General features: G+C 36.8%; 1 protein-coding gene across 1 annotated transcript; it reads left to right on the plus strand.

The window, feature by feature from the left end:
• The first annotated feature begins 24,453 nt into the window (after window positions 1-24,453).
• GALNT3 (polypeptide N-acetylgalactosaminyltransferase 3) lies at window positions 24,454-56,450 on the plus strand. The gene is made up of 10 exons (XM_007539325.3): window positions 24,454-25,083; window positions 30,369-30,541; window positions 37,193-37,342; window positions 38,950-39,184; window positions 40,209-40,326; window positions 41,833-42,033; window positions 45,453-45,584; window positions 46,456-46,557; window positions 52,543-52,695; window positions 54,385-56,450. The coding sequence occupies exons 1-10, from the start codon at window positions 24,569-24,571 to the stop codon at window positions 54,505-54,507; spliced, it is 1,902 nt and encodes a 633-aa protein (XP_007539387.1). The 5' UTR covers window positions 24,454-24,568; the 3' UTR covers window positions 54,508-56,450.
• The last annotated feature ends 12,913 nt before the right edge of the window (window positions 56,451-69,363 follow it).

The following is a 69,363-nucleotide window of genomic DNA, read 5'->3' on the forward strand; positions in this document are numbered from 1 at the left end:
ACACACAGAATCACAAGAAAGAATACTGATTTAAAATACTGACATGGAAAGCTATATTAAATGGAGACTCTGGCTATAAGACAAGATATAGGAATTATGTAGGTTTTATTTTAAAACATTCCCTTCACATCTCTGACCCTACTCCCCCATTTTAAAAATGCGATAGCATTGAGATATGCTTATAATTTTTTTTCTATCAGTGATCTATTTTCATTTAGGTAATTTTTGATACTTCGAAACTGATTCAGTTTCTCTGGATTTCCTTATTTTTATACAGTAAGCATGAATTTCTCTACCATTAAAAATGTTTTACAGAAAAAAAAAATCAGTTTAGGAAAGAGTGAGCCAAGGAAAGGTGGAATATATCTCTGAGGTCAGCAACATACAGGATTATCACCATATTTTCCCAGAAAAATTGGTGTCACTACCAGGATTAGAGTTCAGTAGATTGACTATTAGCCTGAGTCAGCATGACATTTCTTTATGCTCTTATGCTAATGCTTAAAACTTTGCACTCTATTCAATCCATTTCATTAAATATTTATTGAGCACCTACTGTGTGCCAAGCATTAAAGATGAACAAGGCATTGTTCTGTTGCAATTTTAGCCAATAAATACCCTCATACAAATTTGTACTTCTTTGAAAGTTACAAATGCCTGTTCTGATGATTCATTTTAGAAAAAAGAAAAAGAAAAGGAACCTCACGTAATCCTCATACAAAATAATATCCAAAAAATCTCATACAGGATATAATATGTTCCTTTTCACTATTTAACTCTGGTAATATTTTAGGTACAATGTAGAATATTGTTGCATTGCTATAAAAATACCCACATATTTGTGGCTCTTCACTATGAAACCAGCACTATTCTCCTTCTGAATCAATAACCTTTCAATTCTGTTAGTATAAATTATTTCAATCTGTTTAGTCACTGAGCCAAAATATCATTTAACTTTGAGATTCTGACTGCAGACTAGTTCCCAGATGAGGCAGAATCATTTTTTAAAAGTGAAATTGGTCAGTATGTTTCAAACTGATGTTGCTAAGCTCTGAGTAAGAAACAATAAACTAAAATTTAAGCCCAGCAGTAAAGCAATTTATGAGAGCATTAGTTTCTTTGCATAGAGTTCTATGATAATTTATAGTTATCGTTACTAGAAGTTTGTCCCTCAGCTTCTTACATCATTATTCTTGCCTCAGATGATTTCTACATACTGTTTAGCTAAATCAGACTTTGGACTAGTATTCTGATCAACATAGTCTACATATTGTTTTTTCTTGTGTTATATATAAAAAAAAATTATTCAGTTAGGAAATGTTTACTGAACCTACCAAATGCCAGATACCGGTCTTGCCATTAAGAGTTGAAAGAGTACACTGTCAACAACTATATTGTAAACCATTAACCCCTTCAATAAAAATGAAAGACAAAAGAGCAAATGATATGATTTAAAAGTTAGTCTTGTTTTAAATCCACATTTATAGAAATGAGCATTTTATGGCTCGTCCTCTCTCCATGTGTGTGTGTGTGTGTGTGTGTGTGTGTATAGAATTGTTTGTTTCTCTTATAAAATCTGCTCAACTTTCTATTTTAACTGCTGTTATATGACAAATGTGTACTATTAAAAATAGTTTGTTTCTGAAAAGCAGGTCTACATTTTTGGATCCTAGGTTTTATTTTATTATAAATGGTCATATACACACTGTAAAACAAGCTCTTTGTTTCACAGTTTGAATAAGATAGTTCTTTCAAAAACTCTTTTAGATTATCATTTTGAGGGACTTAAACATTTCAGGATAATATTTTAATTTTTCCAGGTCTGCTGCATTTTAATTTTATTGTTAAGTAAAAAAAGTTCATTAGAAAGGAAGTGAAGGCGAGACTAGAGGAAAAAATGTAATATAAAAATATAGCAGATAGATATAAAGTCAACCCATATCTGCACCTTTGGAGAATTATTGTAGCTTCCAGTGGAGGATATGGGGACCAAAAATCTGGTGTGAGAATGGTATGGAACTATACACCTATTATCTTATAATTTTGTAAATCAATGTTAAACCAGTAATTAGCAATTTTATGACTTGTTTTCAGATTGAAATGGAATAAAATAAGCAATGCTGGTAGATAAGTTGGACTCAAATATATGACTTTCCTTGTTTAAGCTATTTCCACTATCATCAGACTTATAGTCAGTTTTTAATAGTTCATTTTTTAAAACTTCTCATGTAGCATTTTAGTCCAATTTGCTTACTCTCTCTTTGTTTAGACCTGACCTAGCTTTTTCTTCTTAGTTGTTATTTGACATTACTAGTCTAGCTGTCAATGTATTTCAGTCCTTGAATTTAGGATTCCATTTTATATCCACCTTCTCTGTTCTGTTCAGTGAAAACTGAACAGAAAATTGTTGCTCTTTGCCTGGTGGGTTATCAATACTTGATACTAATTGGTTCCTGCCTCATTCTGCATTAAGTGGTATAATGCAAGAGATGAAGTGAAAATACATTTAAGAATTCTCCAAAATACATTTAGGAGGTGAAAATACATTTAATATTTCTCCAAAATTTTCCAAGGACAATACTAATTTATATTACACAACTACATGAAAAGTTATGTAATTGTGTAATCTAAAGAAAAGGCAGGGTGGGTCAGTGGGGCAGCTTTTTTTTTTTTTTTTTTTTTTAGAATTCTGAGTTTAAATAGCAAATGAGTAAGGTAATATCTTTGAGTAGTTCTTAATCTTCTGGCAGTGTGCTAGGGGTAGGAAGAGAAAGAGAGAAGGAGAGAGAAACAAAATTTAGTAATAGTAGGTGCTGGTACTAAAATATCATCAATGAATATCAGTTTCTTGAACCTTGAAACTAGTCATAGTACAAAAAACACAGGTGTCCATAGGTGTGAAATAAGGTAATGGATGCTAAACTCAATGCTAGGTGGTTGGTTCTAAAGCTATGCAAGTTGATATCATACTAACCAATGTCTCAACCTTGTTTTTTTAGATTACACATAACACTAAAATCTCAATAGGTAAGAACCAAAATGCAAGAGGAAGGCCAAAGTCAAATTTCACAGGAAAATTGTGTTTGTGTAATTAAGTGCACACCTACCTCATGTTGAGCTATTGTTGATATTAATGTTCTTACATACATTGATGAGTCAAATAAATGAATGAGTTTATAGGAGGTCAAAAGGTGACTGTTAGCCCTGGTTTTGGGTGTGTCAATGTAATAACGGTGGAAGGCTGAAACAGAAAGTTGTAGATTTCATAAAAAGGGGGGAAAGTAATATATATATATATATATATATATATTCTTTTAAAAATTAGTTAAAACATGTTCTGACCCATTGTCTCTTTAGAGTCTGCATTCTCACATCCCGAATAGGTGTGTTTATAAGCAAACCCACTCCAGGAAACCACACTGTCTAAACAAGGACAGCAGAGTTGTCTCCGTGACGGTTCCCTCTCCTCTGGGAACTGGATTGCCTTTCAATAACAACACAGAAGTGGGTGGCATGCCCCAAATTCGCGTGGCTCTACCAAATACCAGTGAGGCTCTTCTCTAGAATAAGGAGGCTCCTCCTTTGGACTTAAGCACCCCTACCACAAGGCGCGCTTACAGAAACGGAAACCACTAGCCGAGTTTAAGTGAGTCAAGTGATGAAATCAAGGCAACAAGGGAAGGAAGCTCACCCAATAGCTCACGAACCTAACTAGTGACAGAAGCTGCTGAACTCTGCTCGAGAAAACCAGTCGATTTAACAGTTGCTGCCTTTCTGAGACGCGGAGGCTTTGGGTCCCCCAGTCTCCCGGCAGTCCTTTTTCGCTAACCGAAGAGGAAGGGAAGAAGTGTGTGTGGGAAATTCAGACTTTCTCGTTCACACAAGGATCCCAGACTGTGTTTCTGGTTGTAAAGAGACTACTGCCTCTAGGTTAGAGCAGGACCCCTGATTTGTAGGCGGAGAGAGAGACCGAGAGACCGAGGTGGAGCTCCTCCCGGACGGCGCCCCGCCCGGAGTGCGGTCCTGTGTTCTCACCTGGAGCGCTCAGGTAGGGCTCGGGCGGGGCTGGAGGCTGGCGCGCAGGCGCGGGAAGGGGGCCTCGCCCCTCCCGACGTCTCAGGCTGGAGCGCACCTGGGAGACTTCAAGAGGAAGCATAGCGCGGGTTTGGCCTTTCCTGGCAACGTAGGAGGCCCAGCGGGAAGGCGGGAGGCGGCGGTGGAGGAGGAGCTGGACTGAGCCGCAACTGTAGCGACAGCAACCCGAGCCGCCGCCGCCGCCGCCGCCGCGGTCACCTGTACCTGGCGCCCGGCCCACGTCCAGCGCCCGCGCGGGCCTCCGCTCCCCTGCCCTGCCCACCAGCCAGGTAAGCCGGCGGGCGGGGCTCGGCTCGCGGTCAAGAGGGAGAGAGAGAAAGAGAGAGAGATGGGGCTCCGGGGTGCCGTCTGAATGGGTGGTAGGACGGCGCGGAGGTTCACTTGGTGAGTTAAGGGGGTACTGTCCGGGGGCCTGGGGGGGTTTGAAAAAGGTCTCGAGAGCAGAGTTTCAGTTGCCCCCCTGGAGAGGCCGAAAGGGGCGCCCGAGGCTGGGGACGTGGAGGGCTTGGGGGAGAGAAGTGGGGAGTCGCCCCCCCCTCCCCGCAGCCAGTGGTGCCCTCTGCCAGGTTGTGTCGGGAGACTGCGGAAGAGCCAGCAGGACCCAAGTCCTGGTTCCCGGCGTTTGTCCCCTGGAGGGACCCAGTGGTGGTGGGGGGCGGGGAGGGGGCGGCTCGAGCCCGGCGCGAGGCTGCGGCGTTTCCATTCTGGCTAACAGGTTGCTCATCCTCTAACTGTGCCCGAGGGGTCCAGCCTGAGACAGCGGAGGGCATGACTTCTCCAGGCAACTTTCCCATCCGAACCCCGGACAGTCCTGGGCTGGAAACCGTCGCCGCCCGGGCCATTTAAATGGTTTCCCTGTGGTTTAGAAACCACTGGTCGGGAAGCGGACATCCCTCACTTTGGTTTCTACAATTTTCCGGGTCTCTACACTTTTCCCCAAACTAGGGCTGCGTCCACATTCCGGTTTGATCACGAAGGGTTATTTTCTTCGTAGCAGGAGGAGATCCAACTGCCACTCATCTACCGCACGCCACCTCGGTAAAGGACCTGTTGACTTAACGACCTGCCTATCGCTGCTATGGTTTCCCGGGCGGCAAATGATTCAAAGGCTAAAAAAAAAAAAAAAAAAAAAAAAAAACTTTGTTTTAGGATCTTGCCACGTCCGAACCTGGGTGTGCCCAGCCCCAAATTCCTCTCCTTGCCTAATTAGGCTTTTCAGAAGCCTTAGAATTGTGTGAAACTGGTTTGAGCTTCAAGACTTTTCTTTCCTTCTTTCAAAAACTCATCACAGCCACTTCCTGCTCTCTCAACGCATCTCATCCAACTCAGCAAATAGCTATTTCTGATTTTAGAAACTAATCAAGTTATCAGTTTTTCTGAACTTTAAGAAATTGCACTTCTAAGTATGTCGATACTTATGAAAATGTTGTAAAGCTATCATCACTTGCTTTCGAAGTTGCACTGCATAATGAAGACTTTTGAATTCAAGTTCTGTTGTTAAAAAGCACAAAGTTAACTGCACTCAGTTTCAGGATTTCTGGCTCTGGGAAAAAAAAAAAGTCTACTGCTTAACTTCTTTGAGTTTGTGGCTACATACATGAGGTTAAAGAAACATTCCAAAATTAGGTTTCTTTAAATTTAACTTTTGACATCTAGAGCCTACCAACGAGCTTCTTTTGTCGTGCTTTAACCAGCATTTTATATAGACATTTCTAGTAAGTGGCTAATCCACTGCCACATTTGTTGAATTCTATCTTCGTTGATTTTCAAAAATACATTTGAACTCACACAACAAACATAAAATACTTTAGGCAACACATACAGTCTTTAAGAGCTTTAAAAAAAAAAAGTCAACCACAGAATAACAGGACATAATTATTATGTTTTCCACAAGTGTGTTCTGCTGCTCTCCAAAGAGCCTTGCCTGCCCTCTTAATCTTGTCTCCATACACAACAAATGTGCTAAATACTGTTTAAAAATTTGGTTTAGGTGTTGCTACCTAAATTTACAGTATTTAATCTTCATTGACCATTGGTTCAAATATTATTAGACTATCTTTACACTTAACTCTAGGAAGAAATATAATCTGTTTGTTTTAGCTAGAGTGACAGTGAGCCTGGGTTAAACTACCTGTGAAGTGAGAAAAACAGTAGTATCTTAATCACCAGATTAAGATAATGAGGCCTTGAACCAAATCAAAGGTCTTCTAGGCTCCCATCATTGTTAGGATCACTTTTTCACATTGGACAGCCAGCTTTTTGATAACCCTCAATTAGGAGACCTTTTCTAACCTCACTTAGGAAGTTAGTGGTTTTGACTTGGCATTATTATTCCAATCGCTTGACTCAAGTCTCATGTTATCTTTATTCTCATCACGCATATTCTCACTTACTGTATTATCAGTTTGTCATTTATATAGTTTACAAAGCTTTTGCAATTGCAGCTAATCCATTGCTTTCTATCTAGGTCTGACTTATCCTAATTTTTACTTGCCCAGATGCCATCTGAATTCAGAGAGTTGAAGCAAGGCCACCATCCTTTTCTTTTTATTGTGGATCACATGTGTATGGGAATGACATGTGAATTGAGACTTTTAAATCCTTTCTTGGTATTTGAGAGCTACTGTTGATTTTTTTTTTTTGAGTCAACATGGACAATATAACTTAGCCTTCTGATCTTTTATTGTATTGGCTTAAAAATATGTTTTATGAGGCAGCAACCCAAGGTCATCTCTCCATTTGCAATGCTCTAGATTTTTGGTTGGCAGACATGCTTCTTCAGCAATAGTGCTTCTTAACTTTTTTTTTTTTTTTTTATGTAAGTCCTCAGTTAAAAATGCATTATGTACTATGCCTTAATAACTTACATTATAGTGTGTATACATATAAATGAATCAAAGCTCACAAAATAATACTTGGCTTTATAACATGGAAATCCTTACTGTACTTTTGAAAATAGTGGCCTCAATACAATGAATTGATTTTATGATCATATGCAAATTGAAACCTCCAGTGAAAATAGTGGTGCATGTGTGTCTGTGTGCGTATAAGTGGGACCTCACACCTGTGTCATCTCACTGCTCTGAGACACCTTTTTTATTTAGATGGGAAGTCAGCGGGAGAGATGCTACAGCACCAGTGCTTCTCATGTAGTACCAGGGTTCAAGCCTGAGTCTTATCTTTCCAGCCCTGAGTTTATATTTTCTAAAACATGCTGGTATGTGTCTCTGTCACACACTCAAATGCATGAAATGTGTATGTGTGTATGTAGGCATATGCTTGCAAAAAAAAAATCAAGCCATAATTTATAATGTATAAAATTACATATAAAATCATATTCCATATTATTTGGAGGCCTTGAGACTTTAGGATTGGGTGCTAGACTGAATCAAACATTGAAAGCTGGATTAAACCTCATTGTACATCATTGTATTACAAATGGTTCTTAACATTATAGCAGGAGTTATTTATTGTTTATTCTACCTGGTAGTAAGTGTTTCGCTGAAATAATACTGTGTTTGATTACATGGTACTGTCCTGCTGAAAATATGCTATTACATTGACTGGGTTAACCATGCCACCTTTCCAATATCCTAAATATTTTGAGTTTTGAAGGAGACCTGGCTCCGGGGATTTTGGAGAATGGCCTATTAAAAGAGATCACTATTTTTTATACCTTTCTTAACTTATATGATTATCAGATCATTGAATCCCCCCCCCCCCCAACCCATTCCTCTTTCCTCTTTCACTTTTGTTGCCCTAGTTCAGGTCTCATCAACTCTTGTCTGGCTTTCCACAGGCACCTTATGCCTCAAGGGTTTCAGTCCACATCCACCCTCAACAGAATCCAAGATGATTATCTCTTTTAAAATGTAGACCTGAGGGAGTCGGGCCTTAGTACAGCGGGCTAAGGGCAGGTGGCGCAAAGCATGAAGGCCGGCATAAGGATCCCGGTTCGAACCCCGGCTCCCCACCTGCAGGGGAGTCGCTTCACAGGCGGTGAAGCAGGTCTGCAGGTGTCTATCTTTCTCTCCTCCTCTCTGTCTTCCCCTCCTCTCTCCATTTCTCTCCTATCCAACAACAACAACAACAATAATAACTACAACAATAAAACAACAAGGGCAACAAAAGGGAAAAAATGAATAAAATAAATTTAAAAAAATGTAGACCTGAACTTCTCTCTCCTATGCTTTAAATAACTTTCCATAGTTTCCTTGATAAAACTTAGTTCCAATCTTTAAAACAGATTTTCCCTTTATACAAATAGGAATTTATGCTCTGTAAAACAGAAATTTATACTGAAAAAATGCCATTCTGGATTATTTGCCATTTATGTGAGTACTTTCCCTTTTATCTTATCTCTGTAATTCTCACTGGATCTTAAGAATTTCTTAAATTTGTCTTATTCAAGAAACTAACTCCCCTGCCACTGCACAGATACTTGAACATACTCTGTGTGTATTTCTTTATATGCTTTACCTGTTTATTTGCCAAGCACATAAAATAAACTTCCTCTTACCTTTGAGCCCATTGTGGAGTAAAAATGTCAGAGAAAGGGAAAAGGCTCTATGTGGGTTTTTTTTTTTTTGCTTTGGGGTACAGCAACTATAGAAACTGGGAAGTAGGCAACTTATTACAAAGTAATCACACTATTTTACATTCCTTTTATTTTTGTTTTAATATTTATTCTGTTTTGTTGCCCTTGTTATTATTTTTTTATTGTTGTAGTTATTATTGTTGTTGCTGTTGTCGTCGTTGTTGGATAGGACAAACCTACTTCATGCCTGTGCAGGTGGGCAGCCAGGGGCTCGAACTGGGATCCTTATGCCAGTCCTTGTGCTTTGCACCATGTGCACTTAACCCGATGCACTACTGCCCAACTCCCACATTGCTTTTATTTTTATCTCATTTCTTTATTTGAATTCCATGTTATTTTTATACCTTTTGTTCCACGATATGGGTTTTACCAATAAGAGGTTAATAGTTAACTGTCTTGCTGCTTGTTTTCAGTTCTACAGCAGACTAGAGAGATAACTGAGTGGCAATGCATTGTGCTTGCATGCCTGAGGCCCCAGAAATCCCTGGTTCAGTTCTTAGTACTACCATATGCCAGACTTGAGCAGTGCTGTTGTCTGTCTGTCTGTCTCTCTCATTTACATACGTACAGAAATATTTATGTTTATTGTTGACAACTTTTTCTTTTGGTACTGGCACCTTGAAGAATAGAATTTAATTAGACTACTAACAAAAGAAGAGGCAAAAGATTGCTAGAAATCTTCAAGTTCTGTCAGTTTTACTTTAAATAGTTCTCAAATCTATCTCCCTTTCTTTATTCCTATTACTGCCATCTTCTCTAACGTGGACTTCTGCAATGATTTTCCTATATGTGAGAGTTCCTTCTAGTTAGCTTCCTATACTGCCCCCAGTGTTCTTTCCAAAACTTTTGTTCTTATTACCCCTTGCTTGATCCCTTTATTGCTGTATGTTTAGCAGATTCCTTAACATGACTAGAAGAACCAGCAAGATTCAACTCTTGTGCAGTGCTTACCTCTCATTTGTGCTCACTGCTCTGGCTATACTAGTTAAATTAATTAATTTCCTCTTTACCTCTCCTCCCAATGTCTCTAAATCTTTGCAACTATTGTCCTACTGATCTGGGATTTTCTTCTCTTTTTACCTATTTAGCTAGATCTCAAACTTCCGATTCTAGTTTAAGCTATTTTTAAAATATTTATTTATTATTGGTAAAGATAGAAATTGAGAGGAAAGAGGAGATAGAGAGGGAAAGGGGCCTGCTTCACCATTCGTGAAGCTTTTCCCCTGCAGGAGGGGGCCAGGGGTTTGAACCTGGGTCCTTGTGCACTGTAATGTGAGTTCTTTACCAGGAACCAGGTATGCCACTGCCTGGCCCCCAGTTTAAGTTTCTTCTCCTTTACTGTAGCTGAAAATTTACACACTTCCTTCTGTCCCCTCAACTCCATTTAGGAGTGATGAATATAACCAAAGGAAGTAGAACCTTACTGTGCACCTGGGAGCATTCATTAACTTAAAAAGGAAAAAGTTTCCTTTCAAAGGGAACAGGCTTTAAGAGGTTACTCATATTTTTCACATTAGCTTAGCTTTTAGTAACTAATACTTTTATATTTTTATTAGTCAATAGTAATTCATATTTACTGTCATCATTAGCCTTTATTTACTGTATTACTTTTAAACACTTATGTGTCAGGCATATTTTAAGCAGTTTACATAAATTAATATTTAAAACAACTCCATGAAGCATAGACTATTTCCTATTCTAGTGATAAGAAAATTGAGTGAATAGTTAGTGAAATTTCAGAGCCAAGATTCAAATCCAAGTAGAATGATTTTAAATCCTGTAATGTATCCTACTTATATGTAAAGAAAATTAAATAGAATTAGAAAAAGGCTTTCAATAACATCAACAAAAGTTCAAAGTCCAGTCAACCTTCATCTCCCTACAGTCCTACAACTTAAAAAAAGCCCAACAACTTTCATCTGTTTTATTGTTTCTTCCAGTGTTTACCTTTTGAGATAATGTGCTGACACGGCTATTTCCTAAAGTACCAATATTTGACATTATCCACTTACCTCCATTATGGCAAGTAAATATTTAACTCTTTCAGAGACAACTTTAGATCCTCGTCAGCCTCTTAATTCTCATTCTACTATTTGTACTTAAGCATTTGTTGTGTTTATGTAAATATTGTTGACTAGTGTGCCAAACAAGCATATTAGGAGTATGGTATCTTAGCTACAGGGTTGTGTTTATTTTTCTTTTGTTTGCTTACTTTTTTTTTTTGCCACCAGGGTTATTGTTTGGATTTATATGTGCTTATTTATTGCCTATTTTCTTTTTAATAGAGACAGAAAGAAATGGAGGTAGAGGGAAAGGGAAGTTGGAGAGGGAAACTTGTAGTTTTGTTTTAGTGCCGGTGAGGCTTCCTTTCTGCAGGTGTGGACCAGAAACTGGAACCATGGTCCTTGTACAGTGTGAGGTGTGTGTTCCAGGGGGTGCACTATCCCCAGCCCCTTAGGTATTTTTTAATCCTACAGTTAATGACTGCCTCATTTAAGAAATAAAAATACTTAGTTTTTCTGTTTATCAATATCATTTCTATATATTTTATTTAGCATCTTTTCATTATGCATTTTCCATATAATTAAACCTTAACAGTTTTATCTGCATGTTCCTGGAGCTAAGCTATCTCATCTTTTGTTCCAATTTGGATTATTGCTATCTAGGTTTGTTCCATAGTTGTTTATTATTTTATTTGGGGGTGGGGTGGGCATAGACATTAACTGATATTTCTTAGGTCCAGTGATTTTTGTTGTTCTTTTACTCCCTCATTTAGATGGAATGTATCCCTTGGTTACTTCCTGAGAAGTAATGAATTGACTTTGAGATTATGGCCTGTCATAAGAATCTTCATTCTACTTTTACATTTTTATTTTTTATCATTTCTATTGTTATATATGTCAGTAGATAGTGTGAATACATGATCTAAATTATTTACAAATCAGGAGGGGGATATATGTTAAATCTGACATCCAATTCATCCCTGGCAATAGCCAATGTTACTATTATTTTTTTAATATAAAAACACTATGAGGTCTGAAAGGTAGCTTATTAAGTAGAGCATATGCCTTGCCTTGCCTTGCCTTGCCTTGCCTTGCCTTGCCTTGCCTTGCCTTGCCTTGCCTTGCCTTGCCTTGCCATGTATAGGCTCAGGTTCTAGCCCTGGCAATAGATGGGAGGTATTAGAGCATTGGAGTACGAGCTGATCTCTCTCTCTCTCTCTTCCTTTCTCTCTCTCTCCCTCTCCTCCCCACCCCATCCCTAGCTCCTCTCTCTGGAAAATCAGTCAATAATGTTGAAAATGCACATGCAAAAGGCCCCAGCTCCCAACAACAAACATGTGTATCTTTCTTTCTTTTGAGATGCAATATTTTATTTTCCTTTAACAATAGAATGTGTATAGCTTCCTATCATCTTACATAGTTTGTTGACATTTACACTTGGAATAGTATTCCATAATATAATTCTATATCATTATTTAACTAGAGTTGCATGTTGTTCAGTCTTTTTATATTAAATTGATGTGATTGGGAATAAGCTTACAGCTAATTATCTCATTTGTACCCTTGCCTGTCTGTGGGATATGCTAGTTTTCCTCACACCTGACTTGTCTTATTGCTGGAGAGTGGAGTAGTACAAGCTCTTGAAAGTTTAGTAATTCAGAGTGAAAGGGTAAAGAACACTGAGTAGGAAAAGCCTGATGATAATGCGGGCTCCTTTGGCAGGACCATATGCAAAGAGACATTTTAATTAAAATTATAGTTTATTTGCTTCATTTGGGTGTTTGATCATGACATTTGTTTTTCAGACATGATTCATTTTTTTTTTTTTTGAACTAGATAATCCTTATATCTGTTCTTACCTTGGCTCCTTATTTCTCCCACCTTTTGTGGTGGGAGAAATACTTTAGTGTATTTAAATTTTTTTTATTTTTGCTTCTTGCCCAAATATTTTAGCTCTTGTTCTGCAGATAATCCAGAAGAGATAGCATTTTATTTTCTGGTTATTGTCAGCAAACTAAGAGCCCACACTTAACATATTTTGCAATTTAATAATCTTCCCAACTCTTCCATATTCATTCATTCAAGTTCAGTTTGCTAAGCATCCACACCCTTTCTTCTCTTCTCTCACCTGGATCACTCTTAATAGTTTCCTAATTACCTCCAGTCTTCTATAAGGCCCCCCCCAAAAAAATCCATATCCAGCACACCTTCAAGGATAATTATTTTAAATTGCAATTCTTATTAGAATTCTGTTTAAAATCCACCTTCTTTGTCTAAAGAATTAAGTAGAAATTTCACAGAATTTGGTACCCTTCACTCCCCTATAAGGAGCTTGACATTCAGCATATGTCTTACAGGCTTCACTGTGTGGTAATTGTATAAGATCCTGAAGAAAACTGTCCTGTTTAAGATCAGTTGTTGAAAGAAAAATTAAAGTTTGGCTGACACTAGTTTATTTCCAGCTGAAACCTACTGAACGGGTCTTGTCATACCTTAACCGTGAGGAGCAGATAATGTGAGAATTTCACATAGTGACTGCATAAGTAGAAAGACATTGCATTCTGCAAATCTGGTACATAGTCTACTCTTTCAGCAGACACTGCATTTATGTACAATCTTTAAAAATTGACTTTATATACTTGTTAAGAATTTACTCCATTCTTTTACATTGGGGAATGTGGCTTTAGGTGAGGGAAGAATAATGACAGGGAAATAAATGTTGAGGTTAAAATCTATTTTATAGTTTCTAGACAGGGACTGACAAACTGCATTCCTTGGGCCAAATTACATTCACTACTTGTTTGGTCACAAAAATTTGATTGGAACATTTTTTACATTCATTCACTTATATATTGTCGATGATTGTATTCTGCACTACAGAAATAGAACTGAGTAGCTGTGGTAGAAATGGTAGAAACTGAAAATAAAAATATTTATTATCTACCTCTTTACAAAAAATTTCTGATTTTTGTAGAAAGTAATAGAGTTGAGAAAAAGAGAATGATTATTTATCAAGTGAATTATGTATAATCTTGTGGAGAGGTGAATAGAAACTGATAGTAATTGAACAAACAAGCAATAGTTTTACTCTCCTACATCCCTGTCCCTGTCCTTTAAACCTGGGACCTGAAAGCAGAAAAAGTGGGCAGAAAAATTACTACTTTTTGGTGTTTTTTTTTCTACTTCAAAAAAAAAAAAGTTTGACAGGATTTATTGGATGCAACCTGCTTGCCTCTCCTTCCATTATATTCCTTAGCAAGATCTTGTAGATACTTCCTTCACAAGGTATTGAGAGAAACAGTAGTAAGAAGATTAATGCATACTGGATTACTGACAAGATTGCTGTTTTTCTTCTCTTATGCCATGTATCATGGGCCATTTGATAGTAGAACTATACAGAAGGATTTGGAACTGCTCCCTGTGTCACTGAAGTGGTTTTTGAGATTAATGCCACTATCAAAGATTTGAAATAAGATTTCTGATCTCTGTCACATCTTCTCCACTCATTTGGCCCAAGCTTACTGTTATACACTTAAATCACTGGGCAATTTAAATATAGTTGCTGGCCCTGAAAGAGTATATTTAGTGACACAAATCAGCACATTCCCTGGTATTTGTTAAGTAGCTATTGGCCTGGTTAATTCAGGGCCACTTCATTAACACTTCCACACATTCAATAGTCAATGTCCTCAGGAGGTTTTTTTGGATTTTGAAGGTAGCATATTCTGCATTCAAATATATGCTTCTTCAACTGATCTAGAGGATAATTATATAACTGATAGCTTTGAATGATCATCAAAGAAAGAAAAAGGTACGCAGCTAATCAAGGACACTGTGCAGGAAATAGTACCACTCTGATTTTATGATCTGACAGAGTTAATGATTTTCTAATTTTCTGTAGCAAATAAGATGCTGTATGGTACTTTGGCTTTGCATCAGTGGCAAAATTGTGTTGCAGATCAGTGTTCTTGAAGTAAAAGTATGTCTTTTTGTGATGACTACTCAATTTTTGGTGAATGGATTTGACTTGCTACATGCTTATGGCATGTTCACAGGCTTTCAGTTTACCCTGTGGATTTGGTGTCCCATAATTAACTGACTATATCATTGCCACATGGTTCGTCATGTGCAACAGCGACCTGTTGTTAAATGGGAATAGTATGTAAGACACAGAACTTGGGTAAATTTGAAAATTCTTAAGTTCTGTGAGCATGTATTCAGACTGCTTTGATACCACGTCCTGCCATATTGTCTCCTCTCCTTCAACTCATGTTTTTGTCTTCTTGTGGGTTTTACTTTTTCTGGCTGGTAGAAGAAGAAAAGCTTCGAGCCTGCTTTTCTGATGAGTCCATAGGATACACAGTTACTGCCCCAAACAACTGTAGCACTAAAATGATCCATGGATCACTATGTGGTCAGTGACTTGGAAATGACAGGATTAGAAGATTGGTGATTATAAATGTTGAGGAAGAGGTCTGAGGAGGATTGACCTTTCAAAAAGGGAAACGCTAAAGAAATTCATATGAATTGCTACCATGAGCTATTGGCTTTAATAACCAAGTGGAAAAACTGACACACTCAGTGAATATCTTTCAGTCTCTCTCCACAGTCCCTCTAGTACTTGTTTAGTGGGTCACGAGCATGAGCAGAGGCCATGGTTGCAATATGTATCTGTGGGGTAAGCAACAGAAAAATTTCTCTTCTTAGTTGACCTAACACTACTGTCTTGAGTTCCTAGAGACTCTCGCCATATACTATGTAGCAAGCTAGTTGGATTTGACTTCTTCCATCATTAAGAGGCCAGCGATTTACCCTTACTGGGACTGATAAATATTCTGGATATACATTTGACCTTCTTGCCATAATCAGCGTTTGTGGACTTAAAAAAAAAAAAGCCTAAAATCAGAGTAAAAACAGAATAAATAGCTGAATAGTTGAAGAAAGCTCTAAGTATAAATTATGGCCCTTTGATTACTGAGATAAGTGAGGACTGTGGTAGTAACTGCACATTAGATTTTTACATGTATGTGTTTATTTGCATATACTAACAAGTCCCAGTCACCATTTTATTATTTAAAAATTATTACATAGACTTTATAGTTGTTCTGTAAGAAATTGTTCTCAGGATATAATATTAGGTGAGACAGTGACAGAATTTGAGAAATACTTGGCATATTCACACCAATGGATACAATCAATGGTCCTTGGCAAGCTCCCTCTTCTGTTCATGTAATGAGGCTGTTGCAAATGTGAAAGGTGGATTATAGGATTGTTTTTGTTATTGTGTGGTTCAAGTATGTGGGAAAATGTACTACATTTAGAAACTAAGTAATCAAACAGGTAGACTGTTCTGCTCATCAGTTTATTCTCTCCCAGCTGCAATTCTGTTCTGCTGATTTACTTTGTTTCATGCCACTTATATCAGCCTTAGGGGTTATAATCTAGTCTAAGTAGACTTTTTTCTTTAACCAGAGCACTGATAACCAGGATATAATCTAGAACTTTGTGCATGAAAGTCTTGTGCCCACTTAATCTTAATCACTGGACAATTTAACTACAGTTGCTGGTCCCGAGAGAGTATATTTAGTGACACAAATCAGCACCTTCCCTGGTATTTGTTATGTTGCTGTTGTACAGATATTGTAAACTGTAGTCTGTCTATTTTGGATGAATATCAGTTACGTGGATACCATATGGAACCAGTTAGGTTACTACCTGAACACTTTCTACTCTCTAGTATGCCACAAAAGGTGAATGTGAACTCTTATCAGTAATGTGAAATTCATTCATAGGTACAGATATCACAGAAGAGAGCATGTAAGCCCTCTTCCTCTCTCACAAATAGCGTAACTTCTTAACTACTTGCTTTCTCCAGAGTGTGAAAGTAGAGTTGTCTGTCAACATATCAAGATCCTGTACTGAACTTTCCCTTTCAGAGATGTTAATGGAAGTGTTTACCTCACTAGGTGCAACTGAGAAGCTGAATTTGTAACTGTGTCCTCATATATTAAAATTTGTGCCTTACAGTTGCTAAAGGTAGACTCTTTTATGAAGTTTATTTGTCTCACAACTTGCAGATTCTTTTGCTTAGAAAGTTATCCTACTTTTTAACACAGAAGTCATTCTACTTTATGGCAATTGCATGCAGCTGTTGTCTTCTGGTTTTTGTTTTTTTTTTTGCCACCAGGGTTATTGCTGGGGCTCAGTGCCGGTACTATGAATCCATTGCTTCCAATGACTTTTTTTTCTTTTTTTCTTTCTAATTCATTTATTTTATTAGATAGGACAGAGAGAAATTGAGAGGGGGCAGGGAGATGGAGAGGGAGAGAGGAAGACAGAGGCCTGCACACCTGCTTCACCGCTCCTGAAACATGCTGCTGGGGCATATTTTCCAGGTACCCAAAACAACTCATGTTGTCTTGAGCTGGTTTCTTTGGGGGATGTCTACCCCTTGTCTGCTGTTGGTGGTATGTTCCTCTCTCAGTACACTTTGCTTTGCATCGTGTTTGTCCTTGTCATACATCCACAAGTCACTTCCTACTCAGAATAATTGCTGGTAAGGATGTAAATATGGACATAAACATAATCAAAACTAATATAATAAACCACAGTAGCAAATTACCATAAAATTTGCTTCTGCCAATTAACACAGGCAGAAATGGCTTCCTCCCACTCTTTCAATTTCTGGTATTTTCACCAGCAGATAAGAGGGCCCAAATGAAATTTCTGCCTGCCTAGACACAAGGATTTGTTATCAAGGCAAGTCATTCTTCCTTCTATCCATCTATCCTTCCTTCCTTCCTTCCTTCCTTCCTCCCTCCCTCCCTCCCTCCCTCCGTTCCTTCCTTCCTTCCTTCCTTCTGCCTTCTCCTCTTCTTCTTTTTTTTAAACAGAGTTTGGAAGTACAGATAAAATTCATGGAAAAGATCCAGCAAGTATTCTGCTAGGGTGCTTTTGAAAATTGACAGTCTATGCTGGGGGTTGGAGATGTAATTCTGTATTTCTTAGCTTTGTGTAGTTACCCTTAACTCTTGTCAGCATACTACAATTCAGTAACAGGCACATTCTGTTCACCAATTAGGCTTTTAGGCCATTCAAATTAAACTGAAACCATACCTTACATCTCTAGAGCTATAAAGATTGTTTTGTTGTTGGAAATCAGGAAAGAGAAATGGAAAGAGTTATTATCTTATTAAGTGTAGTGTGCACATGCAGGTATGAATTTCTGCTTTTCACCCTTGTAGAAGCTTGCTTCAGTTTATACTTTTAAGTGAGTAACTTCACTGTATTCTTGAAAAATGTGCTTTTCTACCTGGAGGATAACCAAACTATAAAGATGAATCTTCCCTTTAGATATTTTCCCATCTAAATTGAAATTTAAATAACATCTCCCAGTGAATCATTGTTACATTAAAATTTTGAAAAGTCATAGTATAACTAGGAGCTACAGCTTTATAGTTTTACTGTATTATTATTTATACTTACGTCATTTTTAACCTACTCATTGATTTTAATCTGCTCTCACAAACTGTTCACATTATACATGTTGTTTCAGCCTATCAGTGTCTCATTTTGTAGATACTTTTATTTATTATGTATGCCTTTTCCTGTAATGTTACATATATACTAGGGCATCAGACAAGATCTCTGAAACTTTCTGTTTTTAGAAATTTTTGTAAGGATTTAGAATTCAGATCTCAGAATTACCTGGTAGACAAAACTCCCTCCTGATTTTCTGTTTTATAAATGTGATCCATCATTAGCAACAGAGTGTTTTTTAAATAGTTTTATTTGAGAGGTTAAGGGTTTATAGTATGGTTGGGGATAGACATGTGGGTACAGTTTCTCATCTCCCAGTCATAGGTGTCTGTCTGCCAAGCACACCCCAATTTAGGTTCTTTCTCATCTTAATTGCTTTGTTTAAAGTACTATAAAAAGTACAAGTTGAATAAACCTTCCCTCAAGCTTTCTTCTTTTAAAACTATATTACTTCTTTATTGGGTAGAGATAGAGAGAAATTGAGAAGGGAAGAGGAGGTAGAGAGGGAAAGAGACAGAGACACCCCTGCAACCCTGCTTCACCACTTCTGACTTCCCCCATGAAGATGGAGACCAGAGACTTGATTCTGGGTCCTTTCACACTGTAATGTGTGCGCTTAACCAGGTACACCACTGCCTCGCCCCCAGACTAAGCTTTCTAATGTACAAATTTTATACTGTTCTGGATTTGTTGTGCTAAAATTTTTTGTCCAGTTCAAACTTTTGGATCAAATCGGAAGGTGATTTTAGGAGAGATTTGTTTCGTTACTCTGACTGTTTTTACATGTGTCCAGAATCCTATATAATGTTCTGGGAATATAGCACCATTTCCATAAATATTCTTTTTTATTGAGGGGGTTAATAGTTTAAAGTAAATACAGTTGTTGGTACATGTGTAAAATGTCTCGGTTTTCTGCAAAAACACTCTCACCCTGGCCTAGGACTTCCTCCACTGTCATGCACCAGGACCTGAAAGCCCCACACACCCCCACAGAGTCCTTCTCTTTGCTGCAATACACCAAACCCAGTCCAAGTTCTGCTTTGTGTTTCCCTTTCTGTTCTTATTCCTCAACTTCTGTCCAGGAGGGAGACCATCCCATATTCATCCTCCTCTTTCTGACCTATATTCTTATGAAGAATCCTGATTTTTAGTGCATTCATTTGTTGTGTATCTTTTGTTTATGGGTTTTATTGTTTAGAGTATCAATTTTCCACCTTCATAATGGAATTAAAATAGTTAAAATGATTTCACAATATCATAATTTGTAGTAAAGCCTCATTTCTTATTTTTATTTTAGCACTACATTTTATTTTTATCCAGTACATTTGAAACATTATCTCAATAAGAAACAGAAGATTTTTATATTTTATTCATTCCATCATTTATATCAATATTTTTATCATAAAATAGTTCTACACTGATTTATATGTGTATGATTCACCACAACCACTACCAAAGGAGGTTCTAGTGTAAATACACCAAAGAGATCCCTTCATCTATTCCCTTTCTTCTCCTCATTTCTTCCAGTAATAATTCACTGATTCTTCTTGAGTTGACGTGGTTACTACTGTTATTTTTGGCAAGACCATTTGTTTCAGTGATTTTTACTCTACATGAGAGTAAAGCCAACAAGTAGTTGCTTTTCTTTTTCTTAGTTATTAACCTAGCATAATCACCTCTTACTCTATCCGTTTTGTCCTGAAAGGAACAGATTTATTTTTAATGACTAAGTAGTATTCACATGAATATATGTCCCACATTTTCTTTATTCAGCCATCTGTTAAAGGACATTTAGCCTGATTTCATAGTTTGATTTGTGAATAGTGCAGCTATGAATACATGGATGCATATGTCCTACAAAATTAATGTTTCTGTATTCTTTAGATAAATCTTCAAAATATTGCCGTAGGCAATAAATAAATAACCACTGATAAGTGGTTATTTATTTGTGTATTTATTCATTTGTTTGTTTCATTAGAGGAGGAGAGACCAAAACACTACTCTGTTCTGGCATAGGTGATATGTGGAAACAAACCTAGGGTTTGATTCACAGAATCATTGACTTGCAAATTCAGTAGCTGCCAGACCAGTGATTCTTTGCTGCCCATTAAAATGATCTGAGAGCCTGAAATAACAACAAAAGTATGGGCCAAACCAGACCCTTCAAGTACTTAAATCTCTAGAGGTGGATCCTAAGGCAATATCACATTATAATTTTTAAATATTTTATTAGTAATATGATAGTGGTTTACAAGACTATCTACAGAGTTTAGTTCCATACTACACCCACTGCCAATGTTCTGTCCCTCCTTACTCCCAGTGATAGCCATCACAGTTCTCAGAGTCCTAAAGACAGTTTGTCTGCTTCTATTTTTGTTATTTTTGTTTGTTTTTGCAAGTTCATGTGTCTTAAGTTCTCTAGTTTCCACACCTGAGTGAAACTGTCCTGTAATAGTCTTTCACCTCTACTTATTTTGCCAAGTATAATAACCTCCAATTCTATCAGTTTTGTCTCCGAGCTATATTTGGGGCTGTGTATGAAATATGTATTCCATAACTTTTCTGTCCAGGCATCTGTCAATGAGCAGTTAGGCTGGTTCTACTCTGGCCATTGAGAATAATTGAGGTGTGTATGTCCCTTAGTGTGTGAATGTCCTTTAGATAAATGCCTAAGAGTAGCATTGTTGAATAATAACATCCTTCTATGTTTATTTGCTTAAGTGATGTCCATATGTTTTTTCAAAGGTGATGCATCAGTTTATGTTCCCACCAATACTGAAACAGAGTTCCTTTTTCTCCACATCCTTGACTATACCTGTTGTTTCCTGTTCTGCTGATAAAACACAACATAAAACACCATATATATTTTTTCTTTTTTTCCCTTTATTTGGGAGGATTACTGGTTTACAGTCAACACTGAAATACAGTAGTTTGTACATGTGTAACATTTCTCAGTTTTCTACATAACAATTCAACCCTCGCTAGGTCCTCTGTCATCATCATCAAGTTCCAGGACTTGAACCCTCCTCCCCCAGTCCCAGATTCCTTTACTTTGGTGCAAACCCAGTCCAAGTTCTTTTTTGAAAACACCATATTGTTAAAAAGCTATCTACTATTGTATTTCCTAGAACTGAGGACCACTGATGGAGGTGCTTAATACTGAGTGTAACTTATCAATAATGGAAGTTTGACAGTGTATATTAGCAATGTAAAATGTAAAACTCCTGGAGAAACGATATTGGAATCTTCAGGTGATCAGCAACTAATAAAATATTATTCCTTTAGAAAGTATTCAAAAAAGTGAAATACCGTATTTCTACTTTAATAGACTTTGCTACTAAAAAGACTCAATGTCTTTATCTTTATTTTGATTGAAAATCTCGTACTAATATTTATTTCAAGAAATGTGCTCTGAAAATAATTGTTCTTTTTTTTAAGCAAATTTATTCATGGAACTTACCCTCAAGTGATGAAGCTATTTATATTTTAGATCTTCCTCTTACCTATTTACATACTGTAATGATTATTGACTACTAAGGCCTTATTTTAGATCACTTCCGCTGAGGATTTCAAATCACATCTGAGTTTAAATACACTTGAGAAAAGACGGCTCTTCCATTAATCTGAATGACATTGACTGTCACTTAATTTGTTAGTCTCCTAATATTTTCAGTAAAACATGAGTAATGTAAACTTCATAAGATTATTGGAAGACTAAATGAGAACTTATTTTTATGTGTATCAGCAACTTAATCAATATTTAACAAAATTTAATATTTTATTGGTATTTCTAATAGTAAAGAATGGCCTTCCTTCTATTTTTTCAGTCAACAAATATTTATTAAATGACCTTCTCTGTCACCAATATTGTATTTATAATAAGTGCCAGGAAAAATAAATGTGAATAGACAGACACTGTCAGTGTCTTTCATGAGCTTTCTTTGACTTCCTTACTGGAGGACTTTTTTTTTTTCCCCTAGTCAAGTAGAAGGAGAATAAAGAGGAAGAGACAGAAGCTTCCCTCAGTGTCTTGGTATTTCCGTGACACTGGACAGCACACGTGGCATCAACACACACAGTGATTGCTATCTATCTTTATTCTTCTCTTTCTCTACTTCTTCCTCATCCTCCTTTTCCATTCTTCTTTCTTCTTCCCTTTTTCTTTCAATTCTAGAGCATCATCATTTCTGGCAATGAATAAGTTTTCAGATAAAGAGAGGGAGAGACACAACAGCACCAAAACTCCCCCCAGGGCAGTAGTAATACTCTCATGTGATCTACTGAGGGCCCACACCTTGATGGTATACATGGTCAATCTGACACCCTCCCAGATGAGATGCTCATTGGTCCCCACCCTGTTTTAAAGGTCAACTATAAGTAGTATCGTATTCAAATACTGTTTTTGTAGCTCAGTGATCTCTTAAATTCACCTCCTTAAATTCACTAAAGGGAGCTTAATGCCATTTCTTCTTTCTATATATTATTATATTTATATGAACTGCTAAAAGTAACTGTCATCTAGCAATATTTTAGGTGGTCTTAATTTTCTAGTTGTTATTAGCTGTTAAAGTTCACAAGTACTACCAGGTGAACATTCACTGGGAGAATGCTAGTTTACTAGTTGGTAAAATGCTTTATTATCTTAATAGCCTTAGGTAAAGTAAAGGTTCATCCATTAAAGAAAAAAAATCATAATTTTAAAGTCAGCATTTTATTTTTTTAGTTTTAGTTTTTATTAGTGATTTAATAGTGATTGGCAAGATCGTAAGATAAGAAGCAGGCAATTCCATACAGTTACCACCACCAGAGTTCCTTATCCCACCCCCTTTATTGAAAGCTTCCCTATTTTTTTACCTCTCTGAGAGTATGCACCAAAGATCTTTATGGGATTCAGCAGGTGGAAATTCTGGCATCTATAATTGCTTCTCTGCTGGACATGGGCGTTGACAGGTTGATCCATACCCCTCAGCCTGTTTCAGTCTTTCCCTAGTGGGATGGGTTTCTATCTTTCCCTATGTAGGTGAGGTTCCAGGACACATTGGTGAGGTGGTCTGCCCAGGGAAGTCATGATGGGATTATGGTAGCATCTACAACTTGGTGGCTGAAAAGCATTAAGATATGAAGCAGAAGGGAGTGGGGCGATAGCGCAGCAGGTTAGGTGCACGTGGCACAAAGCGCGCAAGGACCAGCTTGAGGATCCCGGTTCCAGCCACCAGCTCCCCACCTACAGGGGAGTTGCTTCACAAGCAGTGAAGCGGGTCTGCAGGTGTCTGTCTTTCTCTCCCTCTCTGTCTTCCCCTCCTCTCTCCATTTCTCTCTGTCCTATCCAACAATGATGACATCAATAACAACAACAACAATAAAAACAAGGGCAACAAAAGGGAATAAATAAATAAATAAATATATTTTTAAAAGATATGAAGCAGAAAAAATATTTAATAGTCAATAACCTAAATGTCAGAATATAGCGATGAAATTTTGTGTCTTCGTATTGGAAGAATCTGGGAAGTCTATTTTAGGTATATTCCTAGGGACCCATGACTTTACTACTTTTTGTCTGAGCCCAACAGCTATTTTATTTTTTTAATCACTATTTTAGATGTATAGCTGATTGTACCTGTCAGTATACTTTCACTGTCTTATGTATTCATCTTTTCTTTATAATCACTTTTATGAAATTCTTTGACCATGTGGTTATTGAGTTAAGATATACTTTTTAAACTCATAATATAGCAACAGGAATGATTTTATGATAATAAAATTATACAGTAGATGCTAGTCAGAATTAGGAAAGAAAATATATATATTTTTTGCTGGAGATAAAGTCTTAATATTATATAGCCCAACCTAGTATAGCAAATTATAGCAGTTCTGCTATTTTTACCTTAAATATTTATTTGAGAGACACAAAGGGAAGGGAGGAGGAATTGATGAGAGTGTCACTTAGCTCTGGGATATGTTGTTGCCAGGTATTGAACCTGTGACCTGGACAGGCATACAAATCCTGTACTATCATTATAACATGCGGAACTATCTCCCTAGGCCAGTATTCTGTCTAAAAGAGTGATTGTCTTGATAAAAAAAGGTACCTTTGTATTCTTGTTAACCATCATAGCACACTGTTTGTAATTTATGTTTAGTTACTGGTTAAGTGAATGCATTAAGTGGTACCTAAAGGAATAAGTAACTACTAATGCTATTTATCATTTTTGTTTATAGGTATTACCATTTAAAAAAAAAAAAACCTTCCTGCCAGCAAATCTATGATAAAAATTATAAATAACAGAGGAAACTGTAATTGTTATTTGTCAAGTGAAAAACTTTCAATGTCAGAATGGCTCACCTAAAGCGACTAGTAAAATTACATCTAAAAAGACAATACCATAAAAAGTTCTGGAGACTTGGTGCAGTGATTTTTTTCTTTGTAATATTTTTGATTTTGATGCAAAGAGAAGTAAGTGTTCAACACTCCAAAGAGGAATCGAGGATGGAAAGAAATATGAAAAACAAAAACAAGATGTTTGATTTTATGCTGGAAGCTGTAAACAATATTAAAGATGTAATGCCAAAAATGCAAATAGGAGCCCCTGTCCGGCAAAACATTGATGCTGGCAAGAGACCCTGTTTACAAGGATATTATACAGCTGCAGAACTCAAGCCCGTTCTTGACCGCCCACCTCAGGATTCAAATGCTCCTGGTGCTGCGGGTAAAGCATTCAAGAAAACCAATTTAAGTATTGAAGAACAGAAAGAAAAAGAACGAGGAGAAGCAAAGCACTGTTTCAATGCTTTTGCAAGTGACAGAATATCTTTGCATCGAGATCTTGGGCCAGATACCCGACCTCCTGAGTATGTCAAAGAATATTTAATGTTAATGGCATTTCCCCAGGGTTTGCAGGGTGTGGGCATTAAATTATTGAAGTTGCTTATTCTTCAGCCTCCAAGAGTCAAGATAAAAATTATTGATTTGATATGTATTAACCATTTTTATAATTATTAAGTTAGGGTTTATGGCTATGTTTAGAGAGGCAGTATAGATAGAAAAATTATTATCTTTGAAATTAGAAAATTTAATTTTAGATCTGAAAATTAGTTTTCTCATACATCCTGGACTTAATATGGGCCTGTTTTCATGGGAAGAATGGAAGGTGGAGGATTTGTTTCTGCCTCCCTGATTGTTTCAGTGAGATGAAATATGTAAAAATGTGCCAAGATCTTGGAGTTATTAGATGATAATATTTTATGATCTAATTCGTATACTTTGTGGTTGCTTCTAGTTTTTAAACTATATTTCAGATTGCCCTGTGTCTTTTATATTTTAAAAAACTTTTTTATTGTCTTTATTTACTGAAGAGAGGCAGCCGGAAACGAGAGGGAAAGGAGTGATAGGGAGAGGGAGAGAAACAGAGAGACACCTGCCACACTGCTTCACCACTTACAAAGCTTTCTTCCTACAGGTGGGAACTGGGGGCTCAAACCCACGTCCTTGTAGCATTGTAATATATCAGGTGTACCACCACCCGGCCCCTTTTATAATTTCTTTTATGGGACAATATTACTATAACTAGTAATTTGACTATGATTTTCTAACCTAGGGCTTTAATGAGTAAGTTCTTAGAAGCCAGTATTTTTTTTAACCAAATCACTTTGTATATTGATCTCAAGTATACAGTGTTTTGATAAACATTTTCCCTCAGACTTTGTTAATGCTGTATTTTGTCCTTAGTTAACCACTGTATTTCTTGAAATAGTATTCAAATGGTTAATTCCAAATAGCTAAAGTGAATTCCTGTGCTTTCAAAACTTCATTAGATTTGTTTAAAATGAAAGGTTGACAGTGCCTACAAGTTCCGTTTCTGTCTATGCCAGAATTAGATTTGGAAGTAAACGTGAAGAAAATGGCTTTTGTAGATATGTTTTTAAAATTTTGTTTATATTTTTTGAGATTTATTTTTATTTTAATTTATGTGTACCTGTTCAATTAATTCCACAATACTGAAGTTATGTAGATTAGATTTCTATGACTGTTCTAATCTGTATGATTTAGGTTAACTTGATCATCACTTTTAACATGGATGTGTGAAGAAATTAATGATTATCTATTAAGCATTCTAACTGCTCTAGTAGGACACAGTCAAATTTCATTTTCATGTTAATAAACTAAAATGTAGTATCATGCTTCACCGATTTGGGAAGAAGTCTTAACTGGAATGCAATCTACATCACAAATTAAGAAGCATGATTTTTATTCTTTCAACTGACAATGTCAGCTCAAGATAGTATTGTGTACAAATCAAGATAAAGAATGAGTACATAAAATCTTATCCTTTTGGATAAGTAAGGAAGGATACCTAAAATTATAAAGCATTGGTGAAGATTTAATAACTTCCAATTTTAACATATTTCAGCAATGTTTTCTAAGTAATTGGTAATTTTTCACATACATTCAAATATAGATTCAGTGTATTCCAAAGCAAGATAGATGGTCATATGATTAATAATTTAAGCATATTTCATATGCCAAGTTTTTTTTTGCCTCCAGGGTTATTGCTGGGGCACAGTTTTAATACATAAGTTTAACATGATAATTGATTCAATATAAGTGGATTATGAAATTATATTTTGAAATTTTATATCACTCGCATTAATAATCTAACAATTCCATTTATATTAGTAGTAATCGGTTAATCAAATAAAACTCTAGATTAAACTGAAAGTCTTGCCAAGTTAAAGTGGAAACATTTTATTAGTGTGAATTTTTGTGAAATTTTAAACTTATTCATCACATCTTTTTGTAACATCTGATTAATATATTAGTCATGCAAAAATTATAGGGGAATTTTTTTTTAAATTCTAAAAGTCCACAAAATTTGCCTACGAGCCAGCAAAGCAACTTGACTCTCTCTTTCTGAGTCAAATAAATACTTTTGAGCAACCCATGAAGTAGCATAGTAGATAAAGGCATGAGGTTCTGAATTCAGTCCCAAGGAACCATGTATACTCTGGTTCTTTCTCCCCCTCTCTTACAAATGAATATTAAAAGAAAATAAAATGCTATAATATGTTTTTCATAAATTTTTCTTACAGATTTTGTTTATAAATCTTTATATCAAAATGCTGGCTTATATTTAGTCCTTTTTTCTTTGTATTAATGTATCAAGAATATAGGTGAACAGTTTTAATTTTGTGTGTGTTTAGAAGTTTATTTTTAATTGGTAGTTTATCCAAAGTTTAATTTAGAATAAGTCATCTATTTTATTTACCAGTAAAGATAAATGTTATGTTTCTTGTTGTGGTTTTTTTTTTTTTCTATTATAGTCTGAGACAGACACAGGTAGAGAGTGATTGACCACAGCATTGAAGCTTCCTTCAATGAACTGGGGCTCTTGTTAAAACCTGCATGACAAAGCACCGCACTATCCAAGTGAGCTATTTGCTAGCTCTTATGCTTTTTCTTACCTTGTATGCATATTGTATTTTAAAAAAATTTTAGTTGTTATTAATAGTTTGTTACAAAACTGTAATATTACTATGTGTAGTTTCATCCCGTGCCCACCACCAAAGTTCTGTATCCCCACCCTCCCATCTCCCAAAGATAATTACCATAGTTCTTATAAGTCTTAAAAACAGTTTGCTTGCATCTGTTTTGTTTGGATTTTTTTGTTGTTGTTGTTTGACAAGTTCATATAAATCAGATCTCTAGGTTCCACCCATGAGTGAGCCCATCTGGTAGTTGTCTTTCATATCTTTAGTTATTTTGCTAAGCACTGTCACTCCAGTTCCAGCCATTTTGTCCCAAAGGACACAATACCATCTTTTTTTTTTTATTGCAGAGTAGTATTCCATGGAATATATATCCCATAACTTCTTTAGCCGGTCATCTGTTGATGGGCATTTAAGTTGCTTCGCTCTTTGCCTAGTGTGAATAATGCAGCTTTGAACATAGGGGTGCAAATGTCCCTTTGAATTCATGCTTGAGTGCTCACTAGTATTGCTGGGTTACAAGGTAATTCCATTTTTACTTCTTCTTCTAGCGTTTGCCCTTCTTCCGTAGCCAGTCAACAGGTCAGGTTGAAAGCTGTCAGGAGCTGCTTGTTGCTGGCTTTGAAAGTGACTGGGATCCATGTGGATTCAGTCGGCTAGGAAGGATCATCAGTTTCCCCAATGAATGGATACTCACGGGATGCACCACGAGAAGGTCGATCCAATGCATCCCTCCATTTTTACTTATTTCAGGACTCTCCATATAGTCTTCAAAGGGCCAGTTTGCATTCCCACCAATAGTCAAGAGGAGTTACCTTTTTTCCACAACCTCTCCAACATCTGTCCTTTCCTGGTTTGCTCATGGGAGCCATTCTCTCAGGTGTGAGATGGTATCTCAGTGTAGTTTTAATTTGATTTCTCTAATGATAAGTGAAGTGGAGCATTTCTTCATGTGTCTGTAGGCCATGTGTATCTCTTCTTTAGAAACTTTAGTTCTTTCGCCCACCCTTTCATTGGGTTATTTTTTGCTTCTTTTGTAGACCTATTTACAAGAGTCTTTTTCAAGTTGGCCTCGGTTCACCAACGTTGGACTGTTTCGCTCAGTTCCCATTGTTGTTGTGTTCCTAATTCTATTCTACTCTAATACTGATCATCACATTAAAAGTTAGGGTTCCTTTGCCTTTTCTTTTAATATTAGACTCCTCTTGTAAATTCTTGCAAGGGAGGGTTGGTAGTGACAAATTCCTTCAGTTTCTGGATGTTTGAAAAAATCTTTGTTTCTTCCTTTTATTTGAAGGATACAGAATTCGTGGCTGACAATTCTTATCTTTTAATGCTTTGAATATGTCATTTCACTTTCTCCTTGCTTCTAGGATTTGTGAGGAGAAATATGATGAAAACCTGATGGTTCTGCCTTCATATGTGACCTTCTTTCTTTCCCTGCATTATTTTTTCCTTGTCTCTGGTTTCAGATAGTTTTACAATTATTTGTCTTGGTGTGTGTCATTTTTTCTTGAAAAATTTAGTTGTGTGTTCACATTCTTGGTTTTCTATATTCTGAACATTGATCAAATGTGGAAAAATTTCTATTAAAATTTCTTTGAATATGTTCTCTACTCCTCTTTATCTCCTTTCTCAGGGATGCCAGTAGCTCTGATGTTAGTCTTTCTGCTGGAGTCTATCTCATTGAGATAGACTTTTCTTTCCCAAGAGTTTTATATTCACAGAGTGTGGTGGTTGTGCCTTCTACTATTGATGTTGTCTCTTCCTAGGCCTCTTACTTCAACCTGAATTGAATTCAAAGTGTCTTTTAGGCCCTGCAGCTGTGTTTGGATTTTTTTTTCCTGTACTTTGTAATTCTTTGGTAAAATGTTTGCTTAGTTCTTGAATCTTAACTATAATCTCTTGAATTGATTTCATAGTGAGTTTTATGAACTCTCCATCATTTTTTCTAGATCTATTTCTGTCTGGTCATTTGGGGTTTTTGTCACTGTTGTCTGTGTATTTCCCAGTGTCCTCATTTAGTGTGGATTTATTTCATTGTTGAGCCTGCAAGAGGCAGGCACTGTGGCTAAAGCATTTGATTTCCTTGTTTGTATATCTTAGTGGGGGAGGAGAGCCTTATCTGGACAATTACAAGGGTTTCCCATTTTTACATTTCATTTTATTTAGTGATTCAGTTCTTTATTTAAATTTTATTTGTATTTAAAATGGCATTGTTGAAGACCAGGTTCAAGCTGGCCCTCACCATACTGGAGGAAGATTTTGTTTTTTTTTTGTGCTGTGGTATCTCTACCCTTTCATCTCTCTCACTCTACCATTTTCTTTCTGTTTGAGAAAGTTGACTCAGAGCACTAAAAACCCAGTTATGAAAACACACACACACACACACACACACACACATTTGACAGTTTATAGTAATATGTATTAATCCTTGACTTCTAATTTTTGTTAGTGGACATGATCTCTGAATGAGTGCTCTGTAGTGAAAAATTTATCTTTATTTATTTACATGTAGCACAAATAATTTTATGTAGAAAGAAATTACTATTATTTATATAGTGGTGAATGTTAAATAGTGGTAATTATAGTGAGAGTAAATCTGTGACATAAATCAATAAAATTTATCATTGTTCTTCTCTGGCTTCCAGATGTATTGAACAAAAATTCAAGCGCTGTCCTCCCCTGCCTACCACCAGTGTCATAATAGTTTTTCACAATGAAGCATGGTCCACACTGCTAAGGACTGTACACAGTGTGCTCTATTCTTCGCCTGCCATATTGCTGAAGGAAATCATTTTGGTGGATGATGCTAGTGTGGATGGTAAGAAAGCACACACAAGTTAGATTGTTTCTTTGTAAATCCATGTGGTGTTACTCTTATACTACACTCTGTATGCCTACTATAGAGTTTGAGTTTTATAGCTTATATAGTTGTGTATAATGAGTGAAAGTAGAATCCAAAGATTTGGGGCTTCAGAAATGTCTGAAACGCCTTTATTTATAAATTTTTAGTCCTCACTGTGAGGCTTTTATTATAAAGCTTAGTGGTCAAGAGTATAGACTTGAGCCCTGATTCAGATTCCTTTGGTTTGAATCTTATCTTCCATCTGGTCCTAACTAGCTATATGACTTGGGCAAGCAACTCCACTCTAGTTTGCTTCCACTTCTATAACAGACATATAATAGAAATGCAGTGTTTTATCAAATTTATTGTATAATACAGCTTATTTATAGACCACTAGTATAAAAGCCTTCTGCAGACAAGCTAGCGTGCCACGGATTATAAGAAATATCCAGTTTGCAGCTTAGAATTGAATAAATGATAGGTAGTACATAATTCCTAGGAATTTGCTTAGGATTTGATGCTTTAATAGCATAATTTTAACATATCAAGTGATTAATAATATAAATTAATAGTTAAATATCACTAAAGAGTCACCAAGTCCTGCTTTCTTGGCTCCTTTAACTGTTTCAATATTATTTACAAATATAATCAAATTCTTTATTTCATTTATATAAGTCACAGAAATAACTTACTGAATTATAAATCACTGGGCGAATCTGACAGATACTCTACTTAGCTTAATTTTCTAGAATTACAGGTATTTTAAATCCCAAACATATACATGATATTTTAATTACTACATTTATTCCTGAGTGAGCTCATTTGTAGCCATCTTATTTAAGGTCAAATTGAAACTCCATCTACAGCTAGCTATTTACTCATCTGTAAAATGGGGAGAATGTTCTTTCACCAACCCCCAAAGCACCATTTATTGTGAAACACTTAATGTGCCACAAGAACATAAAAAAGAACAAACTTGCCTACTAAGTAACATATTAGTTATAAGAGGTACACAGACTGTCAAAGGGCAGTCATTGAATAAAGCAAAAATTAGCATCCTGACTTACTTTTACATACATTCTAATTTATTTTGTTTCAAAATAAAATTCCCTAAGCAAATTAAGTAAATAGCCAAGAAAAGTTAACATTTAGGTGGAATAAGATTGCTTATCAACAGAGAAATATTTTAAGTGGATGGGAAACATAATTCACTAAATTGGGAAGTCTAATAACTCAAGTGCCATGGGTGCGAGTTGCATACTACATACATAGATATCTTTGATTTGAATTGCCAATTCTTACTCAAGTTACTTTACCACTCAGTTATAATCAACAAATTTATTTAGAGGTTTATCTGAGATTTTTTTTTTTCTGTTTATCTGGGTTAGGGTTTATAAAGTTCTAGGTGATAAATTTCTTGCCTCTCATGAGCTTTCTCTTAAAAATCAAACTAGAACCTTAGAAATCTTTTCCTCCTCTTGGTTTTCTTTATCATTCTTCACTAGTGATTTTTATCTTGCTTGATAATCCAAGTAGTGGAGCTGTAGAGGCACTTTACAGCTAATTCTAGTTAGTCCTTTGTTGAAGATTACTTTTTAAAAAATATATTTGATTTTAATGAGAAAGATACAAACAGAAAGATATACAGAGATAGAGAAAATGGCAGAGACAGACACCAGAGCACTGCTCAGTTGTGGGTGACAATGGTGCTGGGGACTGAACATGGGACCTTGGAGCCTCAGGCATAAAAGGCTTTTACAAACCATCTCCCCAGTCCAAGACAAATTCTTTAAAAAATATTTTATTTATTTATCTATTTGTTGGCTAGAAACAAATCAAGATAGAAAGGGAAAAAGATAGACCCCTGGGAGTCGGGCTGTAGCGCAGCGGGTTAAGCGCAGGTGGCGCAAAGCACAAGGACCGGCATAAGGATCCCGGTTTGAACCCCGGCTCCCCACCTGCAGGGGCGTCGCTTCACAGGCGGTGAAGCAGGTCTGCAGGTGTCTATCTCTCCTCCTCACTGTCTTCCCCTCCTCTCTCCATTTCTCTCTGTCCTATCCAACAACTACAACAATAGAACAACAAGGGCAACAAAAGGGAATAAATAAATAAAATATTTAAAAAAAAAAAAAAAAAAAGACCCCTGCAGCAGTCCTTCACCGCTTTCAAAGCTTCCCCTCTGCAGGTAGAGACTAGGGACTTAACCCAACATACTTGCATATTGTAACATGTATGCTCAACAGGTGTGCAACTATCCAACCCCACAGATAACTTCTTTTGTTTATTTGTACAAACAGAATTTAAAGTAAAGGAGGTCAGAATCAAAGGTAGTAACATCCAGTCTTCCTATTGTAATCATGTACATCTTTTCTTATTGGCTCTTAGTTGCTATATAAACTTGTAGTATTTAAATTTACCCATATCAGAAATATGGAAATCTAATATCACATAGTATTTTTTAGACTTTTTTTTCTTTGAAATCTCTTTTGTTTGTTTTTTAATTGTTTTAATCTTTATTTATTGGATAGAGACAGCTACAAATCTAGAGGGAAGGGGGGCAGTAGAGAAGGTGAGAGACAGAGACACCTGCGGCCATACTTCACCACTCACAAAGCTTTCCCCATGTAGGTGGGGACTGGGGGCTCAAACCCAGGTCCTTGCACACTGCAACATGTGCTCTCCATCAGGTGCGCCACTGCCCAGCCCCAAAAACTTTCTTTTTAGTGACACTGATGGGATAGATCTATTTTATGTAACTGCATTTATTCACCTCATAATGTTACTATAGATTATAATGCATTAATTTGTTTTGGAAGTATGTTATTAACTTATAAATCACAGGGATAATCTGACAACTATTTGTATTTCTTTTTATTTATTTATTATTGGATAGAGGCAGAGAAGTTTGGGGGGGAGATAGAGAGGGAGAGAGTTAGAGAGGCACCTGCAGCACTGCTTCACCACTCTTGAAGTTTCCGCCTACAGGCACTTCCATGTGTGCACTTAACCAAGTGCACCACTACCTTGCCCCTCAAATATTTTATTTAGTTCAATTTTCAAACACTACAGGTATTAATATTTTAAATATCAAGCAGATGCATGTTTATTTTAATTCATTTACTTAATTGCCACCAAGCTTATAAATGGGGCTCAGTACCAGCACTACAAATCCTCTGCTCCCTGTAGCCTCTGTTTTCTTTCTCATTTATTTGATAGGACAGAGAGAAATTGGGTGTGTGGGGGGGGAGGTAGGGAGAAAGATAGACACCTAGAGGCTTGCTTCACCAAGTCTTCACCTCAAACTCAGGTTTGAAGGGAGTAGGGCTTCAATTCTGAGTCCTTGTGTATGGTAAGGTATCTGCTGAAACAGACACTCCCCCATGAGGCCCCAGATACATCTTATTTTAATGATGGCAACATTTATTCCTGAATGAGCTCAAGTTGGATCGGTATTACTTAAGGTCAAATTAAAACTTCATCTACAACTAGCTGTTTACCTATCTGTAAAATGGTGATAATTTTCTATGTGCTTAATTTTTTTTTTTAACTTCTTTTGAATTCTGTGTTTGGATATGTTAGAAGAAAGATTTCTTGGCCAAAGGATCCAAACTGCTATCAGGAATAGATTGGGAACAGTTTCTTGGGGAAGATTGTCTTTATATACAAAAGTGTACTTAGTGTTATTGAATCAATCAAAGAATTAGCTAATGACTACCCACTGAAGAAAAAGTGTCTCTGGATTCTGCTAAGGAATTTGTGAAACTCAGACCATAGTCCTTGATTTTAGTTTGCATAGGGGAAAGCAATGTAAGTATGTGGATAAGCAAGTGAGAAAGAAATCATTTCAATCCCAATTGTAACAAAACAAAAGCTACTCGGCTTTTTCAGTACTTAGGCCATGAGTTAGTCTTTGTAAAACAAATTTTGTTCGTACATGGACTTCTCATTTTATCCTCCAACAATCTCCCATAAAGGCAAGTCCTATTATAACCCACATGGTAAGATAAAGTATCTGAGGCATGAAAAAGAAAAATAACTAACCCACAGTGCCCCAGCTGTAAGTGAATGACACTCTAAATTGAACACAGGTCTAATTTTACAGCTCATGTCCTTAAGTTCACAAAGTGAGGGTCTGGGTGGAGACTAAATTTAGGGAGCCAATAAGAATTTACAGTAAGTTAAGAATGGCTGGTAAATAAGTAAAAAGTTTTAACTAAGGCAAGTTGTAGTAGTTTATTGAAATAATCTGTGATATTTCCCTTTAGAAACCTCAGCCTCCATTGACTTTTGAAAAGTTTTATGAGTTTTTTTCCTTTTCCTCTTTTCTTTTTTTTTTTTTTACTTTTGAAGTTTTATGCGTTTTTTCTTTTCCTTTTCTCTTTTCTTTACTTTCTTTTCTTTTCTTTTTCTTTCTTTTCTGCCAGTCCCTGTTGAGGGCGCCATTTGCTGGTCTATCTATTTGCTGGGAGACAGACAACCAGGGACTCATGGCTGAGCTGGGAACACAGTTCAATCTTTATTTACAAGCGGGGATGCAGTTCAACAATCTAATCTCTTCTAATCTCTCTTCATTAGAAAGCTCTGTCTTTTATGTCTCCTGAGGTGTCAGGAAGAGGAAGTACGTAGGATAGGGGGTGGGGAGAAGGAAAATAGTGTGCCAGTGGGGATTAAACCAGTGAAAACAATGATTATGTAAATAGAGCACAGCCTCAAGCAGTGTAACAAAAGGGGTCTTAGAAGCAGAATTTAGAAGCATACCAACACTTTTCTTTCCTTTTCTTTTTTAACCAGAGCACTGCTCAGTTCTAGTTTATGGTGTTGCTGTGGTTTGTGAGTGGGGTTGGTGGGGGCTTGAACCTGGGAATTTGGAGCCTCAGGCCTGAGAGTGTCTTTGCATAACCATTATGCTATCTACCTCTACCCAAGTTTTCTGAGTTTATATTTTACAGCTATATCTTTGATAATATAACTAAGACAAAATACATGCTTGCCTTTCAGAGAATTTTTCTACACACAAAGTATTAAAAAGTTAATCTACTCAGCCCCCACCATACAGAAGGACACTTCTATGCTGTGGTTTCTTTTCCTCTCTGCCTCTGTCACTGTCTAAGAAAAGTGTCTTATCTATTACTGAAATATTGATCAGTTAGGTTTATTTATCGATAAGAAATGTTACTGGGCTCTCATTTGCTTTATGACTATTAAAGCTCTAAATAAGAAACTCTTATACATACCACTGGAGGACTGAAGACATATATGTAATCACAGAAGTCAGTTATTTATTTGTCTTTGCTTCTGAAATCTGGCAGAAGCAAACATTTACCACCAGACAATTATTGATGTTCTTAATATTTCCAACTGTTTTTGAGAATGAGCTGTGGGTCCAACAAAAATACCTTATTGCATTATATATTTAAAAAAATCAAGAATGTAGTGGTGTAAAATCAGACTTGAGAAGTTACACAAGGATGAACAAATATTTACTGGCTTGACTGACATGTTTTTGATTTACATGCTGTTTTAATTCTTGCATTTAATGTATCTTATCCAAATTAGAATATTCAGCATCTTAAATTGCATAGCCAAAATTTCATCTGGTTCTAAATTCATTCTTAATCTACATGCTGCTTCTGTCTTGCTTTCATATTTTTTGAACTTTTTTTTTTTTATCAGAGTGCTGCTCATTTCTGATAAATGATGATGCAAGAGATTAAGCCTATAACCTCTCACATACAAGTTCTCTCTTCTCTCTTTCCTCTCTTCTTTCTCCCTCTCTTCCATAATAGGTGAAAAGAAAGACAGACATTTTCAGTACCAGTCCACCATCCATGGACTTCCTTACCTTCTATAGTGCTCCCATGGGCTTGGTAATAGGGCTCTACCCCAGAATCTCCTATTACAGTAACATATATACTTCAGTGGGACAGATATCACCTAGCCTATATTTTTTTTCACCAAATTTTGTTTCTTTTGCACCCTTCATTTTCTCAGGCCTCCAAGTCTTCTTAAATTCCTAGAATCTACTTAATCTTCCACTCTCCTTAACCACACTACAGTATTAGTATGCTGTGCATAAGTTTAAGGATTTGTTACACTGTTGTGTGCTATAGTAGGTACGAAGTTAAAATTTGCATGAATCTTTTATTTCCAACCAAGTCATCAAGATATAATTTCATCCTAAAGTAAAAACATGTGAAGCTGTGGGGCCGCCCTGGGTGGTAGCCCAGCGGGTTAAGTGCATATAGTATGAAGCCCAAGGACCTGTGCAAGAATCCTGGTTCCAGCCTCAGGCTTCCCCCTTGTGGGGTGGGGGTGGGGGGGGGGCGTTTCGAAAGTGGTGAAGCAGGTCTACAGATGTTTATCTTTCTCTCTCCCTCTCTGTCTTACCCTCCTCTCCCAGCTTCTCTGTCTTATCCAACAGCAACAAAAATGGAAAAACTGGCCTTCAGAAGCCATAGATTCAGGGTGCAGGAACAGAGCTCCAGTGCTAACCCTGGAGGCAAAAAAGAATAAGTGAAGCTGTTAAAATTATAAATGAAGAAATATCCCTGTGATTTGTTTTTTAGCTTTCATTTGTTATATATGAAAATAATGTTAAGAGAGAATCCTGTATGTTTTTTCTTACAGAGTACTTGCATGATAAGCTAGAGGAATATATAAAGCAGTTTTCTATAGTAAAAATAGTCAGACAACGGGAGAGAAAAGGTCTGATCACTGCACGGTTGCTAGGAGCATCAGTAGCAACAGCTGAAACACTAACATTTTTAGATGCTCACTGTAAGTAGACATGGTTGTGATACTTTTCTTTGCCCTCTCACTAATTTAAAAGGTAAGTTAATTTCTTTAGGTCCTCAAATTGCTCTTAGCTTAATATTTTCTGTTGCTGATGGTAGCAAGTGGCATCCCAGCTAGATAACTCTGTAAGGGAGTTTCTTTTACTTAAAGCATTTTCACCTCCTTTGACATAAGGTTTTTTTCCCCAGCAAGTTATCCTTACCTGGGATAGGTTATTCAGATGCTTACTACGCTAGGGAAAAAAAAGTGTGTTACTTACTATTCTTTATTCCTACACCTTAGAATGAGAGAAAAAAATTGTTTAAATGTAATCAAGCTTATCAATAAACTTTGTCCTAATACCAAAAGTTTTAATTTTTATACATTTTTTTTACTTTTACCCTCAAATGTTAGCACTTTCCTTTTTATGCCAAATTAATGATGCCCCTTCCTAACATTTTCTGGAGTCTTTTCCATGAACATTATCAGTTTTGTTGCTGGTGTGTGTGTGTGTGTGTGTGTGTGTGTGTGTGTGTGTGTGTGTTAATTAGGTATTTAGAGAGTATGTAAGAGTCACTGTTTAATGTAGACTTTATTACTAAAATGTCAGTTAGTCCCTTGTACTCTCAGTTTATTGCCTATTACACTTTGTGTAAATACTTTTGAATTGACCAGCACTTAGGTTAATGTTTGACCCCCAAAAATGGGTTTCAGCATATGTCATATAGAGGACTGTTGCACTTGTTGGGCCTATTTAACCCTTTAGTATATACTTACTATCAGGGAATTTTACAGACAAAGAGAGGTCTAATGAAAATCAAAACTGTTACTTTTAAAAGAAATGTCATCCGTCAGTAATCCCTCACCTGTTCTACATTTATATTATCAAACTATGCCTTCTTCTCTTTTGGATCAAGGTATTACATGATGAGTCTCTTGTTCTATGACCTCTACATCCCTGTGTTATGAACATCCTAGAGTAGGATTGCACATGCTAACATACATACTAGATGTCTTCTGCATTCTCTGTATCATGTGAAGCAGTCTGGCATATCACCAGGGTCTAAACTATTAATGACATTCTTTGCCTCCATTTCCCATTAGGACTGGTTTGGCTTGAATGATTTTTTTCTTCTCTATCAGTTAAAATCAGAACATTCTGATTCCTTGGTTTGATTTCTCCTAAAATTTAATGAGAAATAAAAACCTCAGTTATTATAACTTGCTCTGGGAGACAATTTTAAGTAGATAAAAACACTTCTGGTACTAGGTGGTATGGGCTAGGAAAAGTTACCTTTGATATGTTGTTCATTTTAAGGAGAACTTATCACCTGAAACTTAAATATACCCCTATTGTTACACTTCTTTCTAAGGTTAAAAGAGTCATCATCTGTAGGAAGATTTTTCTAGCTACCCTAAATTTTGCCTTATTTTTATCTTGCTCTCATCTCATTAAGAAAACTTTTAAGAAATCTTTCCTACTTAAATGATCAAAAACCAAATAATTATTAACTCTCACTTCTTTGTAAGCCCTCTTCCAGAAAAAAAAAAAAAGTGGGGAGGGGATATTCAGTATCTTCACTGAATTAGTTAAAATTTCCTCCTTCCAGGTGAGTGCTTCTATGGTTGGTTAGAACCACTGTTGGCCAGAATAGCTGAGAACTACACTGCGGTTGTGAGTCCTGATATTGCATCCATAGATCTAAACACATTTGAATTTAACAAGCCTTCTCCTTATGGAAGTAACCATAACCGTGGAAATTTTGACTGGAGCCTTTCATTTGGCTGGGAATCACTTCCTGATTATGAGAAGCAAAGAAGAAAAGATGAAACCTACCCAATTAAGTAAGATAATTGCTCTGATTCATGTGTCACCAACTGTTATGTAAACCATTAACTAGTTCCATAATAAAATGACTTGACCAAAACCAAAAAAAACACACTAATTGTTCTCAAAGTGTGCGCACGTGTGTGTGTGTGTGTGTGTGTGTGTGTGTGTGTGTGTATGCGTGTATGTTTTCAGTTATTTGGCAATTTGTATACTCTGATTTTAAAATTAATTTCCTCAGAGGCTGGAGAGATAGTCTAATGGTTATATAAAAGGACTGTTTTGCCTGAGGCACCTATAGCAATCAGGTTCAATCCCCAGCAACACCATAATAATACAGAGCTGAACAGAGCCTGGTAAATAATAATAGTAAAATTAAATAAAAAGTAAGTTGATTGCCTTAAAGGTAGACTAACAAAATTAAGAATACATGTATTCTGTCTGTAGGCAATAGAAAAGTCATTTGTTTATGTACTGCCAAATGATTTTACTAAATAGGAAGCAGAATTAAGTAAAACCATATTCCATGACTAGTGAATCTTGGGTAGACATACTTAACATTTTTGCTTTATGGAGGAAATATATTTCCTCCCTTCAAAAAGCTTGACTTTAGGGGAGTCGGGTGGTAGCGCAGTGGGTTAAGCGCATGTGGCGCGAAGCACAGGGACCTGCATAAGGATCCTGGTTCCAGTCCCCGGCTCCCCACCTGCAGGGGAGTCTCTTCACAGGCAGTGAAGCAGGTTTGCAGGTGTCTATCTTTCTCTCCCCCCTCTGTCTTCCTCTCCTCTCTCCTCTCTAACATGACGACAACAATAATAACTACAACAACAATTTAAAAAAGGGCAACAAAAGGGAAAATAAAATTTTTTTAAGTTTAAATAAAGCTTGACTTTTGAAGACAACACTTTTAGTCTTTATTAATTTGTATGAAATTGTGTTGTCTCTTTAATGTATTTGTGAATTTGATTCAGTTGCTCTTAAAATATGCTTTCTTTATCTTATTTGGTTTTTGTAACAGTGTGACAATGGATTATTTTTCAGAACACCCACTTTTGCAGGGGGCCTCTTTTCCATATCAAAAGAATATTTTGAATATATTGGAACTTACGATGAAGAAATGGAAATCTGGGGAGGTGAAAATATAGAAATGTCTTTCAGAGTAAGTTTATGAAGACTAAACACAGATACTAAACAGTCTGATATGTCATGTTCTAATTGGCTGTTACAGATCATCATGAGTTTGTATAGTCTTTACTTTTTTATATTTTCTAAAACCTACTGACTAATTTTTTCACATAAGGATGTTCCTTTTCAAAATGTAATTTAATGAACTTACTTTTTGCTGCCAATGTAACAAGAGAAATCAGTTAAATGCCTGTGTCCAGGCAATAACAGCAATTAATGCACTTGTAGCTACTGAATGCCAGCCAAGATAAATATAATTAAATCTAGTGCTTCAGGAAATGAGTTGATTATCAAGGGAGTCAGAATGGAAAAACATTTATGTGTAATATTAAAGGACATTGAATTTAACTCTTTGTTTTAAATGAGCTTTCCCCCCTTATACATATAAAAAGTTAATATGGAAATCAAAACTACTTTGGGTATTCTCCACATGTACTTATTTGATTTCACGAGTTCATTTTTCTGCTCTGATTTTGTCATTCATTTCTATCCCTTAGGCTGGAATATAGTGGAAAAAGAACTGAACTAGTCGTTAGAAGATTTAAGTTTTGGCTCCAACACATAATGGCAGTGATGATCTTAGCCAAGTTTGAACTATTTAAGGGCAGGGATCTTATTTTATTCATTTTGGTATTTCTAGCCCCTAGCACTTGTTAAATCTGAAATACAGTTTGTTGAATTAAACATGTTACTAAGTTTTCTCACTTGTTAAAAAAAACATAAAGAGAAACATTGGCATACAATTAAACATGATTTTTATTTTAGTGCTTATTTATGACAAAACAAATTAAGATATTTAAATGAGCAGGTATTTAATTATTTTTAAACTTTAAATAGTATTAATACAAGTAATATTTTATTGAGGTATAATTAATGTAGAACATGGCATAAGTTTTGAGTTTACAGTGTAATGTTATTTGTGTGTATTATGAAATGATCTTCCCAACAAACCTTTAATATCCCTTTAAATAGTTCCAGAGGTTTTTTTTTCTTTGTTTGGAGGGCAAATGAGTGTTCCAATCCTCTACTATATATATATATATTTTAAAAAAAATTAGCAACTACTTTATAAGTGGTTGTTTCCCTTGTTGAGTCTAGGCCAACTTGCTCTAAGACTTCTTGTTCATTCCATAGAGGAGGTGCAGTGTCGTCCAAGTAAAGTAACCATGCAAGTTGTTTAAAATAGAACTTGATACACACATAGGGTTTTCTGTATGTATTAGAAAGCTTCCATAGTTGTTTGCAAAGGAAGGAAGTATTAGAATTCATTCTTATGGAAAAAATTATTCAAGTACTTTCTGAAAATATGCTTTATGTGGTCTATTTAAGAAGTTAAATTGACAGGGGGCAAAGACTATTTTTGAAATGTGAAATATTTCTTCTCTATACTTTGTTCTTATTACCTTAAAAGTGTACTTAAAAAGCAACACTTGAATTTTCAAAAATACTGTAAATTTAAACAAATATCATTAATTATCAGGTATGGCAATGTGGTGGGCAGTTGGAGATTATGCCTTGCTCTGTTGTTGGACATGTTTTTCGCAGCAAAAGCCCTCATACCTTTCCAAAAGGCACACAGGTGATTGCTCGCAACCAAGTTCGCCTTGCAGAAGTCTGGATGGATGAATACAAGGAAATATTTTATAGGAGAAACACAGATGCAGCAAAAATTGTTAAGCAAGTAAGTTAGAGCAAAATAATTTCCAAAATCTTCAATTAAATTTATCTTTCTAATTAAAATGTTTTTTATCTTTATTTTATTGAAAAAAGACAGCCAGCAATTGAGAGGGGTGGGGGAGATAGAGAAGGAGAGAGAAAGAGAGATACCTGCGGTACTGCTTCATCACTTGCAAGCTTCCCCCCTGCAGGTGGGGTCTGAAGACTTGAGCCCAGGTCCGTGAACCTTGTAACATGTCTGCTCAAACAGGTGTTCCCCCACCCAGCCCATAAATTTATATGTCATATTACTTATTAGAATCAGCTAAAGAGTCAACTAAATTCATATCAAACCAAAAGTACGAGTCAAAGCTCAGTGTGCCACTTGCTTTCTTCAAATATGTGCTCTTGGGAGCTAGGCGGTGACACACATTATCGTGCACAAGGACTGGGGGCAAAGGGGGAGCTTCATGAGTGGTGAAATGGTGCGATAGGTGTCTTTCTCTCACCCACCAACTCCAGTCATAACCTTGTGTCAAGGGGAAAAAAACAGTCCAAGTCAGGAGTCTATCTGTAGTGCAGCGGGTTAAGCACACATGGTGTGAAGCACAAGGACCAGCATAAGGGTTCCTGTTTGAGCCCCTGGCTCCCTGCCTGCAGGGGAGTCGCTTAACAGGCAATGAAGCAGGTCTGCAGGTGTCTGTCTTTCTCTCCCCCTCTCTGTCTTTCCCTCCTCTTTCCATTTCTCACTGTCCTATCCAACAATGACAACATCTGTAACAACAACAATAACTACAACAACAATAAAAAACAAGGGCAGCAAAAGGGAGAATAAATAAATAAATATAAAAGAGCAGTCCAAGTTTCTTTAAGGAAAATTTTTACTTAAAAAAATACAGATATGCTTTGTATTATATCTTTTAATATGGTAGCATTGTGCTCAAAGAAACTAAAACTAAGTAACACATTTAATGGATTTTAGGTAATATATTAATACCTAAAATCAAGGTACTAAGTAAATTTTCAAACTGAAGGTAGAGAAATGAACTAGAAGCAAGAGTATGAACCAGGGCTGTCAATCACTAATTTTTGTATATAAATTTAATCATACTACTCTGGTACATACAATGCCAGTGATCAAACTCAGGGCCCCTTGGGGCCCTTGGAAGTCTAGTGCATCAGAAATGAAGTCCAACAAGTTAAATATTGGGTGAGGTAAATGAGCTACAGACAGTTGAACAGGTGAATGACTCCCAATGCTTAGGAAAAATCAGTGCTGATTCGTAAAGGGATTTTAGTTAAGCTGGCAGTGGGTACCAGATATGGTTCATAGTGTTTTGTCATGCACAAAGAGATGAGTGAGTCTCTTGTTTTTGCCACAGAACACAAATAGATCTTGGTCAGGTGCATTAGAAAGCCAGAAGTCTTTTACTTTTCATACTTTTTTCTAAGACACCTGGGTTCAAACATTACAACAGGCAAAATATATTATTTTCTTTGGTTTAACTGACAACCATGGGTGTTTCCTTTTTTCATGTTTAGGTACTAAATGTATTGGTTTTACAGAAAACTCATGATGCATTTTTTCTTTGCAAAAATGTAATGACTTGTTTGACAACTCAGTAATTTATCTTTTATATTTTGTTTATTGACTATTTTTTACAGCTTAATAGTAGATTGTTTTGCATGTTTTCTTAGTTCCTTAAAGGAAAATAAAGCATACTGATTTAAAATTGTCTTTTTCTATAGATATATTGTTAGTGTATTGTTACATGTAAGCAATTTATATGTGTATGTATTTTTTTTTAAATGAGAGCGAGATACAGAAAAGAAACAGAATAGAGACTAGAGTATTGCTCACTTTTGGCTTATGGTGGTGTGAGGGATTGAACCTGGACCTTTTCAGCCTCAGGCATAAATTTTTTTTTGTGGGAGTTGGGTGGTAGTGCAGTGGGTTAAATGCATGTGTTGCAAAGCACAAGGACCAGTGTAAGGATCCTGGTTCAAGCCCCTGGCTCCCCACCTGCAGGGGAGTCCCTTCACAAGCGGTGAGGTGGGTCTGCAGGTGTCTTCCTTTCTCTCCCCCTCAGTCTTCCCCTCCTCTCTCCATTTCTCTCTGTCCTATCCAACAATGACATCAACAAGAATAACTACAACAATAAAACAACAAGGGCAATAAAAAGGAATAAATAAATAAAATTTTAACAAAAAGTTTTTTTGTGTAACCATTATGATTTATCTTCCCCACTGGTAGGCAACTTTTTTTTTGCCTCCAGGGATATTGCTGGGGCTCAGTGCCTGCACTGCCATTGCTCCTGGAGGCCATTTTCCCCTTTTGTTGCCCTTGTTATCGTTGTTGTTATTGCTGTCATTGTTGTTGGATAGGACAGAGAGAAATCAAGAGAGGAAGGGAGGACAGTGGGAGAGAAAGATAGACACCTGCAGACAACCTGCTTCACTGCTAGTGAAGTGACACCCCCCCCCCTCAGGTGGGGAGCCAGGGGCTCAGACTGGATCCTTACTCTGATCCTTTCGCTTTGTGCCACATGGCTTAACCCACTGCGCTACCACCGGATCCCCGGTAGGCAGCATCTTTAAAACTAGAAAAAATTGTTCCCAACTATGTCTTTTTTGTTTGGTTTTGGCCACAGAAGAGATGTAGGATATATTGTATGATGCACTGACATTTTTTTCTCTCTACTGCTTTCTCATACTTCACTTTGGATTCACTTTTGGTTATAAAATGACAATCAATTTTGGATACTCTTATTAACATTTCTTTTTAAAAATATTTTGATTTATTTGTTATTGGATAGAGATAGAGAGAAGTTTAGAGGGGAGGGGAAGATAAGAGAGGGAGAGAGACAGAGAGACTCCTGTAGCCCTACTTCACCACTTATGAAGCTTTTCCCCTGCAGGTGGGGACCAGGGGCTTGAACCCAGGTCCTTGCACACTGATGTGTGCACTTAATCAGGTGCACCACCAGCTGCTCCCTTCATTAATATTACCACAGCATTTTCATGTGAAATCTTTGTTATGTGGTGATGGGCTGTGGCAGAAAGGAAAGATGAAATTTGGGGTACTGGTGCATTATGACAGAAGAGCATTAAAATGTGTTGCAGACACCTATACAGGGAGATGAGAAATTATATCCAGGTGTCAAGAACTGTACTGTGATCTGTTAACCTCTCAATAAAGATTAATTAATTAACTAATTAACACTACATCAACACCACAGTGCCGCTTAGTTGATTCTCTTATAAAACCACAAATGAATTAGCAGACAAGCTTGTTGCTTAGTGAATTCTGGATGTAGTTGAACTGCATCTTGCATATTAGTTCATAAGTTTCTAAACACCTAAATGTAAATGCAATTGGTAGCTTTAGATAATTCATCAGTACTGTTTTAACCAAGCATTCCCTTCAATTTTTATCTTTTACAGAAGTCATTTGGTGACCTTTCAAAAAGACTTGAAATAAAGCACCGCCTTCAATGTAAAAATTTTACATGGTATCTGAACAATATTTATCCAGAAGTGTATGTGCCAGACCTTAATCCTCTTATATCTGGATATGTGAGTATTTTCCTGTTTCTTTTTTTACTTGGTGTACTCCTTGCCACCAAAATTTATCTGGATGAAGGAAAAGTGATGAAGCATTTCTGGTTTATTTCTTTTAAGATTTAAAATTAATGTATTTTATTTTATTTTCTGGCCTTCAGGGTTATTGCAGGGGCCCAGTGCCTACACTACAAATCTACTGCTCCTGGTGGCCATCTTTTTTTTTTTCATTATTGTTGTTATTATTGTTGCTGGATAGGACTCAGGGAAATTCAAAGAGGGGGAGAAGACAGAGAAGGGGAGAGAAAGATAGACATCTGCAGATCTGCTTCACCACTTATGAAGTCCCCCCCGCAGGTGGGGAGCTGAGTGATCCAACTGGGGTCCATGTGCTTTGCATTATGTGCACTTAACCTGCTGTGCTAATGCCCGGCCCCCTAAATTATTATTATTAATATCACTTCCTGAAATTAACTGCATAAAGGATAAATAATATATATTTACCCACTGGGTTCGGGCACTTGGCTCCCCAACTGCAAGGGAGGTCACTTCATGAGCAGTGAAGCAGTGAAGCAGGTGTCTGCCTTGTTCTCCCCCTCTCTGGCCCTCCTCTCTCCGTTTCTCTCTGTCTTATCCAACAACAATGACATCAGTAACAACAATAATAATAACCACAACAATGATAAAACAACAAGGGCAACAAAACAGAAAAAAATCGCCTCCGGGAGCAGTGGATTTGTGGTGCAGTTACGGAGCCCCAGCAATAACCCTGGAGGCTAATAGTAATAATAATAATAAGAAGAAGAAGATAAATTTAAATAAATTTTAAATAAATAAATAAATAAAATAATAAAATAAATTTTATAACTTGAATTCTTTTCTTTAGATTAAGAGTCTTGGACAGCCTTTATGTCTAGATGTTGGAGAAAATAATCAAGGAGGTAAACCATTAATCTTATATACGTGTCATGGACTTGGAGGAAACCAGGTGAGAAATGTATTAAAAATACTTGCTTCATGTTAGTATTTATATACACAAAAATGTTGTTGCATATATTAGGAGCCCTACATCAGTTTTACATTTATTTAAACCGATTTATGAAATGTTTTTAAAATTAATAGTTACTAATAACATTGAAGTTATAATGTTTATTTTAATAAGTAAAATAAACATTTTAAAATGTTTATTTTATTGTGAAAGCATTTTGAAATTGCTTACCTATTCAGAACCACAAGGAGAAAATAATAGAAAAATGCCACTTATAATAAAAAGTACATTATTCTATGCAGTATCTGATATTGACATGATGGTTTTGCACCATTACATATAAAGGCCATATTTGACCCAAATTAATAGCAAATTAGATCAAGCTTTAATAGCAGAATTTTTTTTTCATTTGCTAAGCCTATATTATTATAGCCACCAATACATATTATTTGTTTATTTTTATAAAAAGGAAAAACTGACAAAAACCATAGGATAAGAAGGGTACAACTCCACACTATTCCCGCCACCAGAACTCTGCATCTCATCCCCTCCCCTGATAGCTTTCCTATTCTTTATCCCTCTGGGAGTATGGGCCCAGGGTCGTTATGGGGTGCAGAAGGTGGAAGGTCTGGCTTCTACAATAGCAGAATTATTTTTATGAACCATAGCTTGTTTGTTGGTTTTTAGTTGCCTGCAGGGCTCTGACTAGGAATCATTGTCTGAACTGTGAATCTACTACTCCTGGTGGCCATATTTTTAATTTATTTTTCCTTTTTCTGTTTACTTGATAGGACAGAGAGAAATTGAGAGGACAGAATGAGAGTGAGAGTGATAGATACTTGCAGTCCTGTTTCATCATGCCATGAGGCTTCCTCCCCAATGTTGGGGACCAGGGACTTTTACCCAGGTCCTTGAGCACAGTGAAATCTGTGCATTCAGTCTAGTGTGTCACTGGCCAGACCCTTATTTTCACGAAGTCAGCTTTTCAAAAATTATATGTGCTTGAATTTCCTTTACAGACTACATCCCAAGCTGTTAACACTTTGACTCTGTTACCAGTTAAGGCCTAAATAATTGAATGTTACTGTTTGACCCACTATGGCTAAAAAATTATTAAAGTATTATTTCTAGATTTTAATTTCCTTGCCTTTTAATAGTCCTGGAATGATTAGATTCTTTTTGTTTATTCAACAAATTCACCAAGTAAACCTATTATTCCAGGTGCTCTGCTGAGTCCAAACAATTTGAATTCTGTTTCCTTCTAGAAGTCTTATGTTTCCAAACTAGCAATCGTAGTCAGTATGATAAGGTCTGGGATTAGATAATCATAGTATTCTGGGATTATTCAGAAGGGCATCTAATTTAGATTGTTTTACCATACATTTCCCCAGGGAAAGCACCACTTAAAAACTAAGTCGGAGGGAGTCTGGCAGTAGCACAGCGGGTTAAGCACAGGTGGTGCAAAGCATAAGGACCTGCATAAGGATCCCGGTTTGAGACCCCGGCTCCCCACCTCCCCACCTGCAGGGGATTCTCTTCACAAGCGATGAAGCAGGTCTGCAGGTGTCTGTCTTTCTCTCTCCCTCTCTGTCTTCCCCTCCTCTCTCCATTTCTCTCTGTCCTATCTAACAACAATGACATCAACAACAACAATAAAAACAACAAGGAAAACAAAAAGGAAATAAATAACTATTTAAAAAAAAAAACTAAGTCGGAATTAGTGAAGTGACTATTGGGAATGAGAACAAAGGTGTATGGAGAGGATCTGACAGATGTTTTCTCTGGGAATTGTGGGTATTTTTTTCATGTTTGTGGAGAATTTTCACAATATTAAATACTTATATTATTCTGTTTAAATAAGATAGGATTTTGAGTGATGTGATTTCTAAAAAGAAAGGGTGAATTTATCTCCTGATCCATCCTCTTACATATTTCTTCCTAGTACATTAACTTTACCTAGCTATAAAACACACCTAAACCAATCAACCTACTAAAGGTAGGTGAACATTATCCATTGAAGAATAATTATTGAAAGTGTAATCTGAAAAGGATAGAAGTATACACATGCACATGTACCCCCTCCCTCTCGCTCTCTCCATATATATATATATATATATACATATACATATATATATACATATACATGTGTGTGTGTATATATACCTGTATAGATCTATAGATACCTATGATGTGACATGTGTGATGTATGTGTAAATACATTATAGATAAAAATACATATATATTTTAGTAGAAATGAGTCTTTGGCAATTGCATTCTTTTGGAAATATTGAATCATATTACTAAAAATTGGGATCTTGAGTAAAGAGAATTTTTGTGAAGTTTTTATCACTAAATAAAAATAATTATACATTTCTCTCAGACTTACTTTAGGATTACAGTACTTCTGTCATAATAAGTGGAGGCAAATTTTATACATTGTTTTGTATGTTAGTGCCCAACCAATGTTTTTACAGTTTTTTTCTCTATAGCCATTGTAAAATTACATATAAAATATAGCTGAATTTGGAAATTTTGGAATGACAAAATGATTCATCCACTCTTTCAATGAACGTTTGCTTAGCTCCTGTAATGTAATTTGCACTATTTTAGTAGTGAAATTATAGTAGTAGGATTTATGTTCTAGAATGAAAAGAAAAGTAAATATTCAATTTTAGGTAAAGAAAAATAAAGCAGGGTAAATTAGGAATAGTGTTCATGTAGGGAGTGATTATTTTTAGAGATTCAGAGTACTTTGAAAAAGTACCTTTATGAAGTGTAGAGTATAGGCCTGAAGGAGTTGGGAAGAGGGCCATGTTCCAGAAGAGTAGAGAATCCTCGCAGAGAAAAGAAATAGTAAACCAGAGGCCCAGGGGCAAGGACACAGAGCACTCAGAATGCTGATCTGGCTGGATCAGAGCACTTATTCTTTTCTTTTCTTTTTTTAATATAGGAAGAGAAACACAGATTTTTATTTGCTAAAAATTACTTCAAGGCCATGTCTATATTCAGGTCATTAAATTAATGAAAGAATATGTATTGTGATGTACAAAACTGGTGGCCATCTAAGGAGAGAGGGTGGGAAATGAGTTCAGACTTGGTCATGAGAGGCTTTGCAAAGCTTTGTTAGTGTTGCTTTCAAGAGGTTTAGAATATGATATTTTCTGGTTTATATTTTAGGACAATGAACCTGGCCTCACCCTTGATTTTATTTTGGTTTATTTTTTTTTCAAATTTTATTTCAATCAAGCATTTTATTTGAGCTATTTTGTGTTTATTTACTTGGGGGTTAAATGTTTTTCAGATATCATCTAACTTGATCACTTCTTTTGGATCCTTTCTGTTTTGACCATATGATGATACTTTTCTATCATAAGGACACACTCAATATCAGTGCTAGTCTTCATTATTTTATTATTAAAATAAATTATGTTAGCATCTTTATCTTTGGAATGTCAACACTATGAAACATTTGATTTGTAGCGAATATTAACACTGAATACATTGGCTTGGTTTATGAGGGAAGTCAGCTAGACATAAACACAAACCCAGTGGAGTGTTGTGAAAGCTATCCTTGCTTGACAGACCATGAGAACCCTGAGAAGATCATCATTTTATGTAATAAAAAAAAATGGAGAAAACTTAAGAAAGATGCTAGAACTGAGATGACTTTTGAAAAAGGAGTTAAGTAGGCAGAGTACAGTTAAGCGGAGTCTTAGAGTTGGGATATACGTGTTCTGCTCTTTCAGAGTTGTGTAGAAGGAGCACAGGATATAATTGGGGCAATGAGTGATGTGAGGTTGAAAATGGAAAATCTGGGGGCCCGGGTGGTGGCACACTTGGTTGAACACACATGTTACAGTGCATGAGGACCCAGGTTCGAGCTCCAGGTCCCCACCTGCAGGGGGAAAGCTTTGCAAGTGGTGAAGCAGGGCTGCAGGTGTCTCTCTGTACTCTCCCTCACTAGTTCCTCCTTCCCTCTCAATTTCTGGCTGTCTCTATTCAATAAATAAATAAAGATTATAAAAAAATTTTAAAAAAGAAAGTGGAAAATCTGGTTGCCATTTAAGGAGTTTGGACTTTATCTTAGCAACATTGGTGACTCATTTAAGCAGAGAAAGTACAAGATCCACTCAGTGTTATAAAAGACCAACTGGGGGTGGGAGCAGGTGGTGGCACCCCCGGTTAAGCATACATTTCACCAAGTGCGAAATCCCAGGTTCTAACCCCAGCTCCCCACCAGCAGGGGGTCCACTTAACAAGCAGTGAAGCAGGTCTGCAAATGTCTTTCTTTCTTTCTTCATCTCTAACTCCCCAGCCCTCTCAGTTTCTCTCTGTCCTGTGAAAGAAAGAAAGAAAGAAAGAAAGAAAGAAAGAAAGAAAGAAAGAAAGAAAGAAAGAAAAGGGAGAGAGAGAGAGAGAGAGAGAGAGAGAGAAAGAAAGAAAGAAAGAAAGAAAGAAAGAAAGAAAGAAAAATAAAGAAAGAGAGGAAGGAAGGAAAACACCTGCAGACCTGCTTCCAGATGCTAGCATGGTGCCGACCAGAATTCCCTGGACAGACAACCCCACCTATTTGTCCTGGAGCTCTGCTTCCCCAGAACCCCACCCAACTAGGGAAAGAGAGAGGCAGGCTGGGAGTATGGATCGAACTGTCAATGCCCATATTCAGCAGGGAAACAATTACAGAAGCCAGACCTTCCACCTTCTGCACCCCATAATGACTTTGAGTCCATACTCCCAGAGGGATAAAGAATAGGAAAGCTATCAGGGAAGGGGATGGAATATGGAGTTCTGGTGGTGGGAATGGTGTGGAGTTGTACCCTCTTATCCTATGGTTTTGTCAATGTTTCGTTTTTAGAAAGAAGTAAGGGAGGAAGGGAGGGAGGGAGGGAGGGAGGGAGGGAGGGAGGAAGGAAGGAAGGAAGGAAGGAAGGAAAAGAAAAAGAAAAAGAGAGAGAGAGAGAATGAAAGAGACAGAAGGAGGAAGGAAAAAGTGGCCTGGCCTCTAGGAGCATGCAGGCAACTGAGCCCCAGTGATAACTCTGGTGACACTAAAATAAAATATAAAATCCAACTGGAAGAAATATAAACTGAAGTATGGAAGCAGTAACTTAAGATGTTGTGATAGAGATTCTGAGGACTAAAACAAGAGTGCAGTGAGGATATGGAAGTAAGGATGGATGAGATGATAAAAGCCTTCTAGGAAAACTCAGAATGTATATATAGAAAGAACATCAATAATATCAATAATAGATTTTTTAAAATGCAGAGTCACACATAACCTACTGAGTGGAAGCTATTAAATTACCCAATTTACAGGTAAGGAAGCCAAGGCATAGACACTTCCCTCATTTAAATGTTCTTAGTTTAAATGAAAAGACCATTAATTAAGATGAATATGAAAGAAGGAACAATTACAGAAAGGAAAAGACCATTAATATTCTTGCTGGACATATTCTAGATGCTATTCTATGGATCACCTATCCTAGCTTTCACTGTACTTGGTAACATCAATTTTCTGATAAGCCTGTGAAAAGTTGCACAGTATAGTCTATCTTAAAATTCACTTTATTATTCTTTTTACAAAAATTTTTTAAATTACTTATTTATTTTCCCTTTTGTTGCCCTTGATGTAGTTATTGTTGTTGTTGGATACGACAGAGAGAAATGGAGAGGGGAGGGGAAGACAGAAGGGGAGAGAAAGACACCTGCAGACCTGCTTCACCGCCTGTGAAGGGACTCCCCTGCAGGTGGGGAGCCAGTGGCTCGAACCAGGATCCTATGCCGGTCCTTGTGCTTTGTGCCAGGCGCGCTTAACCTGCTGCGCTACCGGCCAACTCCCCTCACTTTATTATTCTTATGACTAAATTTTACTGAATGATTTGAAGCAGATGTGGCTTCCTTCAGTGAGTTGCTGACATTTCTAACTGGGCCACTGTTTTGATCATATAGTTGCTTTTGTTAGTGACAGCATTCTTCCTTTTCTAGTACTTTGAATACTCTGCTCAACGTGAAATTCGGCATAACATCCAAAAGGAATTATGTCTTCATGCTGCTCAAGGTCCTGTTCAACTGAAGACATGTGTCTACAAAGGTCACAAGTCAGTTGCCATTGGAGAACAGATATGGGAGATCCAAAAGGTACCTCACTGCAATAGTTTACCCTTTTATGTGCTTTTGACTAGCTCTACTTGCTTATCTGAGAAAAATGGATGAAGCAAATGTGTGTGTGTGTGTGTGTGTGTGTGTCAGAATTGCATTTGTTAATTTTTTATGTGATAACAAAGTACATGTTTTATCAGTTAAATACTCATACTCTTAGAGTCATACTAAATACTAATTATAGTTTCGTTTTTATTTAATTACTTATTTAAGAAAGGAGACATTAACAACATAGTTTCTTTTAAAGCACGTGGATCATTAACTTCTACAGACATTAACAATAGTTGTCCCTAAGAATCTTCTTAGAGTTTCTTCTGGTATTTCCCATTTCTTTTCCTGAGAGGAAAAAAAAATTTTTTTTTTCTCTACTGAAGTTTTCCTCTGCTGTTTTTATAATTTTTCATCAATCTATTTATTTATTTTTTTATTCCTTTATTTATTTCTGAGAGGGGAAGAGTGAGCAGGGCACTGTCTAGCTCCAAATATGCGGTGGTGCTGGATGGAAATCTGCTATGGGCCCTCTGACATGGAATGTCTGACATGCCAAGTTAGCTCATTGGCCCATATGAATCTTAAAAGTCAGAAAATACATGGAAGATGGTTTTTTTGTTTTTTCTGTTTTTAAACAGTTGTTTTAAGGTTAAGCTGGACTATTGCGTATCTTACATAAAATTTGATTTGTGTAAAACTAGAATGTTACAGTGCTAACTTTTAGGACATTTTTGGTTTTTGTTTGTTTTAAAACTTTTTATTAGACCTTTTTTTTTAAGTTTGTCACTTATAGATAGAATGAATGTTCTTATTTAAAAGTTTGATTCAAATTTGGTTATGTTCCTTTCTTCACTTATATGACACCTATGAAATGAGAAGTAGTGCTATAAATGGTGTTGTTTGTTTACATTAGAGACAGACAAGATTTTGCCTGATATAGTTGATCTGAGAAAGAGAAAATGTTGAGCTGGGGAGACATAACAGTGATTAAGTAGAAAACATCCAAGCCTCAGTCTCCAAGGTTCCAAGGTTTAGTCCCCAGCAGCACTACTAGCAAGAGCAAAGTAATGCTCGGGTAAAATAAATAAATAAAAATTATTTCAAAAAGAAATATCACAAGTTAAACTAGGGGCCAGGTGGTAGCACACCTGGTGGTAGCACACACACGTTACAGTGCGTAAGGACCCAGGTTCAAGTCCCTAGTTCCCACCTGCAAGGGGAAAGCTTCACAAGTGGTGAAGTAGTGCTGCAAGTGTCTCTGTCTCTCTCCCTCTGTATCACCCCTTTCCCTCTCAATTTCTGGCTGTTAAGTAAATAAAGATAATTAAAATCTTTTACAAAAAGCTAGACTAGTGTTCATTTGGTAAATGTGATTTTTTAAAATGTTTTATTTATAAAAAGGAAACAATGACAAAAACCATAGGATAAGAGGGGTACACAAAAACCATAGGATAAGAGGGGTACAACTCCACACAGTTCCCACCAACAGAACTTCATATCCCATCCCCTCCCCTGATAGCTTTCCTATTCTTTATCCTTCTGGGAGTATGGACCCAGGGTCATTATTGTGTGCAGTGATTCTCCTTTTAGCCTCAATAAGACCATAAAGTAGTTTTTGTGTTTATCAGTTAAGCATAAGTCTTGAAACTTAATATCTGTTGTTTCCTTTTACTCTAGGATCAACTTCTATATAATCCATTCTTTAACAAGTGCCTTTCAGCAAATGGAGAGCATCCAAGCTTAGTGTCATGCAATCCATCAGATTCACTCCAAAAATGGATTTTCAGCAAAAATGATTAAGTGTTCCTTAAAATTATGGAGTTGAAAAAGGAGATATTCTTTCTCTTAAAACTGTGACTAGGCATACACTGTAGTTTTTGAAAATTACGCAAAAGCAGCTAATTGTAACTTATTCCAAGTGCATTTTTCTTATTTATATCTTCAAATATCTGTGTACCACTGCTACAGAAACCCCTGAAGTTTCCATTCACAGCACAATGACTAGTAATACCAAAGACTATTTTGGAATGTCCACATATAGGAAAAGAAATGTTTACAGTATGATGAAAATAATTTTCCAAGAAAAGTGATATTTGTGTGTTTTGTATACCTGAAGATATATTTAAGATATTTCTTCTAGTTTTATGGGGGAAGGGAAAATATTTGTACTGTATTTTTTTAACTACATGAAATGAGTTAGTGAAGGTCAGCCATTGACCTTTGTGTATATACCAGGAAATTTTTATAGATCTAGAATTTATTATATAAAAATGTAGGTAAACTTTTTTTGCTTTTTGTTTACCTGTCTGTCAATATTCCTTCAAACCTGAAGCTAAATGAATGATAAGAATATTTTTAACACTTCAATATCTTTGCAAATTTTGAAATATTTTTTAATCTGAAACCTACTTGACTTGAAGCACTTGAGTCTTCCTTCAGTGAAGTAACTACATGGTGTATTCCAAAGCAATTAAAAGAAAACTTTATAAATTACTATCTGTTGAAAAGATATCTTTTTCCTTTTTGCTAGTTATTTTTACCAAAATTCACTAATCTTGAATATTGTGAAATTGAATTTTAAATTCAAAACACTTGACTCATTTAAAGCTATACTTTGTTAGTCATTTAATTAGAAATTGTTTTTGTAATGGATTTTTCATCAAAAAGACTATTTTTATCTATGTGGAAAATAAAACAAATTCTTCTCATTATAATTATTTGAACTTCCCTTTTTTGGATAAATTATAGATTTGATAATAGGTGGAGGCACATGAATTTTGTATATCTAATTTATAAGTGCTGGTTAGAGTTACCAGGTATTTGTTAAGTAAAATACAAAGATTTGATGGAAATGTCATAAAAAATGGGAAATGGAGATGATTATGTATTAGATATTTAGAAAATGCCATACTAATTTGATGTCCCTTGAACATCTGGTAGAGTGAATTTTTTATTGTGATATATGGGTTTATCATTATTTTCTTTTTTGATCAGTCCAGTTATAGATCTCTTGCATTCTCATTTAAGAAACAAGGGATAATTGGCTTAAGCTAGAAAGAATCTCAGGTATATGAAGGAAGATATATACATATGCGTGTGTATCCCCATATTTTTATTATTTGTAATTTTGAATTTGCTTTTTTTATTACTATACCAACTTTTATTTCAATTCAGCCAACATTTCTTATGTAGTTAACCTTTTCCTAGAAGTCAGTGGTAGGCAGAGTAAGATTTACATTGCCATGAACAAATCAATTGCCTGCCTTATATTGGGTTCTGCCATATCAAAATCCAGCCAAGATATGCTTAGGTTTAGTTATGGTTGAGTTAATTGAACATGTCAGTAAACCTAAGCCCATGTGATGTTTTAATCATGTTCAAACTCAGGTCATTACTTCTTATCAGGGGGCTAGCACAGAAATGTTGCTATGTTCGTAATATTACATCAAAAGTGCTATATTGACCTGTTCTACTATTGAGAACATTAATCTTGATAACTTATCCTTGATTAATTCCTACTTCATTTCTGAACCTTAAGGTCACTATTTTCTCTCTTGTGGTTGACATTTTATTAAGGGAAATTTCAAAACAGTGCAAATATACTTCTTCAAATTTCCACCCATTGAATTTAGCATTCATTGATGACTCCTACCTGCTTTGACACCTGTGCACTATGATGTATTATCATTCCTTCATTCATTTGAATTACTATACATTCAATAAAATTAATTATTTTCAATACATGGCATTATATTACACAAATTTTTCATTTATTTATTTTCATTCATCTCTGGAGATTTGCTGCTACAGGCCAACTTTCCAGGTAGAAAAGACAGATAGTCCAAGATCAAAGCACTGAATACAATGGTGGTCAAGTTCTAATTAGTGTTGTGCAGATGGCAAAGCAACATACTATCCAAATAAGCTATTTCGCTAGACTGAAAGTGTTTTTCTTCATTCATTCTGACTTGATGGATTACTACTTCATTCAGTGTGTTATAATTTGATGACCACCATTGTTTATTTTAATGCTCTTATATCCCAGTCTGAATACTGAATTATATTCAAAGTAATTCTTGTGAGGTTATTTAGGAGATCTTCCTCACATGACCATCTCTGTACTTTCTTGTCCATTGTGTATTTAGTCCGTTAAATGAGGGCAAGTTTACATTTAGGGTTAGAGCCAAGGATAGAGATATCAAAAAACACATAGAAAGTTAGAAGTGACCCTGATCGGGCTTCCACTTTGGCTTTTGTGAATAATAGAAGTATGAAGAAAAGGTGCATCTGTCCTTTAGAACTATGCTTGGTAAAATATGAGAACTACTGAATGGTTTCACTCATATATGGATTGTAGAGAAAACTAAAACACATGAACTTACAAGAAGAGATAGAAAGAAAGAAGCAAAGAAACTATCTCTAAAACTGTGAGAACCATGACTAGATGAAGAGGAAGAAAAATAAGTATGATAAGGAGGTAAGAGTTGGGGCTGGGCAATACATATAACAAAGATAATTTGCTTTCCATACAAGAATTTATTTCTAGTTTCTATAAAACAAGCCTATTGTCTCTAAATGGTCACAAGACATTAATGATAGCTAAAAGAGCCCTTGAAAACCAAAATGCTTTGTGAACTAGACTTGGAACTGATAATACTTGAGAATGACCTACCGAATATGAAAACAGCATTGCCAAAGCAACACTTATTTGAACAAATGTAGCATGAAAGGGTTTGTGTTCCAACCAGCGAGCAAGTGCAGTTAATGGAGTTATAAGGGAACCATGGGAATTGTGTGTTTATAGAGTTCAAAGGGAGTTGCCCGTTCCAGTTAGGAAAGGCTCTTCAGAGGCAGGATTGTTGGAGCCATTTGATAAAAGCAGGGAAGTCTGAAGTAGAGGGAGAAAAATGTTTAAGCTTTGAATTATTTGTGGTCCTGTTGCTAGTCTGAGTAGGCTAGAGCAGGAGCTGTCTGCATAATGATCTCCCCAAGTCTGCAATGGATTGTCCAGGAATGCTACACTGTGGCTTCTACGTCCTCTCTGCCAGTTCTTTCCCTGAACCACAAAACCTAAATGAATGTGTTTTTCTTCTCAATGGGCATGGCTTTAAATAAACCAAATTTTTGGTTTAAGAAGAGTCAAACTTTTGATGGCACTGATATTTCTGGTCTGTATTTTTCAAGTGGAGCAGCAAAGATAAACTATGCTCTATTTGTGCCTGTGTTTTGCTGTGGTTAACTAAAGAGTGAACACCAGGGTGCTCATCATGTTTATTGCCCACTCTAGCCTGCTTGTCCCCAACTTTCAGACTTGTTTCTTCTGACAATGCAAGTGTCACCTGCTAGTTACATTCAAAATCACTTATAGAGGCAAGCAAAGAAAAAGTTAACAGTGAAATACCACTTCACTCCTGTGAGAATGTCATACATGAGAAAAGGTAGCAGCAACAAATGCTGGAGAGGTTATGGGGACAAAGGAGTCCTCCTGCACTGCTGGCAGGAATATAAATTAGTCCAACCCCTTTGGAGAGCAGCCTGGAGAACTCTCAGAAGGCTAGAAGTGGACCTGCCCTATGACTGCAATTTCTTTCCTGGGGATATATCCTAAGGAACCCAACACACCCATCCGAAAAGATTTGTGTTTACCTGTGTTCATAGCAGCACAGTTTTTAATAGCCAAAATCTGGAAGCAATCCAGGTGTCCAACAACAGATGAGTGGCTGAGAAAGTTGTGGTATATATACACACAATGGAATACTACTCAGCTATTAAAAATGATGAATTCACCTCCACCTCATGGATGAAGCTTGAAGGACTCATGTTAAGTGAAATAAGTCAGAAAGGCAAGGATGAATATGGGGTGATCTCATTTATAGGCAGAAGTTGAAAAATAAGAACAGAAGGGGAAACAAAGCAGAAGTTGGACTGGAGTTGTTGTATAGCACCAAACTAGAAGTCTCTGGGGTGGAGGGGGAGGGCTCAGGTCCTGAAACATGATAGCAAAGGAGGACCTAATGGAGGGTGAACTGTTATGTGGAAAACTGAGAAATGTTACACATGTACAAACTACTGTATTTTACTGTAGACTGTAAACCATTAATCCCCCAATAAAGAAATTAAACAAAGATACAAAAAAAAAGAAAAACTTAACCAAGATAATTCAAGAAAAAGTACCATGAGGTGTTAGTAAACAAAACCATAGTTATTTTTGACATTGTGACATGTTTGTCAGTTTTTCACAATTTACAGAAAGTTAAATTCTCATTAAAAGTTTTTACCTTTGTATTCTACATTCATAAATTTGTCTTAGTTTCATAATAAGAAGATCTTAATGGATAAAACTCAAGCATGAGGTCCCAAGTTCAATCGATGCCATCACTATATGCCAGAGAAATGCTCTGCATCTCTCCCCATCCTTCATTAATTAAAAAATCGAACAAAAACACTTTCAGATTTCCCAACACTTGGATATGCCATTGCTGCTCAGGAAAATGAATAATTGCACATGTGAAAAATGAACAATAAATAGAGGAGACTTATTTCTGTATCCACATAAAAAGAGAAAATGTAGCTTATTGTACCCTATAGTTTTTATAATATATGTAGTTATGATTTTTGATCCATTTTTCTTAGTTTTCTGCTATTCTATGAAACCATTTTCCCAAATAGTCAAGTTTATGTCAATCTTCTCAGAGCACAAGCCATTTGCCTTTTGATTTACTAGAAAGCTGCCCAGTGGACATTGCCCTTGTGTACCCATTTGATATAGTGCTCCCACAAATCATTGTTTGGTAAATATTTAATAAGGTGTGTTCAACTAAATTAGGTCAGCAGCTAAGGAGGGGAAGCATCCTTTTTTTCTTAGTATCAGAGTAGCTTGAATGTCAAAAAACGTTAGGGAGCAAAGACTTAGATGTGGTAAGCAATAGTACCTGCCTTTTTCTTTTTTCCTCCCAGGGGATTCCAAAAGTTGCTCCAAATTTCCAAGGAGATATTTCGGTCAGTAGAAACTTGTATTTAATACTGGACCGAAAGCCCAATGACTGAGGTTTTTATGGGCCTCCAACGTGTGCGATTCATCGATGTAGACAGAGAAGATTCAAATAACTGAAACACTGAAGAACTTAGTTGTAAAGGGCCCTCTTTCTGCTGCTTAGGCTCCAATGATTGAAGCAGGGGCCTGGGGAAGTGTGTCATGGAATGTCATAGTAAGGTATAAAATTTAACATTTGGAGCAGCTAGGTGGATGGAGGATGAAACTTTTTATGTATCACTTGTTATATTTTCTTTTTTTTTTTAAAGATTTTATTTATTTATTAATGAGAAACAGGAGGAGAGAGAAAGAGCCAGACATCACTCTGGTACATGTGCTGCCGGGGATTGAACTCCGGACCTCATGCTTGAGAGTCCGATGCTTTATCCACTGCACCACCTCCCGGACCACACTTGTTATATTTTCTATAAATTTTAAATGATAATAAATCAATTAAAAAGAAAAGTCAATAAAACAATGAAATTACAAAATAACAGGGCTTTTTATCCTTTTTTTTTTCTTTAGTAAAATTGAAGCACCATGATACAAGTGGTTTAAATAAAGGATTGGATTCCATCTCTTTCCCTACCATATTAATGAAAGTTGGACGTTATTGGAATTTTTACTGTAACTTAAAACTATGGCACATACTGTTTTGAAGTTAGCCATAAAAACTATTTAGAGGGGGAGTTGGGCGGTAGTACAGTGGGTTAAGTACAGGTGATGTAAAGCACCAGGATGAGCTTAAGGGACCTGGTTCGAGCCCCTGGCTCCACACCTGCAGGGGAATTGATTCACAAGTGGTGAAGCAGGTCTGCAGGTGTCTATCTTTCTCTCCCCCTCTCTGTCTTCTGCTCCTCCTCCTTCCAATTCTCTCTGTCCTATCCAAAAGCAATGACATCATCAACAACAACAACAATAACTACAATACAACAAGGGCAACAAAAGGGAATAAATATTTTTTAAAAATTAAAAAAAAACACCTCTTACAGGGTGCTATGACTTACACTATATGCCCAGAATAGGCAGATCTTTTTAATATATAGGCTATGTATTTGATATGCGGACTCTCTCAAAAGCCTAGACCAAGTAGATTAGAAGCTTCCAATAGCACAGCTATATACAAGATACTGGGTACTGTACAGCAAACCATAACAAAGGGACTTTTCAAAGTTAACCCAATAAAAAAATAATGTGATGATAATATTAACTATTGATTGTCTTTTTGAACCCTAAGACAGCAGGAACCTCACATCTTCACTATAGAGCCCCTACTTCCCCCAGTCCTGGAACCCTTGGATAGGGCCCACTTTCCCGTATGCATCTCCCAATCCAAACCAAATAACATTGCATCTGCCGATCACAACCTAACCAAAGCAACGATTGCTACCTCAACATGCTTCACCTCAGAATGTATCCAGAGACTTCACGTGTGGAATGACAACCCTTCGGCTTCATTACTCGGGTGAGACCTTTCCTTTAATAGTACACTCTAATTTCATCTCAGGTAGTTCACTTTCCAACAAAGTCCCATAACCTAGATATACACCAGTTTCTGTGAGAGAGAGCTTATGTGCACACGTATCCATAAACTACTGCAAAATATATACCTGAAAGCAGGACTACACTAGAGTTTGCAGTGAGTACCTCCCTAACACTTCCTCTCCACTATTCCAAGCTTGGGATCCATGATTGCTCAACAAATTGTTTGGCTTCATATGTTAACTCTCTTTTCAATCACCAGGTTCCAGATGCCACCAGGATGCTGGCTAGGCTTCCCTGGATTGAAGACCCCACCAATGTGTCCTGGAGCTCAGCTTCCCCAGAGTCACACCCTACTAGGGAAAGAGAGAGGCAGACTGGGGGTATGGACCGACCAGTCAATGCCCATGTTCAGCGGGGAAGCAATTACAGAAGCCAGACCTTCTACCTTCTGCAACCCTCAACGACCCTGGGTCCATGCTCCCAGAGGGATAGAGAATGGGAAAGCTACCATGGGAGGGGGTGGGTTATGGGGATTGGGTGTTGGGAATTGTGTGGAGTTGTACCCCTCCTACCTTATGCTTTTGTTCACTAATCCTTTCTTAAATAAAAAATTTAAAAAAAAATAAAATAAAATAAATAAAATTAAATTTAAAAAAATTAAAAAAAAAAACACCTCTTACAGGGTGCTATGACTTACACTATATGCCCAGAATAGGCAGATCCATGCAGCAAGAAATTTGATCTGTGGTCTCCAGGACCTGGGAGCATGGTGAGGAAGATTTGGGAGTATTATTAGTCAAGTAATGTCCTTTTAGAGTTGTTATTACTATTGTTGGAAAGGCCAGAAGAGAACTTGAGAGGGGAGGATGAGACAAATAGAGTGGGAGAAAGAGAGACATCTGCAGACGTACTTCACCCCTCATGAAGCATCCCCATGCAGGTGAGGAGAAGGGGCTTGAACATAGGTCCTTGTGCATGGTACTGTGTGGTACTTAACCGGTTACACCACTGTCAGGCCCCTTGGTTTATATGTCAATAAAAATAAGTTCTAAAAGTCTATGTTAGCTTTGCTGAGATGAAATATTGACACTTCCATCTATAAATCAAGAAGCCAGGAAAAATTTAAGTGTGGAACAAGGAAGATAACTACACTAACAAAGCAACTAATTCATTGTTGCCTTTAGTGTTTGCTTTGAGATGATTATTACCTGTACAGCCTCAAATAGCCTGCCTATTTTTTCCAGCTTTTCTTTAGCAGTGTAATTAAATGTACATGAGGTATAGTGCAGGTTATTATATACTTTATGCAGCAATAATAATACTAGCTTCAAAATGGGTGTTAAACATGCTAATTCAAATGAGAGGAAGCTACTACAGACAATTCTCCTTGACTAGAAGTAGGTGGTACACAACTCCTTGGGCATAAATATGATCCTGGAACTGTGCTGTTCTACAGAATAGCCTTAACTACACATAAAGTTGAATAAATATAAAGCTTTTGTTACGCTTAGAGGTTCAGGTCCTCGATCACACACAAGGAAATCCAGAGTCATATGCAACTACAAGAGCCACACAGAGGAAATCTTGTGACCCCAAACATTTTTCATCTCAGCTTTTTATAGTTAGCACAGGGTGGGTACAGGTGAGGATGTTTACGCAGAACAAGGATCAGTTGATTTCGGGTCAATGGCTGTTCTCTTTTCTCAATATTTGGGGACTTTTCCTGCTCATCTCTGGTTGGGTTCAGGGTGGAACTTTTTGTAGTTTTTCCACAAAAAGTAACTCAGAGTGGGGCTGAGGTCATACCTAATATGGCGGAGGGTGTCCAAAATGGAGTCACTTTTGGTGCCCTAGATCTTTTCTCTGACCTCCTCACTTTAGTTATTCAGTAGTGCTGATCACACACCAGTACTATGTTGTTGCAGTGAACAACACACACATGAGACATTTCTGTTGATGTGGAGCATTCCACTAACCTTGTTAGTGGACAGATTCCTTTGGATTTTCTATTCTGTCCAACTTGGTGAATTGAAGTTGCTGTATTAGTGACCACTAGTGATATGACCATAAAGTGGGGGAGAAGTGTGGCATATAATATGGAAATAAGCTGATGAAGAAAGACAAATTTTCCATCGGAACTGACATCTGGCAATTGACCAGTTGATGCAAGAATAAACTGTCCTACAGGTTAGTAAGCAGAAACACCCTAGTTAGAGCCTTCATTGTGCTGACATCTGACAGACTGGAGATGGGTCACTGCTGATAAAAAGTTCATGCAGCCAGTGTGCTTACTGTGCTCCCAGTGGGTTCCTACTGGCAGCTGTCACCATGACAACCCCTAAAAGACTGAGACCAGAGCCCTGAAAGCAGCTTCTCTTACACTTACCCCACTTCTCCTATCCAGTCTGAGGGGTCCTAATAATAGTTTAATCAATCAGCCACTGTGAACTCTCCTCTCAGGAAGCTCAATTTAAACACAGTTTATTTCAGTAAAAAGTAAAGCTTGGCAACAATTTAGACTGTTAGCCTAAGAGAAAATATAATATTAGGAGTCTTTAATTTTTTATTATGTATGTATGTATGTATGTATGTATGTATGTATGTATGTATGTATGTATGTATTTTTTGCCTCCAGGGTTATTGCTGAGGTGCGGTGCCTGCACTACAAATCCACTGCTCCTGGAGACCATTTTTTCCCACTTGTTACCCTTGTTATTGTTGTTGTTGTTATTGCTGTTGTTGTTGTTGGGTAGGACAGAGAGAAATTGAGAGAAATGGGGAAGACAGAGAGGAGGAGAGAAAGACACCTGCAGACCTGCTTCACCACTTGTGAAGCAACCCCCCTGCAGGTGGGAAGCCGGGGGCTGGAACTGGGATCCTTCTGAAGGTTCTTGCATTTACCGCCATCTGTGCTTAACCCACTGCACTACCACCCAGCCCCCAGGCCTCTTTAAATTTTATTAACAATCAAAATACTTCCACTATACCTTGGTTCTGTATTTGATTCTCAGCAAAGGAGTATAATTCTCTTCACCTGCATTGAGATACAGCTTATTATTTAGTGTAGCGATTGGAGTCATTCACCCATGTTCTCTTCTTTTTTTTTTTTTAAAGAAAATAAGAGTATTTGTTGTAACACTGTTGACAGTAACAAAACATTACAAACCAGTTAAAAGAGGCCAGGCACACAGAATTATGATTATGCAAAAAATTGTCATTCCTGAGGATCTGAGGTCTCAGATTCAATTACAGGCACAACCATAAGCAAAACTGACCAGTGCTCTGGAAAAAATTAACTTCCAAGAAATGTGGCAATAGATTAATAGTGAACAGCAAAGAACAACAACCATTGAATTCACAAACCTTAATAAACTGCAACTGGGATTTAAAAATTTAAGGGACTTCCGGAGGTGGTGCTACGGAGCAGCATCAGCTGTGTTTCTCTCCTCTCCTCTCCCAGGTCAACTAGGAATACCAAAGGAGAACACCTGGGACCTTAACAAGACAAGGCTAGAATGACTTCAGGAACCCACCAAATCACCAGTGAGTGCAAACACCTGTGGCTCATAGACAGCGAGGAGCCTAAGGAGAGATTAAGAGGATGGTAACAGTCTAGCAATTTACCAGTTGAGACATCACCTCAGTCTGTTTCACCAACAATCAGACGGCTGAAGGGAGGAGAGAACTCCCCTACAACTCATCAGTGCAACTGTGAGTCTCCATTACTACTGCCCTCAGAATCTGAGGCCCTGTGCTGACACCAGGGGACAACTAGGAAACTCAGGAGAAGATCTATTCCTCAGTAGCCTAGCAGTGGGGCTGTGAGAGTCTCTTTGCATAACCACTGGATTATCTCTGCCACATTAAGCTAAGAAGCCTACTTATAGTTTAAAATCCCTCAGGCTCCCATAGCCTACAGGGAAGAAAAAGAACAAAAGAGGGTTTTAAGCCACTGAACTCCAAATCAGGGATTAAAATACTATTGAAACAACTGTCAGTTTCCACAACTGTGAACTCTTTAATCACATTGCTTAGACACCACTTCAATAAAAGTAAGACCAAAAACCACATGGTCATATCAGTAGATGCAGAGAAAGCCTTTGACAATATACAACATCCCTTTATGATCAAAACACTACAAAAAATGGGAATAGATGGAAAATTCTTCAAGATAGTGGAGTCTATATATAGCAAACCTACAGCCAACATCATACTCAATGGTGAAAAACTGGAAGCATTTCCTCTCAGATCAGGTACTAGACAGGGATGCCCACTATCACCATTACTATTCAACATAGTGTTGGAAGTTCTTGCCATAGCAATCAGGCAGGATCAAGGAATTAAAAAGATACAGATTGGAAGAGAAGAAGTCAAACTCTCCCTATTTGCAGATGACATAATAATATACATAGAAAAACCTAAGGAATCCAGCACGAAGCTTTTGGATATCATCAGGCAATACAGTAAGGTGTCAGGCTACAAAATTAATATTCAAAAGTCAGTGGCATTCCTCTATGCAAACACTAAGTTAGGAGAAGTTGAAATCCAGAAATAAATTCCTTTTACTATAGCAACAAAAACAATAAAATATCTAGGAATAAACCTAACCAAAGAAGTGAAAGACTTGTATACTGAAAATTATGAATCACTACTCAAGGAAATTGAAAAAGACACAAAGAAGTGGAAAGATATTCCATGTTCATGGGTTGGAAGAATTAACATCACCAAAATGAATATACTACCCAGAGCCATCTACAAATTTAATGCTATCCCCATCAAGATCCCAAGCACATTTTTTAGGAGAATAGAACAAATGCTACAAATGTTTATCTGGAACCAGAAAAGACCTAGAATTGCCAAAACAATCTTGAGAAAAAAGAACAGAACTGTAGTCATCACACTCTCAGATCTCAAACTGTATTATAGGGTCATTGTCATCAAAACTGCTTGGTACTGGAACATGAATAGACACACTGACCAGTGGAATAGAACTGAGAGGCCAGAAGTAAGCCCCACACCTTTGTACATCTAATCTTGGACAAAGGTGCCCAGACTATTAAATGGGGAAAACAGAGTCTCTTCAACAAATGTTGTTGGAAAAAAATGGAGTGAAACATGCAGAAGAATGAAACTGAACCATTTTATTTCACCAAATACAAAAGTAAATTCCAAGTGGATCAAGGACTTGGATGTTAGACCAGAAACTATCATATACTTAGAGGAAAATATTGGCAGAACTCTTTTCCACATAAATTTTAAAAACGTCTTCAATGAAACAAATCTAATTACAAAGAAAACTAAGACAAGCATAAACCTATGGGACTACATCAAATTAAAAAGCTTCTGCATAGCAAAAGAAACCATTACCCAAACCAAGATACCCCTCACAGAATGGGAGAAGAGCTTTACATGCCATACATCAGACAAGAGGCTAATAACCAAAATATATAAAGAGCTTCCAACCTCAACCACAAGAAAACAAGTAACTCCATCCAAAAATGGGGAGAGGACATAGACAAAATATTCACCACAGAAGAGATCCAAAAGGCAGAGAAACACATGAAAAAATGCTCCAAGTCTTTGATTGTCAGAGAAATGCAAATAAAGACAACAATGAGATACCACTTCACTCCTGTGAGAATGCCATACATCAGAAAAGGTAACAGCAGCAAATGCTGGAGAGGTTGTGGGGTCAAAGGAACCCTCCTGCACTGCTGGTAGGAATGTCAATTGGTCCAACCTCTGTGGAGAACAGTCTGGAGAACTCTCAGAAGGCTAGAAATGGACCTACCCTATGATCCTGCAATTCCTCTCCTGGGAATATACCCTAAGGAATCCAGCACACCCATCCAAAAAGATATGTGTAGACATCTGTTCTTAGCAGCACAATTTTTAATAGCCAAAACCTGGAAGCAACCCAGGTATCCAACAACAGATGAGTGGCTGCGCAAGTTGTGGTATATATACACAATGGAATATATAAAAAATGGTGACTTTGCCATTTTCAGCTGATATTGGATGGACCTTGAAAAATTCATGTTAAGTGAAATAAGTCAGAAACAGAAGGATGAATATGGGATGATCTCATTCTCGGGCAGAAGTTGAAAAACAAGATCAGAAGAGAAAACAAAAGTATAACCTGAACTAGAATTGGCTTATTGCACCACAGTAGAAGACTCTGGGGTGGGTGATGGGGAGAATACAGTTCCAAAAAGGGTGACAGAGGACCTAATGGAGGCCGTATTGTTATATGGAAAACTGGGAAATGTTATGCATGCACAAACTATTGTAATTACTGTAGAATGTAAAAGATTAATTCCCTAATAAATTTTTTTTAAAAAAACTGCATCTGGGACATCCAGAGACACCAAGGCTTCAGGGGGTGCTGGAGTGTGTGGATGAGGTGAGAGGAAGCACAGACTGAGGCCAAGCCCTAGTGGGTGAGAGCTCTGGCAACAAATGGCAACATTTTGCCTCTGAGCAATAGCATTTTAGGGTGCCAGATGTGAGAAGGAATAACTTGTGAGCTTTGGCCCATGTCCTTGAAGGGGGGGGAGGTGAGAGTCTGCTAAACTGGTGGCAAGGTCACACCACAGTAGCAGTATATTTGCTTTACCAGTCTGTGCCCCTCCTTACCCCAAACTAAGGCAGGCATTCAGAGAGTAATTTGCAGCAGCTGGCAGCTAAAAGTTACTAGGTGGCAACTGAAAAATGGTTAACTAAGCCCCACTTCTTTAAATACAACAGCCACCTAGTAACAAACCTCTATAGCTTAAATCCAGACTGAAATTCTACAAAGTCATACACACACACTAAATAGAGTATATAACAGCTCAAGGGCATAACAAAAATCATAACCCCAACACCAATTCTCCACCATTTAATGTACAAACAATGTGAAATCTAGTAATTATAATAATAGCACCACCTGTTGGCTCAGCAATAACCAGCACAGTCAATGTGCAAAGAACCAATAAACAGCAAAAACAAATTCAGAACATGACAACTCAAAAAGACAGATATAAAATAGAACTCCAGGAAATTTTAGATAGAAAAGGAATATCAGAGAAAAGCTATAGAAAACTCATTATGAGATCTCTCCAAGAGTCTAAGCACAGTATTGAGAAGCATACTTAAGAGGTGAAAGAATATTTTATTAAGGAGCTAGGACACTCAAAAGAAGAACTCCATAAAGAATTCTCCAGGAAATTAAAAACATGAAAGAACTTCAAACAGAATTCACTAAGCAGTTAGGAAGCATGAAGGAAAAACTTCATGTAGAATTGCAGGGTATGAAAGACACTTTGAGCACAGTACAAGCTCAAGTATCAGACTTCAGAAGCAGACTCACTCCAGCAGATAAAGGAATATCTAAACTAGAAGATATAATTAATCCACTCTTTCAATTTAAAGATGATGAATAGGAAAGATTTAGAAAGAATGAAGCAACCCTCTGTGAAATAGCAGACTCTATCAAAAGGTTTAATGTAAGAGTGATAGAAATTCCTGAAGAAGAGGATAGGTTGAAGGAAATAGAAGAAAAAACTATATTCAGAAAAAACTATATCTGAGAATTTTCCCACCTAGGCAATCTCAGAGCATAAACTTCCTGGAAGCTGAGCAAACAACCAATTACCTAAATACAAAAAGACCAACAGCAAGACATATCAGTGAAGCTATTAAAAGTCAGGGACAAGGATAGAATATTGACAGTTGTCAGGGAAAGGAAGAAGTGGCATACAAATGTAAAGTTTTCAGGCTTTCATCATACTTCTCTTCATAAACACTAGAGAAATGGCAGTATGAAATGATATGTTTAAAATACTAAAAAATAAGAGTGATAGCATGCTTACTATATACCACAAAGTTGTTATTTATATATAAGGGAGAAATAAAGATCTCTTCAAATATTCAAAAGCTAAAGTAATTTTCCACCATCAACCCCATCTTTCAGGAATCACTGAAAGGAAGCTCATGGAAAAAGAAGAAATAAAGGATGAGGTGAACAGCAGTAGAATAGAAGTAGGAACACAACAAAACTAAGAAAGAACAACAAAATAGGAAGGGGGGACAGAATTAATGGACATGAGTACTATCAAATACTAGTTAGTTCAAAACTTAAAAATTCTTTCTTTTTT

Source organism: Erinaceus europaeus, chromosome 18, assembly GCF_950295315.1.
Source record: "Erinaceus europaeus chromosome 18, mEriEur2.1, whole genome shotgun sequence".
In the NCBI taxonomy this organism is placed as follows: Eukaryota; Metazoa; Chordata; class Mammalia; order Eulipotyphla; family Erinaceidae; genus Erinaceus; species Erinaceus europaeus.

Excerpts from the sequence above, each read along its gene's own strand:
- GALNT3 (XM_007539325.3), top strand. The coding sequence starts at position 24,569 with ATGGCTCACCTAAAGCGACTAGTAAAATTACATCTAAAAAGACAATAC. Across the intron at positions 25,084-30,368 it reads CCAGATACCCGACCTCCTGA|ATGTATTGAACAAAAATTCA; the intron begins GTATGTCAAAGA and ends TCTGGCTTCCAG. Across the intron at positions 45,585-46,455 it reads ATCCTCTTATATCTGGATAT|ATTAAGAGTCTTGGACAGCC; the intron begins GTGAGTATTTTC and ends TCTTTTCTTTAG.